Genomic DNA, 71,236 nt, shown 5'->3' on the forward strand with positions numbered 1-71,236 from the left:
CAAAGTATGAACTATTATACATTGCTGGAAAGCCCAGGATGTCTACTTTCCAACGCCGTTGAGAGCGCGCCAATTGGGATTCTGTAGCTCCAGAAAATCCACTTCGAGTGCAGGGAGGTCAGAATCCAACAGCATCTGCAGTCCTTTTCAGCCTCTGAATCAGATTTTTGCTCAGGACCCTCAATTTCAGCCAGAAAATACCTGAAATCACAGAAAAACACACAAACTCATAGTAATGTCCAGAAAAGTGAATTTTAACTAAAAACTAATAAAAATATAATAAAAACTAATTAAAACATACTAAAAACATACTGAAAACAATGCCAAAAAGCGTATAAATTATCCGCTCATCAAACACAAAGCTTGCTGGCTCTCTAACCAAGGCTGGCTACACTCAATCTAAGCATGACTATAGCATGTTTACCAAGAACACTTCGAAGGGTTTCACTGTTATCTTGGTATATGTTGATGATTTAGTGGTTGCAGGTAGTGACTTGCAGGAAATTCTTCACATCAAGACTTATTTGCATAATTTGTTCAGAATTAAAGATCTTGGGGAGCTCAAATACTTCCTTGGCATGGAGGTAGCTCGAAGCAAGAAGGGCATTTCCATTTGTCAAAGAAAATACTGCCTCGACTTACTGCAGGATTATGGAATGCTTGCTACCAAACCAATATCCACTCCTATGGATTATACCACTCATTTGTCAAAAGACTCGGGAACCCTTCTAGCCTCAACTTCAGAATATCACAGAATTGTTGGAAGACTCTTATATCTAACAAACACAAGGCCTGAAATTTGTTATGCAGTATCTAGATTAAGTCAATTCTTAGATTGTGCTACAGATAAACATTTTCAAGCAGCATTGAGAGTGTTGAGATATCTCAAAGGAGCACCCGCAATGAGTTTATTCTTTTCTTCAACCACTGACTTCACTCCCTCTGGCTTCTCAGACAGTGATTGGGAAACATGCCTAGATTCTAGAAGATCCATCACAGGGTATTGTTTTTTCTTGAGCACTTCAATAATTTCATAGAAGAGCAAAATGCAAGATACAGTTGCACAGCATCATCATGTGAAGCAGAGTATAAGGCATTGGCTTCAGCAACAAGAGAGGCGCAATGACTTCGTTACATGATGAAGGAACTTTAGATTGACCAACAATGACCATTGAGAATTTATTGTAATAGTCAATCAGCATTACATATAGCTGTTAATCCTGTTTTTCATGAGAGGACAAAACATATTGAAGTGGATTGTCATATTACAAGGGATAAATGACAAGAGGGGGTCACTAAGTTGCAGCCAGTAACAAGTACTGATCAAGCCGCAGATATTTTAACTAAAGCTCTGGCACTTAGCCTGTTTCGAAACTGTCATAACAAACTTGGACTATTGGACATTTGCACTCCAAGTTTGAGAGGGGGTGTTACCTGATCAATAGTCATTATACATTTAGTTTGAGAGTACATTTGTACTCCAAGTTTGTTAGATGATAATTAAGTTAGTCAAGCTTAGTTTGTTAAAATTTGTACAGTAGGTTAGTTTGTTAGTTTTTTTAATTGTAAGCATATATATTGAATAGAACCTGAGTAAGTGGTTTTTTGCGTGGTTCATTCTCTCATTTTGGAGATGCCAACACTCATACTTTTTCTCTCTGAGAACCAACTTCTTCTTCCATTTTTTTCTTCCACTTTCTAGAACTTTCTTTTTGTTCTTCACTCATTCTTAATTTCTTTAGTTTTCTTCCTCTATTTTTCACTTCTCTTCACATCTAAACTTACACGACAGAGATGATGAGAGTTGCTTCACCTCAATTCACAGTACTTTAACAACAATTGTATAAACTGTACAAATAATTATTATATTTAAAGTTTTTAAAATTAAAAAGAATAATTGTTAGTATTCACATATAAGTATTAATAAAATTTTATAATAAATCAATATTTGACCCGAACATAACCTGCGTATTCTACTAGTTTTAGAAAAAAAAGAGAGAAGAAATGTGGAGGTGTGAAGGAGGAGGATGCCCTGAGAAACAAATGAAGACAATAAAAAAGATGTCATTACATGGTATAATAGCTTGAGTTTGACTCCATAGATACTTTTATGTTACCATGTGATTTGAGCGCAATTTTGTGAGAATAAATTAAATAAATAAGATTAAAAGAAGAAAAGGGACTAAAAGTAGGTAATTTTGTTAGAAAAATACTATTATAGGTAAATAAGTAATCCAAGAACTAAAAATATGAGATAATAATGGATAAAATGTACTAAAACCTTCACTGATGTTACAAGAGGATGAATAAATTTTTTAGATGGATAAAATTAAGGTAGAGTTTAGTGTCATGCGTTCTACAAGTTCTCTTGTTTTAAGGTCATAAACAAAATAAAAAACAATGAGGAGAATTAGAGGAAAACAAGTGAAAACAATAGTCTCAAAAGATCTTAGAAAATCTTGATGAGAGAAGTAGAATGAAACTTTTTTATAATTTCATGTTCTTAACTTGGTAATAAGCTATTTTGAAGAGTTTATTCTTTTTTTTTTCCAAAATTAGTCACTAAGTAAGATAATTATCAAAAGGTGATTTTGATTTTTCTCTCATTTTTAAAATTTTTTTAGCCAAAAATAAGTAAAGAAAGGAAGTTGATTTCAACAAATTAAGTTAAATGATATTTTTTATATTTCAAATCCAATTGTTTCACTACGACTAATTTAGTTTTTATTTAAAGAGAAACTTAACTCTTTAAAATATTTTTTTTAGGTTTCATTTTTTTAGTCCAATACTTAAGGAAGAATATTATTTTTTTTATTATGTTTGAACCATGATACTTGGCAAGATTTCTTTTATTTTTTTTTTTACTTTTTTTTCTGTTTTATTTTTTTATTTTTTTTCTCTTGTTGTCACATGTGTATTCCCTTTTTTTCTCTTTTATTATATGATTCTTGGTCCTCTTAGTTTCTAATATTGGATTTTTTGATATTTTTTGTATCTTTTAGTTTTTGTTACTATCTTCTTAATATTCTTAGTACTCTTCCAATTTTGGCAGTTAAAATATTGACAATATTAGTACTTTTTAATTTTTTGCTGTTAGAATCTTGATAATGTTAGTACTCTTCAATTTTGCAATTAGAGTTTTGGTATTTTTATTACTCACCCTGTTTTTATTGTTTTTTAGATTTTTATTTCTCTGTTGCCATGCCTTATTTAAAAACTCACTGCTAAAGTCAATAAAAATACAGTTGAAAATTCTGCTGATAGTTCAAACACTAATTTTTCGGTAGATGGTATGCACAATACTTTTCAAAGAGTATGCTATTGGATTCTCTGAATCTATACCTTGAACTTAGGTTAATTCATTAGACAATAGGGATATATTCGTAAATCCTCTTCATTAGTAAGAATTGATAAAACGTTAAGCCTACCTTAAATCTTTCTAAGTATAGAATTTTAAGTAATTTCATTGAAAAACCTTCTTATCATGTGGGTTATACTCTTTTTTATTCTCATCTAAAATATCAGGGATTTTCATGAACATCGTTCAAGTTTAAAGCGGCTACCTATATTAATAAACTTTGGTATAATTGGTATTTGCAGTATTATTCTAGGAGGTAGTGACTTTTTGAAAAAGTTGGAATTTGTTGGTTTGGCTAACTATATGCACCTCGATAGGTTAGTTATTCTTCATGCTCTGAAATTGTAATTTTTTTTGTTTTTTATTTTCTTGTTGTACATTAAAAAAAAGAATAAAGGTATGAGGTATGTTTTTTTTGGCAAATTTGGGTGTACAACAAAGTGGATATGATATAAGCTTGCTTGGCAGTGGATGCTCTCAAACTCATACCTTCTTAACTTCTTCAAGGGTGAGTTTTCAACCACTTTGGATGATTTTTGGTTCTTCTTCAACTTCCAATGTTTAATAGTGTAGATCTCGTCCTTCTTTACCTGGATTCTTGCTTGATCTAGCCGGGCATCTTCAAGGAAGTTTAAATGATGTTGACTATTATGTAGAAGAGTTATCCAAGAGTAGATGTATTGAGAACTCCTCTTCCAAAAATAAGCAACTAGATACTCGTTACGGGTCTTCCAAAAACAAAAGGGTGGTTCATAAGAAGTAGGACTTTGAGAAGAAGAAAATCACTATTTACTCTAATTAGTCTTGCTATTTTGTTTGATGACTTTATCTATAGTGAATTTATTTTTACTCCTGTTATTTTTTTCTGTTGTTGCTTTATATCTTAGAGAAGTTGTTTTTGTGGCATACTAGTTAAGTAAATATATATTTTCAGAATTAATTGATGAATGTACGAGTCATGCAGTATTTTTTCTTTTAACTTACTTGATTCTCTTATCAATTGATGAATGTACGAGTCATGGAGTATTTTTCTTTTGACTTGATTGCTCAAAGAGATCGTCTTGCACTTATTTCTCTCAATTTTGTTCATTTGTATTCAAGACTTTTGACTTGATTGGTTTTTGTCAAACTGAGATCTTGATTTAATGTCTCTTTCCAAAAGACGTGAATGCAAATAAAAAATATCTCCTGGATAAGTTTTGCGACCTAGCGGTCTTCTTATTAGAAGAGAAATGTGGTGATAAGCCTGGACTTGTTTGGAGGGATCGTCATAAATAATTAAAGTGTAGCATTCGCAGTGCATAAAAAATTCGGACAGAACTTCTCCCGCATACGGAGCGAGATATTGTAATGTAGCTAGAGAATCCACAGTTTAGCTACTATAATAGTGTATTCCATTGCTCTCCTTTCTTGTAAAGTGGTCACCACTTGAACCACAGAGGATGCTTTTTGACCAATAGCTACATAAACACATATTACATTTTGTCCTTGTTGATTGAGAATCGTATCTATAGCTACTATTGTCTTACCTATTTGACTCTCTCCAATAATTATTTCTCGCTGACCATGCCTTATGGGGATCATTGAATCAATAGTAATAAGTTCTGTTTGAAGAGGCTCATATACGGAACGTCTCAAAATAATGTCAGGAGCTTAAGATTCGATTAATCGAGATTTGAAAGATGAAATTTCTCCTCGACCACCAATTGGTTTAGCCCTTCATTTATAACACGACCCAAATAAGCCTCAATTACTGGTATATGAGCAATTCTTTCTATTGCTTTTACCGAGCTTCTCTCTTGTATAATCAAACCATCACCCATTAATACAACACCAACATTATTTGATTCCAAATTTAAAGCAATTCCTTTGGTACCCTTCTCAAATTTCACTAATTCCCCTGCTATTACTTCATCAAGACCATAAATACGAGCAATACCATCACTTACTTGAAGTACAGTACCAATATTTACAATCTTTATTTCAGTATTATATTGTTCAATACGTTTGTGGATATTTTTACTAATTTTATTTTCACGAATGGTTACCATGGGTATTTCTTAATTTAATTCTAGAAGAGAAAAATGATGCTTGTACTTTAAATTTATTAAAGAAGAAGGACTAATGCGTTATTTTATATCTTTCATTTTTCCAAATATACTAATATTAACACTAATGGTACGTAAATATAACTCGCTGTTCAAGCAACTATTCAGCGTTCCCAGAGTTCCTTGTAAGGCTTGTTGAAAAATTCGTTGTCGGACTTGATTAATCATTCGTTGTCGGACTTGAATAGTTTCATTTTTGTAATTTTCTAATTGTTCCAAAGACGTATAAATTGACTTAATTAAATTCAATTTTTTTCGTTTTATTTTAGAATTACCATTCACTCGAAACTGATCTGCTTCTGTTTCAACTTTTTTAAACGGGCCTGGACTTTTTCTAATTGTTCAAGGGCTCCTTCCAGTAGTGCTTCTGAATTTCGAATAGTCTTCAATATTCTCTATTTTCTATTATCTAATAAATCCCTTAATGAAAGTAAATTTTCTTTCCATTCATTTGAAAACGTCTATGATTTCTTCCCAAACCAAACATAAATCTTTCAATTCATTTGGCTCTCACACTCAATTACTTATGGGACAATTCTTCCTATCTTTTTTAATTAGCCTATCCTCTCTTATTTTTATTTGTATTCAAATATTTATTTGAAAGATATTGAAATTGATAACTAAGACAAGACCAAAATTTTTGGAGGACTCTTCCGACAAACAAATATTTGTTAGCAAAGTTTTTTTCTTCAAATTTCAAGAATTCTTATTATTTTATACGTAGATCATCGATTTCGCATTGTATAAATTGTATAAAAAAAAAGAGAAGTTGAAAAAAATCACTTTTTGCCCATTTTTTCGAATTGTTTGCCATAAAGGAAATTCGAGCTATCTTATCCACATGAGTGTTTTAAATCGAAAAAGATTCAAACTATCTTTTTTTCAAAGCATTTTTTTATATTAACATGGTAGTAAAAAGAATACTATACTACGTCTAGATTTGAAACTGCCTATGCCTAGCTTTGTTTTAACCATGGTAATGGTCCAAAATTGTTAGTTCATAGAGAATCAAAGTGGATTTAACAATGAATCACGAAATACTATGGTTCTTAAATTTTTTTTCTTAGTTTATTAAACCTAGAATTTTTTTCAAAAGTAATTCGTGGGATCATACAATTTTTCATATTTATATATATTAAAAAAAGGTGGAGTTGGTTCGATCCAACCTATTCTTAAAATAAACAACTCGCACATGTTCCCTTTCCAAAAAAAAAAAATAATACACCAAGCACTACACTTATATTTAATGGATTTATTACTAAAATATCGGTATTAAACCCGAAACTTCCAGCGAATGGCCAGTAACTCAAACAAAGGAAATAATTGGTTAATAATATTTAAAATTTTTTTAATAATATTTATATATTAGTGGTCGATCAAATGGATTACAAAATTTTCCATAAAAATCATATTTTTTAGCTATTTTTTTCAATTAAAAAATTTCTAGTTATTTTATTTTAATAAATAAATACTTTCTGAAAAAGATTTTCCAATAATAATAAAAAGGGTGGCATTGTGCTAAAGAGGAAAAGAATAAGGCAAGCAGTATGTTAATTTCTCAACTTTACCTTAAAAGAGTCTTTCTCTTGCGCTTAATTCTTGGACAAACGAAAAAAGAATTTTTGAGGTGAAATCAAAATAATATAATTCTAAAAAACAAGAGCAGCAAATTAAGTACACGTAAAAAGATATATGTATTTGTATTTTTCTATTTTTTAGAGTTAAACAAAAGAATTCGCAAATAAAAGTACTAATGTTACAACCAGCCCATAAATTGTTAACGCTTCCATAAACGCTAGACTAAGAAATAAAGTACCCCTTATATTTTCCTCTGCCTCTGGTTGTCGCGCAATTCCTTCTACTTCTTGCCCTGCAGCAGTGCCTTAACCAACCCTAGGTCCAATAGAAGCAAGTCATACAGCGAACCTAGCAGCAACAACGAAAGCAGCAGTAATCAGTGAATTTGTGATAAATTTTTCTCATCCAAAAAGGGAAAATGGTTAATGATACAAGCAACCAATTTTGACTTAAATTTTTTAATTAATAATAAAGATTTATTTAGCCAAAATAATTGAGAAAAAAATGAAAAAAAAAATAAAGAAAGAATATTTATTGAACTGTTGGAACTACTTTGATATTCTCTATTTTTCTATTCCCATTATTTTTGTAAATTCATACAACTTTTGTTCTTATCTTCCCTTAAAATAAAAATTTTAAACCATTCTTTTTTTTAGAGTTGTCTTGATTCAATTTCGTTAGTCTTTCATCAAGATTCAATTCATAATTACAAATGAATATAGAAGGGTTTCATTTTTTTAAATCCCTATCGATTCGACAGTAGCAGGACAAACTTGGATAACTATATTTATAGTTGATTTTTAGATAATTCATTAACATCCAATATATATTATCACATATATATGTATTTTTTCTATACCGTAAACCAATTGTTCGTATATTTAATTGGATTTGAGAAGCAATCTTTGAAATCTTTCAAAAGACTTAAAAAAAAAGAATTGTCCTTTAGCTATTATATCAGAATTTTATTATATACACCCCGATTTGACTCCTCTTTTAAATCTTAGTATTAAGTAAAGATAATTTAAAGAAAAGAATAGCTTATTTCTCAGTATCTCATATGTGTTTAATAATTATTAAAATTGGTTCTATAAATGATACGGGACTCAATAGGACCATTTTACAAATGATCTCTCATGAATTTATCGGTGATGCGCTTTTTTTTTTGTGGGAACAGATTATGATAGATCACGTCTTCTTTATCTTGATCAAATGGGTGGAATGGTTATCCCAATGTCCAAAATATTCACAATTTTCAGTATCTTATCAATGACTTTTCTTGCATTGCCAAACATGAGCGGTTTTATTGTAGAATTAATGATTTTTTTTTTGGAATACTAACCAGTCAAAAATAAATTTTAATGACAAAAATACTAATAATTTTTCTAAACACAATTGAAATTATATTAACTTTTATTTATTCATTATCCATATTACGACAGATGTTTTATGGATACAAACTTTTTAACACATCAAACTCGTATTTTTTTTATTCTGATTCGTGATAATTATTTATTTCGATTTCTATCCTTATACTCGTAATAGAAATTGATATTTATCCAGATTTTATTTTCTCATTTTTTATTGACAATGTTAAAGCTATTCTATCAATTTTTTCTAAATTTTTTTATAGCTGCATTAACCGCATTTTATATGTTTTGCATCTATTTACTTGTTTTTGAAGGATATTTCAATGTTTATTTTCAAAATTTCAATGGCAAAAAAAAATTCAATATATTCAATATCTTTGTAGGGTAAAGAAAGAAAATAAAAAGAAAAAAAGATTTTATTTAATAGATTTATTAACATTAATAAATAATGACCAGAAATATCTATTTTTTAACAAGAGGCTATGATGCACGGACACTGACACGGATAAGGGACACGACACGACACGGGACACGCCGACACATAAATTTTAAAATCTTACATGACACGATGACACGCATACATATAAAATATAAAGTATTTTTTAGATAAATCGTAATGATATTTTGATATTTAATGTCTTATTTTAATTGTATTAAGTATTTAAAATATTTTTTATTTTAATAAATAATAATATATACTATATCTAAATTTATTTTAAGAATATATGTTAAGAATAAGACTGGACATGCTAACACGTGATGGTATTTAGGTGTGTCCAAACGTGTCAGGAGAAGAATTTTTTATTTTTTTATTAAGACACGGTCAGACACAACAGACACGCGTATTGGATGGGTGTCGGTGAGTGTCGTGTCCTAAATGTGTCTGACACGCGGACATGACAACTCAACGAAGTGTCCATCCTTCATATACAAGAGGGCATATTTCCATAGATTTAATCAAAATGTCAAAAGCATAACATGTCTTCTTATTGATATTACTCATTTTGATACTAAAAAGCCTTCTCCTTTTTATCCTCATGAATCTACCAATACTATATTTTTTTCATGTTTATATCAGCATTATTTATTCTGTTGGTTGGAGTAATAGGAATCTCTTCTAGCTAAGAAAAAATAAATTTGGATATATTATGCAATGTGTTAATCTCTTGTATAGACCTGTTGCATCAAAATCTTTTAAATTCTTTCGATCGGTTTAAATTTTTGACAAATGAAATTTTTTTGGTAAGTCTGTCTTTTTTCGAAATATTTATAGTGTCTTTTATCTATAAACCCATTTATTCAGTTTTACAAAATTTGAACTTAAAAAATATATTTTAAAAAAAAAATGTTCGTATATAATAAAAGTATATAAACTGGAATTAATTCCAATTTCCACATGATGAAAAAAAAAGTAAAATGTTTTAACAAGAAAAAAGTCCTATTTGACTACTCTACACTGCTAGCATCAGAAAATAGAATAATCAGGATTCTCGAGTAACCAGTTGAGCCGCTAAAATAACTATAGTGGTAATAAATTCCGTCAATAAAATGAGTCCTATAGAGAGTCAATCTATTCCGAATCTCCAATAAAAAAAATAATCAATTTATAATTTCTGTTAGTTGGATTAATCGATCATCGAATTGAAAATGATAACAAAATTCATAAGCTGTTATCAGTAGATCGATTAAACATATGCAAATTGTATACCACTTATTTACCTTATTTCTTTGATGGAGAAATAAGAATATTAAAGAACTTCCAGCTATTGATAAAAGTACAACTATTGTTAACCAAGAAAACTAATTCGTGATAAAAATAAGATACACTTGGGCAAGAAAAATTCGCGCTCAAAATAGAAAGATATTTCTATTATCTTTCTATTTTGAGTGTATATTTTTTCCAGTAAAAAATGTATTCTCGTGGTGTTTTTGTTTTTTGAAAAAAAGAAAGGGGCAGTCACAATAAGCTAGACTCATGCTTCGAATTGTTTCTTGCCACAAATAAACTCAAACACTTAAAAAATCTGTAGGACAGGCGGATTCACACCTCTTACAACCGACATAGTCCTCTGTTCTTGGGGTAGAGGTTCTAACCAGGGATCACATAGATCCCAAAAACGCATAGTTTCTCCCCCAAAAATTACTTCTCCGATCAGAGAATGCATTAAATATTTACCTAAATCGATAGGTCCCTGAGCAGATCCTACATTAATCCCAAGACGTTGGTCTCTAACTAAAAAAGTAAATGCTTGAGTTTGAGAAGCTTCTGGACTAATGGGCCCATAAAATTCACTCGAATAAGCGGTATTATTAAACTAGACAAAGCAACAAGCAATAAATGTAAGACCCAGAACTTTTGAAAAGTCTTATTATGATCAAGTCTTAAATCATATAGTTATTTATAGTCTTAATTTTAGAAAATTATTTTATTAAAGATCATTAAGGCAAGTTTTGATTTATTGAGTGTGAGATGAGTTATGAGTATTATCCAATTTTATAATTATTGGATTAAATAAGTAATATTTTAAATATTAATACTGCTATTTTGAAAAATAAAGAAATTAAGTATATTATTTCTAATTATTTGATTTGGATATTTTATTGAAAAATAATTTGTAAAATTGATGAGAAAATAGTATTTTCTATATACAATTAGTGTTGGATTTAATTTGAGTTTCAATTACTATATTATTCCCAATTTCATCTGAAATTACTAAAATTCCCTTAACCCTAATTTTCAAAAAAAATATGAAACCCTAAAACCCTAACCCAGTACCCGTTTCCCCCATGACCCAGCAGCTGCGCCCTACCCATCTCCCTTTCCTCCTCTCATTAATGCAACAGACACAGAAATAAACGAAGAAAGAAAGGGATTAGGAGGAAGAAGCGCTTAGGGAAGAGAAGGGGGACGGCGCCGGCGGGCATCACTGCCGCCACGCCGTGATGTCGCCGTTATAGGGGAAGAAGAGCTTGGTACCTCCGAACGGAGAAGGAAGGGAGAGGAAGGATTTGTTCACACCGTAACCACGCGGTTGCTGCGGCCTAACCGCATCGCCGCCGATCCGTGAAGCTGCCGCCGAATTGCCGCGCGAGAGGAGCCATGCCGTTGCCGCCATTGCCGTCCTGTCCCTGGAGCCATGAGTCGCGCCTCTGTTACCGAGCCAGAGTAGCTCATCCTTGCTGAGTTGCCGCCACCACTGATGGAGTTTGTTGCCGCCATCTTGCCTCTGTCGGCGAGCACGAAGAGAGAAGGAAATGGGAGTTTGCACAGTAGAGAGAGGGAGAGCACGACAGGGGAGACCATCACCGCCTGGGTCACCGTCGCTGGGCCTCCTTGCCGTCGCCACAGAAGCTGCCTTTGCCGGTGCAGTTAGAGGCTCGAACTGAGGAAGAAGGCGCACGGGGGAGCCTGCGGAAAGGGTGAGACACGATGGTGGTGGGTTGTTCCTACCGCCGTCAAGCCTCGGATAGCACCGCCGAAGCTCCGGCCATCACCGTCGTTGAGGAAGCTCACCGGAGTTGTTGGAGGCCGCCGCCACTATGTCTGGTTCTGTGTTGACTCGCGCCACCAGGAAACGCCATTACTGTCGCCGGAAAATACTGCCGGTAAGTGCTTAAATCCGGTTTCTGTTCTTTTGAACTCTGGAAAGAGTATTGACACTGCATGGTTGTACAGCTGCTATTATCGGAGATTTGGGCCGTCGCCATCACTCAAAAATTTATTGACGGAGCTGCTGCCGGGCCGGTTGGGAGTTGCATCTGTTTCATTTTGTTAATTCAGTGAGTTTCTGTTTCGAAAGCCTTGCGTTAGTGTTCGATTACGTGTAATAAAGTATTTGCAATGCTAATAGCTTTAGGAGTTAGAATCTGGTTTGCTTGTGCCGTTCGTAGCTGTTTCTACTTTTGAGAGAGCAAGCAGAGCCGAGGTTTTGGTTGTCAGTGATTTTGGGTTGATATGAAAAGAACTCTATGAGGCGTTTGAGCTATGGTTTTGCGTTTTGAGGTAGGGGCGCTTTCCGAAAACTATATTTTATATATTGGAATTATTACATATGGATACTGATGTGAGACAATGTATTTTGTGATTGTATCAGCCTTATGTATTGTTTGATTGTCTCGAACGATTATGAATGTTTGTTTCGTTGGATTGTTGTGCGGCTTTGTGAAACGGAATGTTTTTCAAGTAGATTCTTTTAAAGATTTGAGATCGAGTTTAATCCATTGAGAATCGATTTGAGTTGAGTTAATTTTCTTGATAATGTAAAAAATAGAATACACCTTTGGATTTAGCCTGGTTTACTTTAATTGACTTGGTTTGATAAATGAATTGTCACTGAACCGTTTCTTTAAAGCTTTGGAAATGAGTTTAATCGGCTGATAATGAATTAATTTTGAAACAATTTCCTTGAAATATGAAAATGAGTGACTGTTGGATTTAGCTTACTTTTGAACTGGTTTTTGGATCTGGACTGTTGAAAAGGATTATGGAACGGTTTAGTTGGGACCCGAACCGGGTGGCAAAGTCCAAGTTTTAGGGGAGGTGCTACCAAAATTCCGGTAGAACTCGGGACTTTATTGAAAGGTTGTCTGAAAAAATTATGAGTTAAAAACTTCTACTATTTTATTTGAATTATCAAGAAAAGGATGATTCATGCTTTTGAAATGAATTATTAAAGAGAAAATTGTGATTTAGTCTTGTTTCTTAAGAAAAGCATTGTATCTCTTTGGGGGAAAGTTATTTAGATGAAACTTATGTTTTAAAGCTGTTTTAAATGTGAAAAGGGCTAAGTATTTGAATTTGATTGGAGGGTTTCAATTAGAGGAGTTTCAGTGAATTTGAAAGAACTTAAACGCCTATTGACAAGTTTCATTTTAAAATGTTTTGGGAAAAGTTTTAAGTACTCTTTGAATTCTAAATCATTGTAAGACTAAAACAATTTCCGAGCAGTTTGAAACACTTTTAGAATTTATCATCGGATTGAAGCTGGTTTTGTTTAAGTGAAGGAAATGGCTTTGAAAGGAGTAATTGATTACATGACTCGGTTTGACTTAGACCCTATTTTATTATTCAAATCAGGAAGACAAGGTCTTAATGATTTTAAGTGAATTTGAGGAAAATGAGTTATGTTATTCTCCCCTAAAGGCTTGAGCTTTGCCGAGGAACTTTTGATATAAAATCTCGTCGTCGGATGGATGATTTTGATTATTTCCAAAATAAATCCTTAATCTCCATGGTTTTGAAAGTTTTGGAAAAAGGATGCCCAGAGTGGCTTTGTTTTAAAAAGGGAACTTACCTTGAGAAAAAGGGGCTTATGAGTCTGAGATGATTTGAGAAATGAAAACTTTAAAGCCAAGGCTGAAAAGAGTTAAAATTTGATTTCAAAGTGAAATAAATTGAGAAAAGGTGATTTATGGCTTAAATGCCGATTTTATGAATTTGATGATGTTGAATGGTGGAAGTGCTATTTTGTTATGAGCCGGAATGGCTGTGTATGATAATAAATCATGGCTGATTACGAAATGTGTTATGAGCCAGATGGCTTACTATGAATTATGAATTTAAGCCGGATGGCTGAGATGAATGTTGATTCATGGCTGAGAATGAATGCATATATGCTGAAATATTGATAATTGTGATTTACAATTCTACTATCGGAGACATGAGTTTCCCTGGAAGAAAGCAGTGGCTAGCCACCACATGCTCCAGGTGGAGACTCGAGACTCTGCTGACCCTATGTCGTAAGTGTGGTCGGGTACTGTGAAAGTCCTGGATGAGCTCGTCCCCGTGAATATACACTAGTAAGTGTTTTGGATATGGATTATGATTATGATCATGATGATGATCGATAATAACTCGAGTTGGGGATGCACGACAGAGGGACAGTCCAATGGTTAGCTATCAGGACTTGTCGGGTTGGCTTTATAACCGACAGATGATATCATCAGCCACCAGGACAGACATGCATCATATGTATCTATGTGACATTATTTGGGTGTGCATATTGTACTTGGTTTGCCTTTATGATTACTTGTGATTAACTGCTAATTGTTCTACTTGCTGTAACTGTTTGTTTGTGCTTGAACCTTCTTACTTCTGTTTGCGACTGAAACTCTGTTAGATTGTGGTGGATTGGCTACTGTTGGATTGTTTGGGCCTAGGGCCGTGATTGATATGAGATGGACCGATGGTTGGTTTCGGTTTTGTGTTTCTGATTTTGAAAAGTATGAAAGGCTAATTTGGTTCAGCATAGATAAACCTTTTTGAAAGGCCTTTGAGTTTTTGAGAATTGAATAGTTTCTCTTTCAAAAAAGATTTCAGGCTTTACTTTTATTGTAAATCGTTGTTTTTGAAAAAGAGGCATAAGACGGTTATTAATCACTGGTATGGTTTGCCTTCACGTATCCTATTACAGTAATTCCTAAAAACCCTCTACTGAGAACCTTTTCGAGGATGATTTTCTCATCCCCCTACACTTTTTCCCCTTTTAGGATATGGACGCTGAAGTAATGAAGAGCTTATTTAATTGTTGTTGAGATGCTCTGTATTGCTTTAGTTATTGTTTATTGTTCCCTCACCTTTATCTTTATACATTCTGTAAGAGGGATAGGAATGGTTTTGGTTAATGCTTGTAATATTATTTAATATATATGTACATATGTATGTACTCCTTGTGAGTTTTTGTAAGTTGTATTATATGCGTATGGATGTACGTTACATAACAAAAGTATTTTTGGAGTGGTATTGCGCTTTTAAAGTTTTAAACAGGCTCATATTTTAGTATTAAATAGTATAAAAGTCGTCGTAATGTCCGAACTATCAGAGTCACGCAGTCGGAAGCGTGAGCTTTGATAGATAGGGTGTTACAATAAAGCTAAAAATAGATGAAGCACATGAACTATAAGACAAATAAGCTTCTCCAGACCATACAAGTACACGTCGAGCCCACGCAAAAAATTTGGTTAAAATATGTCAAATTCCACTAAATATACAAATCGAACCCGACCATACATGCCCCCACATTTTATCTCAGCTTTGTCTACGAGCAAGGAAGCTATAAGTAATACAACAAGGAATCTCATGGGGAGTTCGATCCTGCCTCAGAATGAACGCTGGCGGCATGCCTTACACATGCAAGTTGGATGGGAAGTGGCATTTCCAGTGATGGACGGATGAGTAACGCGTAAGAACCTACCCTTGGAAGGGAAACAACAGTTGGAAATGGCTACTAATTTCCCGTATGCTAAGGAGCAAAAGGAGGAATCTGCCCGAGGAGGGGCTCGCGTCTGATTAGCTAGTTGGTGAGGCAATAGCTTACTAAGCTGATGATCAGTAGCTGGTCCGAGAGGATGATCAGGCACACTGAGACACGGCCCAGACTCATACGGGAGGAAATAGTGGAGAATTTTTCGCAATGGACGAAAGCCTAACGGAGCAATGCTGCATGGAGGTAGAAGGCCTACGGGTCATGAACTTCTTTTTCCGGAGAAGAAGCAATGACAGTATCTAGGGAATAAGCATCGGCTAACTCTGTGCCAACAGTCGCGGTAAGACAGAGGATGCAAGCGTTATCTAGAATGATTAGGCATAAAGCGTCTGTAGGTGGCTTTTAAGTTCGTCGTTAAATCCCAGAGCTCAACCCTGGACAGGCGATGGAAACTACCAAGCTGGAGTACGGTAGGGCAGAGAAAATTTCCAGTAGAGCGGTGAAATGCGTAGAGATCGGAAAGAAGACCAACGGCGAAAGTACTTTGCTGGGCCGACACTGACATTGAGAGACGAAAGCTAGGGGAGTGAATGGGATTAGACACCCCAGTAGTCCTAGCCGTAAACGATGGATACTAGGCGTTGCACGTATTGACCCGTGCAATACTATAGCTAATGCGTTAAATATCCTACCTGGGGAATACATTCGCAAGAATGAAACTCAAAGGAGACAGGGGCCCGCACAAGCGATAGAGCATGTGGTTTAATTCGATGCAAAGCAAAGAACCTTACCAGGGATTGACATGCCACGAATCCTCTTGAAAGAGATGGGTGCATTTGGGAATGCGGACACAGGTAGTGCATGGCTGTCGTCAGGTCGTGCCGTAAGGTGTTGGGTTAAGTCCCGCAACGAGCGCAACCTTTGTGCTTGGTTGCCAACATGAAGTTTGGAACCCTGAGCAGACTGCCGGAGGAAGGTAAGGATAACGTCAAGTCATCAAGCCCCTTATGCCTTGGGTGACACACATGTTACAATGGCTGGGACAAAGGATCGCGATCCCACGAAGGTGAGCTAACTCCAAAAATCTATCCTCGGTTTGGATTGTAGGCTGCAACCCACCTGCATGAAGCCAGAATCACTAGTAATCACTGGTCAGCCATACGGCGGTGAATTCGTTCCCAGGCCTTGTGCACGTCGCCCGCCACACTTATAAGTTTGAATAAAAGTGATTTTATAGAATTGATTTTGGGTAGAAGTGAGTTTGTGTCAACATAGTTTATTTTTGGTAACTCTTAGGGGTGGCAAATGGGGAAGACCGCCCCGCCCCGCCATCTAGCAGGATGGCCCGCTCCGTCCTGCCTAGTGAAGCTGTCTTGAATTTCTCCCCCGCCCCGCTTAACGGTGGATTGGCCACCAAACCAGCCAATTTTTTTTATAAACTATTAAATATTAAACAATATATATATATAATTTTCCAACCATTTCAATAAATTTATAATTTCTAAAGACATAAAAAATTATAATTTCTAAATTCACAAACATTAAAGTCTTTATAACTATAAATATATAATAAACATAATTATAAACCAAGTTTTTTGAAATAAAATAATAAAACCAACATTGTTCAAAGCAAAACAAACATTTCCAAAACATATAATTAAATATCTTCAAGTTTATAATCAATCAAACATAAAACATAATTCAAAATATAACTTAGAACATCTTCAATTATCATCTTCATCTTCTTGTAGATCAATAGCATCATAGAAATTTGTAAAAAAAGACCCTACCAAAAATAAGTCTGGCCCGGCAGAGAAGCCCGTCCCGCCCCACCGAAGCCCACGAATTAGGCAATGCGGGTTAGGTGGGATTTTAAGGTTCGCAGTCTCAAATTTTCAGCCCAATCCGCCTTTTTGGCAGGTTACATGGGTCGCACCAGCGAATTTTGGCCCGTTTGCCACTCCTAGTAACTCTATACTAAAATTAATTTTGATAAAATAAATATTGTTTGAATAATATTAGTTAAAATCACGTTTAAATAGATAATTACAAGAAAAGATATACCATTAAATTATACTGCTTATTTTACTAAACTAATGAAAATATTGAAAGAATTCAAGACTTTAAGACCACTGCCACTTTGCATGTGCCTTGGTGAGTTTGTGTAATTTTGAAATTGCTAAAAGGTACTAGAGAGATATATATGTAGCATGCATTTTACACAATATAAATCTTGACAAAATACCGTTACAATGTAGCCCCTTAACATTGAGTTCTACATAAACAAGTTCTTTAATGAAATTTTGTCGAACATGTGATTTGCTTCTATTATTCGATCACACTTAGATTGTAGCAAACTTTGATTTAGGTAGGTGTTATGAAAAGGTATCATACTACAAGTCATTGATGAAATGATAGTGGGGTTGTTTGATCTTTGAAAGGGAATTAAGTTGGTGATGAAAGGTCAAGATTCAAACCTAGAAATCAAAAGAGATAGAAATAAATAAATTAATTAGTATTATGTAAAAAAATTAACATAAATGAATATTAAGTAATATATCACTATTACTTTATGCGGAGAGTTAGTGTTGGTCTAGAATTTCACAAAATAGAATATCTTTGTTGTAAGTATAGCTCAAATCAACAATAAACTCCCACCATCAAAGTTTAATTTTCAAATACAAATAATCTAGAGTAATTAAATCTCGGGTCGTCTCCCTCAGACGATGCAATTAATATGTCACACTCTTGGTTATGAGGAAAAAAGGGGGGTTGGAGTATAGGAACGAAAAATTAAAGGAACTAAGAAATGACCAAAAAGGGAATTAATGCAATAAAAAGGGAAATAAGGTCAAAATTAGTGAAAATGCTATAAATGCATAAAAAATTCTTGACTTGGGAATGAGAATTAAGGAATCTTATCATCGCCGTAACCACAACTATGGTAACTATGATGAGTCAATCTCACTTCGTCAACCCCTAACATCAAGAAGTAAGTCAAGCAAGCATAATTGATCTTAATTCATGAGTCCTAGCTAACTTACTAATTTCTTAGTAAAAAGCTAGCATCAATGGAAACAAGAATCAACTAACTACCCAAAAATTACCACTAAATCTCGGACATTATGACTCTAGTATTCTAAGAACTCATTTTCCAAGTCAAGGTGTGAAAAGCTACTCAAAATTACCAAGTGATATTTTCACAAATACTTGGTGGGTATAAAACCAAAACATAGAAAATTATAAAAGAAAATAAAAAATATAACTAAACTATTTACAAAAGCAACAATAAATATTCAATCAAGCATATAGAAATCATAACGCATCAAATTCATAAGCAAAAAATTCAAGAAATCAAAATTGCATATATTAACAAAATACTTGAACCATAAGACAAAGTAGAAAGAGTAGTGAAATTAAAGAGGAAATTAAAAAGTATTTACAATAAAGATGAGTAAAATCCAAGATCAAAAGCAAAACTATAAAATGCTATAATGAGATTTTAGTAAACCCTAAGAGAGAATTTTCTATCTACACTACTCTTACTCCTAATGCATTTTCTACCTAAAAGAAAAGTGTCCTAAAACTAATCTAACCTAATTCAACCTAATGCTTTGATATGTGATGTTGTCCCCTTCATATAGGCTTCAAAATCAGCTTCAGCACCTTAAAATTGGGCTAAAAGGCCCCCAAAATCGCAAGCCACGTGCCTCATTAATGAAGTCACGTGCTGGTATCTGTGCGTACGCACACTTGCTATTTCGCCACTTGTGCGTACGCACGGGAGGTTGTGCGTATGCACACCTCTGATTTCTGTACTTGTGCGCACGCACAGATGGTTGTGCATACGTACACTTCAGTGTGTGCTTCTCCTTTGTTTTCTTCATGTGTTCTCCCTTTATACATGCTTCCTCCCACTTTTGCCTGGCCATTCATGCCTAATTGACCTGAAATCACTTAACAACACATCATGACATCGAATAAAATAAAAGTGGAATCAAATTGCTCAATTTAAGCACAAAAATACATGTTTCACATTTAAGTCTAATTTAGGGATAAAACACAAAAGTATGCTATTTTGGTGATTAAGTGTGAGTTTATATGATGAAATCCGTCCAATTCAAGTAAAAAATTATCATCAAATTTGGACTCATCATTACTCTCTAAAGTTGCCCACAACCAACTTTGTCCACAAATCAAAGCTTCAATTATGCTTTCTTTGAACTTTCCGCAACGAGAAAAAATTATTCGACCACTTGTACTTAAAGCAGATTCAAAAGCAACAGTAGATACCGGAATGACGTATATATCCTTGGCTATTTTTGCAAGAACTTTAAATTTTATTTGATTGTTCTTCTACCATTTCAAAACATTAAAGTTAGGATCATTTGGAGGATGAATTTTCTCCTCAAGATAATGATCAAACTCAACATTTACATATGAACTCCTTGTCATTTTTCTTTTTTTAAGATACATCATATAATCATCATTCCCAAATAGGCTTATATTTTCACTTTCATCAACTTTTTTTGTACCAACATGTGACACATCAAAACTCATTTTTTGATTGTATTCATTAACTAACTCATTACACAACTGATGAATTCTGTCAACTTGCTTGGAACATTCTGTTGGATCTAGATACATTTTTTCAAATTGAAACTTATATTAACTCCAACCATCTTGTACCTATGATCTAAAACAGCAGCAACACCCATAATGGCATGAATCTTATCCCAATACTTCTCAAAAAAAATTTTCATGTTAGATGCCATATTAGCAATTAAAAAATTACTCGAAAGTTGTCATTCATCTAATAAGAATTTTATTTTACAAACCAGAATAAAGTAAAGATTGGCAGCCAAAAATTTAGAACCAGAAAACAGTTGAGTAACATCATAAAACAACTTCAATCTATCACATATTTCCTAGGCAAGTTTTCATTCCTCATTACTTGGCACAGTTTTATATTGGGGTTACTTCTGCCTTAGTCTAGGAAAGACAACTCTATACAACAAATCAGTTTCTAACATCAAATAAGTTGAGTTCTACCTAATCGGACAATCAAGAACTAATTTCTTAGTAAATGGAATCGTTGTTTTAGCACACCAACTCACAAAAGTTTCGTTCTTTTTCTGCATTGCAGTCCAATAAAATACACTACTACGAATCTTTTCAATACTTTTCTTAACTATACTTAAACCATCCTTCACAATCAAATTCAATATATGAGCACAACAACGCATATGTAACAATTTATCCTCCAACATCAAGAAGGAAGAATCTAGACGCCCCAACAGTTCATCTATCATAGCATCATTAGTAGAACAATTATCCAATATAATAGTAGACAATTTTCTATCAACGTTCCATTCTAGCAATATTTTCATCAATGTTTGAGTGAGAACTTCACTTGTATGAGGACAAGGAACATAACAAAAGTTGAAAAATAAAACAAACATGCATGCATTTTAGATTAACGAAACCTAATATACAAAGACAACACAATGTATAAAAGTTTATGAAATTTTTGAAGTACCTCAATAGGCGCATTTTCAACTTCCACGAACTATCGATATAGTGACCTATAACAACCATGCATGTAGCCTTTTTCTTGATTGGAAGTCCACATGTTGCTAGTTATTGCAACTCTACTATCATTTTCATCTAGTTGAAGAGTTAACTTTAGCTTCTCATCCCCAAATATCTTCAAGATATCTTTTCTGACTGTGTTTTGACTAGAAATTTCAAATATTGGGTGTATTGATGCAAACGCTCGTCTCAGTCTATGGTGGTCCACACAACTCAAAGGATACTCATGCTGGACAATAATGTCAGTGACACACTTTCTTGTCTTTGAAGGGTCAAACACAAATCCATCTTCATTTACTTTTTGTGCTTGTGCTTGTTTTGCTAGTGATTCAGTAATTGATGATTGCCTTGAGTTCACTATTTTTATTCTCTTAGAATATCGGTACACATGGTTCCTCAATGACTTGTTACTATTCTTCGAATTTGTATTAAGCACACTCTTGCAAAATTTGCATTTTGTCTTTCATTCACCTTCAACTTTTAATCGATCAAAATACTCCCAATAAGTACTCTTAACATTAACCTTATTGTCATCTTCAACAGGAGTTGATCCTTCTAGATTTGAGGCATTATTATCCGTTGATTGTGGAGTTTATGAGGTTTGATTAGCATTACTCTAAACTTCAATTTTATTATCGATAGGAGCAATATTATTACTTTGTATGCCTTCTCTAGCATTACTAGCCATAAAATTATCTTAACAAACCAACACTGAAAACACAAAGCATATAAACTATTTAAGTTAAGCATTATGATTAGTAAACACAAAGTTCATACAAATGATAAATCATATCATAAATGCACAAAGATCAGAATGCACAATTGCAAAACCAAAATAAAATCAAAATTCAGAATGCATAAAAATGAGAATTCAAATCAGAATGCACAATTACAAAATCACAATAAAATCAAAATTCAGAATACATAAAAATGATAAATCAAAGCATAAATACAAAAAAATCAGAATGCACAATTGCAAAATCAGGAAGACGGTATAACAATTAGCCATTAACAATTAACAACACAAAATTAACAATCAACAATACAAAATCAGATTATCAACCATCAACAACAACCATAAATAATATTAATTAGTCTAGTTTAACTATTTTAATGTAAAAGATAATTATAAAAATTAACTTAAAAAAACGAAGAAGCACGACAGCAGTAAGTAGTGTGCAAGAAGTGCTTACCAGTTACCAGAGAGGCGACGAGGGAGGAAGGAGGGACAACAATGTGAGTAGAGACCAGAAACTGCAGACCGGAGAGGCGAGCCGATGAGGATAGTGACCGCGAGGACAATGCTGGAGAGGAGAGAAGTGGGAGTGAGGTCGACGTGAGCTTAGTGAGGGAAAACGGCGAGGTGACCAAGGTGAATAAAGAGGGTTGGTGAACGATGGCGGCTGTGACGACACCAACTGGCTACAACAACAGAACGAGCTAGGACGGCGACTGACTGGTGTAGCTGAGCAGAGGTTGTGGTCCTTGGAGAAGATTTGAAGAGGTGAGTTTGGTTGAGAGTCGGGAACTGAAGTAAGTGGCGGTGAGGATCTGAGCCCTAATTCCTAGGCTTTGACCCTCTCTTCTTCTTTGTTTTCTTGTGTTTTTTTAGGCTCTTATTTCATATTCTGAAAAAAAAAATCTCTTTTTCACTTATTCCTTTCTTTCCCCTTTTTTTACGTTCTTTTCTCCCTCTTTTTCTGTTTCTGGTTCTAGTTTCTGTTTATAATTTTTAGTTTTTTTCGTAAATTTAGTTTGTTAATAATCCTATAATGGTTATTCTTTTTCTTTTGTGATGTAATGGTTCTTTTTTATGGTGTACTGGTCCCTTTTTGTGAGTATTTTAGCTTTTGTAGTGCAGACCCTGATATGAAAAGAAGATATTTCGAAAAAATCTTGATATATGATAGAACTGATTTCAAATCTAAAAAGTGATGAGACTTATTTGAAATCAAAAAAAAATATTTTATCGTGTTGCAACGTATTTGTGTAGATTTAAAAATAAAAAAGACTTAATTTTGTCTTTATTTTAACTTAGTAAATTTTTTTGTAATTGAATATCGTACCTCCTCTCAATTTATAGTTCAACATATAAAATATTTACTTTTGATTTAAATATAAATTTAATCTTGCTGCGATTTACAAGTGTAGTTTTGCTTTTCTACGAAAAAAAAAAGTTCTTCTTTCAAAACAAAAAGAACCATATATGTTACTATCCAAAACATTTGAAGGCAATCAAAAAAATTAATTGAATTATTTTTTAGTATATTCAATCATTGATTATTAGTTAGTTTTTACATATTTATTTCTACTTTATTTAACATTTACGAAAAACGCTAACTTAATAAATATTTATATAATCAAATTTGAATTAAATTTAATCAATAAATTTTATAAAACCAATCAACAATTCTTACAATCAGCACAATTGTTTTTAGAAACATGCAATTTCTTTTTTTGAAATGACCACGAGATAAAACATAAATTTTATATAGATAATATGAGAAAAAAAGTGTTAAAAGAGATAAATAAAAAAGGGAAAAGAAGAAAGAAGAGACAAGTATAAAAAGCGCAAAAAAACAAAAAAAATATAGGAACACATCAGTCCCAAAAAACATAGAGAAAAAGAAAAACAGAATATCAGAAAAAAAATAAGTTTAGGAAAGAAAGAGTTGGATTAAAAATTTCGTTCGGAAAAAATTATTACCTAATACTATTTATTTAGAATTAACACTCAATTTAACTTTTGAAATTTGATATAAAATTTAAACTTTTGTAAAAAAATGTTAATTTTATACATTAATTTATTAAAATTTAAACTCTTTATTTAGATTCTATATAACTAAGATCTACTAAATTTTTTAAAAATTTGATTGAATATCTTCATAAAGACTATAACAAGTTAAATTTTACCATCCAAACCACAAGTTAATGCCAAATTAATATGTCACGTCACGTTCAAATGTTATTGCAAATTACGATTATAAAATTTACGGTTCAATTTAAATCTATTAAAATTTTAAGGATAAAATTAAATTGGACTTTAAATTTTATGGACTAAATTAAGTATTAATTTTATTTATTTAAGAAAATTTATTTATTTATTTATTTTCATACTATAAGGGTAAAGAGAGAGGAACCACAGATAAACTTTGGAAAGCTCTATGTACATAACATGATATAATATCATACACCACTACTACGCCATTATACTTCCATATTTACATCTTAAGAAAAAACATCAGCACAGACAGTTAAGCCTATTAGATGCTAAACCACACACCTAGGTAGCTCGCATGAACTCTCGCAGGATCTCAAACTCCTAATAAGTAGTATAACCACATTATTTATCTACCTACATATATTATTATTATATAAAAAATAAAAAATAAAAAATATAATACAAAAGGGGGAAAAGACCACTATAAACAAAACTGGATGAAGCAAAGGGCCAAAGGAAGGAGAAAAAAAAAAGAAACATATCTTCAGTCATCAGTTCACTCATCATCAAGGGAAGATCGAAGAGGCCAGGATCTCTCATTTCATTTCTCACACATCGAAAGGAGAAGTAGTGCTTGATCTGTTTTGCCCCGCTGCCTTCTCGTACGCATCTGAGGTCGACCTTCTTCGAAACCGAAAGGACTCTCTACTTCCTCCTACAAATTCATATACACGTTATATATATAATCTAAGAATAAATTACACGTTAATTAGCATAAAAAAGAAATATATAATTTTGTTTCAGCATATAATAAAGATGGGTATATTAATTAATTACATCTAACAAAATCTGAAGTTGCGTCCATGGAAAGGAAATGATTCAATGAATATGCTAATTATATGTAGTCATGTAAATATTAACATTCATCTATACATGGATAAGATAAGCACATGGTGTACGTCCTTTTCAATATCCCATCTGCATAGCTAAAAGGAGACAAAAACACCCTTCCTAAGTAAGCAGTAGCTTCAGCTTTTTATATATCACCACCACCACCCGATCCATTTATTTATAAACAAAATTATTGACGCGCCTCGCAAAAGGACAATATTACCCTGTGGCCCTTACGTTACACAATTCTAGAACACCCGTTACACACTCGGCTTCATCAACAAAGTTTTAAGAAAATCAAGGCCTTGGGAATTAATACAATCCACAAATTTTCATACTAATAATATCATCGAAGAATTTAACTAGCACTATATTTATTGTGTAAGAAATATATAAAAATCTAAAAGAATCTAATAAGTAATTTTAACTAAGATATTTGTTAGTAAAATACTAAAATCTACAATTATGTCATCAAATTAACTATACATGTTAAAAACTAAAAACAAATTAAACGACATATATTTATATATTTATATATTTATACAGACGACTGATTTTGAACGTAATATTTTTTATAATTGTTACACCGAGCCACCGAATTATCCTAAAGTCTAAACTATTTTGGTATTCCAATAATAAATAAATCAACAATATAAAAAATACAAATATGATAACGACCTTACCGGAAAACGGAGACACCGGAGGAGTAGAACCGGCGGGAGAAGCCGGTGCGGATCCACTCTGATTCTGGTAGCCAGGTGGTTTCACGATCATGATACTACGTGTCACTTTCACCGGATCCTCCGGTGATTCTACACCGTACGATCTCACGTTCCCCGTCTCCGATTCTGATCATCAACCAAAACCAAATAAAACGTCAATATAACGCTTTAGGTGTGCCACATAGCTCATAAATTTTCATTTTCATTTCCAATAATAATATATACGTCAAAATTTCTTCTTCAATGGATCGTGACGTCAAGCAAATTAAAATCAGGCTAAGTGATTGTGAATTTTGTGACGATGACCGTGAAAAATTCAGATCTTGATCTGCAAGTTTCAAGGTCAAAAGCATAAATCGAGCTAAGGTTTATGCTATATGGTCCATGATAATTAATAACATGCTTGTTTCGCTTGTTTTGAACAAGCATGTTATAGCTTGTTAGTACTCCAGATTTCTATTAGATTATTGTATGTTGTTAATAGTATTATTATGATCTATGTGCAGTTGCGTGCGTACCCTTGCCGGTGCCGGAGGCAGATCTGAAAGCGAAGGTGTGGTGCTTTCGGAGCTTGCCGAGGCCGTTGTCCGGAGGAGGACCGGCGACGGTGTCGTCCCACAAGTGGTCTAGGAGGCCCATAGTGTGAGGCTTAGCGTAGTTGATAAGAACCCAGTGAAGGGGAGAGAGAGTAACTAACGAAGCAGTTACCAGGTTTTTGGAGTATTTGAAAACGCAGCATGGGGGTTTGATATTTAACGAGGGGAGTAAATACGAAGCGTTAAAGATCTAGCGGGTGATGAGATTCTGATTTGATCTGAGCCGTTGGTTTGAGGGATGGTGGGAGATATGACGTGGATGGTGGATCTGGATTCTGCTAGAGATAAGGTTTGAGAATTGAGAGAGGAGAGAGTACCACGTGGGCCCCCGAAAATATGGGGATTCTAAAGAGGAAGGGGGTGACACGTGACGTTGCTTTGTGTGTGCGCGGAACGGGGACATCACGTGACGGGCCACTTTCGCCTAATTTGTTTGTTCCGAAACGCCCACGGCTTTTATCCGAAATCGAGTAAAATGGCCTTTGTTTTTGTGTTATTTACATAAGATAACACTGCTTAACTGCTTTGCTTTATACTCCCTCTCACTCTCTAAACTACCTCTCATCCTCTCATTCTTATTTCTGGTAAATAACAAAAAAGTAAAAATAGTAAATTATCGTTTTATTAATTTAAAATATTAATAAATTTATTTATAATAAACAAAATTAATTTGTATTTATTAAAAATCAACAAAGGTCAATTTTGTTTGGTTTTGTTTTAATTTTTGTTTGCTTTAGGAACTATTATTACATTTTATTTTTCTCTAATGTTCAATTCATTATAAGTAATTTTTGCGTGATTTATTGTGCTGGTGTAGGTCAATGAAATTGTTATAATAAAAAGATAAGATTTCATCACATGGTTATCATTTTTTCGTTTATTTTAAAAATTAAAATATTATATATACACTAAAAATTAATTATTAAATTAATTATTATAAATATATATTATTTAATTTATTTTTAATATATATTTTATATTTTAATATATATTTATACAATTAATTAACATAATTATTTTAAAAATTATTAGGGATGCATATAAGTTTTTCTTTTAAGTGTAATATTTTTTATTTTCAAAGTTGATGTATATAGAATTATAGATATCTCATATATTGTACGGAATTCTATATCAAACAATTTTGCAACACAATTTCTTTAAAGAAAATGTCTTAATACGGCTTTAATAGTATAAGTATATTTTCCTTTTCTCCGTTTACCCAAGTGATAAACCATGTCTCACTTATTTTACTTAACGGTAAACCACTAAAATTGTTTTAAATGTTGAAAAAAATAATAAAAAATATTAATATTTTATAAATCATAAACAACTTTTATATTTAATAAAATAATTATATATTTAATAAAAAATTTTATAAAATTATTTATATAACTATTTTAAAAAATACATAAAAAAGTCGAATAAATATTGTTTCTTTTTTTTTTTGTCATTAACAAAAATAAATAACAAAAAAAATACTTAACGTAAAATCACTAAATTTTAAGAATAAAATATACTATTTTTTTAACAATACTTTTGAAGCATTAAAATTCAATCTCAAAAACATTTTTAAGAATATATATTTAACATTGAGTAATTTTATGGCCTTTTAAAATATTTCTAACACATTTTTGCCATTAACAAAACTAAAATATATGAACAGTGAAAAAATACAAATTGTTTACTATTTGGCTAAATGAATTTTTGTTAAAGAGGAACAACTCGCAAGAGTTTTTGAGTGTTCTCCTTCTTGTTGAGGGAGACAATTCAATAACATTCACCACAAATATTATTTTTAAGGAAGTATTTGACAATATTAAAAAATATATATTTTTAATTTGATATAAGTCAATAAACATTTTAAATACGTACAATTGAAGGAGATATTTCGAACTCTAATGTGTTTTAAACTTTTAATTAGCTTTTATTTACAAATTTTAATGTCTTATTCATAATTATTTGACTAATTAAAAATATAAAAATATTTTTTATTTTTAAAATATAAGACAATTAAATATTTTTGTAAATCGACTTATTTTTATATATTTTGAACGAAAAAATTTAAATATTTCGCATTTTAAAAAATTAGTAATTTATTTAATTTTTGTTTTTATTATTTCAGTTTATTATATTTTCGTGTCGTGCATCTCAGGTACAACATTATCCATCCATCTATCATACAGAATCAAAAAAGAGAAAGGGTAAAAGGTTAAAAAGGTTAAAAAGTAATCAATGAATCTCAAATAGTATACTCTTTTTATGTTCACTTATTAAAAATCATAAATTTGTCTCTCATTCTTAACTTTAAAAAAATAAATAAATAAAAAGTGAATAAAGAAAGTTTCTCATCAATAATAATTCATAAGCTATATTAAGAACATGATTAGGGAGTGCCAGAAAATTGGTGTCGCTTTCTTCATTAATTATATTTATTTGCCGTTTTTGTTTTTGTGAGATCTGTCTGCTTTCCCTTTCTCTTGGTTCCTTCTTGATCGCGCGTGTCTTTTTTCTTCCATTATTGCTCTTTGAGAAATTGACGTTGGACTCATCGGACACAAGAGAGTGACATTCAAGAATCAATCACTACCTTAAGAAGGTAACAGGAATTGACAGCCTCCTTCCATTTACTTTTCAACGCAGGACTCCCATCATTTGTTAAAACTAACTTAGCTTCTAAAGTAATCACTTAATTATCAAGAAAAGAAAAATAAAGAAATTTATGTCTAAGGGCCGGGATTTTTTCAAAAAAAAAAATATAAATGTTTCACAAGATTTTTTATAAGTTAACTTTTAAATTTAGTTAGAAATAATATACCAATTTTGTAGGATAATAATAACAAGATAGAGGAAAGTTCTACCATTAATAATAATGATTTATTTGGTAGTTTTGTAGGACTAATTTAATTTTTAATAAATATCAAATTAGTTTATATCTTTTATTGTAAAATTTTTATACTTAATTTTTTTAGTTAAATATAATAATTTATTCTACAAAAAAATTCAAAATAGATCTCTTTATAAATAGTATTAAATAAATAAACAAATTAAAACTCTCCTTTTATAACATAGATTTCGTAACTGAGATAAACACTGCTGGATTGGTCTAATATTATTGCATAGGACTTTAATATTTCAACGTTATATTATCGCTATAAATTATTTTCAATAATATTTTTTGAATCCACAGTTGATCCGATCCTCCTGATCAATGTCCACGTGAATCTAATTATGAAGATACAGATAGATAATCAAACTGCTGGCTAGATTCTAGCTGATATGGGAACACAAAGATAAAAGCTATAATAACGTCTCATCATCACATATTCTCATTCAAGAAACTCACAAGAACATCACCGCACCCACGAATATAGGATTCTACAGATTAGGACCATAACTTCACCAAACATTTCAATCTCATCACGACTCATCATCACCATATGTAACCTTGTAAACATTCTTTATATATGCAGTTGTTGGATTATCTATCTGATCTAGTCATCATATAGTACAATACAAGCTAGTAATTTGTGATAAATATTTCGGCTATCATTATTAATTAGTTAGTCATATAGGTTTTGTTTGTTTACTTACACATAGAAAGGACATTGAGATAAAGATATAGAAATATAAAATCGTATTTAATTAAAAAGATATAAATGTAGAAATATTGAATTAGTGTATTTTATGTTCATTATGATAGAAAGGACATAGAGACATTAAAAAAAATATATTTTATTTTTTATTTTTTATTATTTTTATTAACTTTTTATAATTATATTTTTTATTATTATATTTTTTATCTTAAATCTTTTGAATGAAAAAAATTAAAAATAAATTAAATTTTTAGAATTTATTTTAATTTATACTAAATAGAATATAAAATACAAAATTTTGTATTTTTATTTTTTATATCTTACTTTTATTAGTATTTTATTTTATCGTATTTTCAGAAACAACCACACAGCTATATAAACCAGTAAATTAAAGTGATGATAAGTTGATTATGGTAAAACATCAATTATCAAATGATGAATAGCGCCCACCTTGGCCTTACAAAAATAATTTCTGTTTTCCATCCAACTAGACAAAAGGTTTACATCTTTAGGATAAACATGAACTCATCACGTTTGACATTTTTTTCTTTAAAATTAGTATTATCCGTATAAAAAGAAATAAAAAAACTCTTGTCGTTAATGATGTAAGATTCAACTATAATATAAATATAAAAAGATTAATTAACAGTCATATTTATACAGAAATATAGAATGATCTTATATTGTAAGTAAGAAAATCAAGTTATATTCACATCTAATTTAAAATCAAAATATGAATAAAAGTACATAATTATAATATAATAATGACCGACATTTTGGTATCCATAAAAATGTGATTATATTTTGCTGAAGTTAATTGTTCTTTTATAAAACATATGATTATCTTGTTATAAAAATTTTGATTATTTGATAGTTAATTCTTTTTTAATATATATATATATATATATATTCACAATACTTAGAGTTTGTTTGGGTAAGTTTTTAATAAAAGATCTTTTTTTTATTTATCTTTTTTTAAAAGATCTTATATAAAAGTAAAAGTAATTTTATGTTTGGATATCTCATGCAAAAAGATTTTTTTTATCAATTATGTTTTGGTATAATAATATAAAAGTATTTTTTTATTTATTTATTACATGAAAAACATCTTTTTTTAAAAAAAAATCTTAAAAAATGTAAATTATAGTAAAAAAGATGTTTTTTATTTTTTAGTACTTTTACTTTTACTACTAGAAATTTGCTAAATACGTTAAAAAATAAAAAGATCTTTTTTCACTAAAAAAATCTTTTTTATCAAAATAACGGCATCCAAACAAACACTTAGTGTTTAATTTTTCTTTTTTCATAAAAGATATTTGTAAAACAAAATAGTGTATCACCATATGAAAAGAAATTGTACTTGTCTCAAAAATTATATACCAAGATGAAGTCAAAATGATAGCCAATGTTGTAATACGGTGATAACAAGAATAATTGAAAAAAAATCATATAAAAGAATTTATGATGGATATTATCCATCAAAATTTATAAGGTGATAGATTGATTTATAAAAATTTCTACCTATACTTTTCCTATCAATATATATTTGAGAGATTGATTTTGGTAAATAAAAATACACTTTAAATTTTATAAGGTGATGTTTGTGGTGACCTTAATGAAGAAAACGCCAGAGTAGTTGACAAGGTCAATCATAGTGAAATTCTTAATGAAGGTGCGGTAAATGTTTTGGATCTCTAAACAAAAATAACTAAGAACTTGATTACTTGAGGATGTTGATAATTGATATTAGAAAAAGTAGAGAAAGTGGTGAGACAGAATTATTGAGTGTCGTTTTGGTGTTCATTGTCTAGGAACCAGGGTTCCGACAGAGACGGTGGGGGGAGCATCAGAAACCAAGTTTGTGTAGCAGCAAGCGGGCACGTGGTGACGATAAACGTCCGGCAGAGGAGCAGAGGATGTGGTTTGCTTGCAGCGTTGAGAGTAGAGGCAGCGGAGCCGCCCATCCTAAGCGTGGCGACAACTTTTCGAATAGTGGATAAGAGTTGTCGTGATAGGTTGATTTTTTTTTTTCAATTTCCTATGTTAATCGTCCCGTAGATGAGTTGTTGCAAAAGATTGATATGTATGGAACAAGAGTGTCTCGAGTTTTCGAAAGTGGTATATGCTATGCTTTGAATAAAAATGGATAGGATAAATGTAGATGGGTGGTCTATAACTCTGGTTTAAATTTTTAAATTTTTTTCTCTGTGATTAATTCACGAGGGGAAAAGGAATTTCATTAGGTACATTTTCTGCAGTAATTTTTAGGGACATTTTTTCTGCAGTAGTTATTGGGTCAAAGGAAAAGAGTTGCCAATTACATGCTTGAAGAATTTGAATTCAATGCTACCAGCATTCCAACAATGCCACAGCTCCAACAGATACATGCACTCAGAAAAGCTCTATGGTCCTACTGTTTTCTTTCATCCCGAGGAAGTTTACTTACCGTAAAGCTTGGAATTGGGTTTCTGAATGATGCTACTAGAAGCAATTTGTATGTAGATTTTAGTACTCAGTACGAAGTTGTTGCAGCTGAATGTAATGAATTATATATTTTATTTATAAAAAATCAATCAATATAATCTAAATATAGTGGAAATTAATTAATTATGGATATAGAAATTTGAATATATAAAATATTTAATTATATATTCTGTTGATTCTTTTAGTTTTATTAAATTTGTAATTAAATTTTTATATTATTTTTTAATTAATTTTTTATATTATTTTTAATTTTGTAATTAGGTTATTTTTGTATTAAAATTGTTAAAATTAATGGAATATTTCTTCGAAAAAAATATGGTCAAAGATATATGGTAGGTAGCTTAATTTGCGAAAAAAATACTCTACTGTTAACTCTAATATTTTTTACACTAGTAAAAACTTAATTATAAAATTAAAAATAATATAAATATTTAATTAAAAAATATAAAAATCTAATTATAAATTTGATAAAACTATAAAGACTAATAAAATAATTAAACCTATATAAAATTGATGAAAAGATTGATGATGGCCACATTTTTGTGCAAGTATTTGGATCACTTTCCTTATATGCATTTATTTAAAAAATAATCAATAAAAAAATTAAATTAAAAAAATAAAAATATACTCAATTAAAAGATATAACTAATATATAATAGAAATCAAATTATCAACATAAATATTTGAGTAGAAAGAAATAGACTTAAAATTTTGTAATATGACACATTTTGATTTAAGTTTTCAGCTTAATTCTTTTTTCATATTATCTATTTTTAAAGAAAGAATCAATAATTATTAATAGATATATAATAAACAATTAAAATATAATATAAATAAATTAGGTTTTACTCAATTTTTTAGTTTGGGACTCAATTACAGAAATTTAAATATAATAAAAATAATAAAAATTCTTTCATAAACTTTAAACTAATGTCATGGTTTCTTATGTTTTATTTATTTTTACTTGGTTTCTCATTCTTATTAACTTCACATCTTCTTTGTTTTTTATTTGGTAGTTACTTCACAGCTTCTTTTTCCACCGCTTTTTTTTTTCTTCGGGGTATTTATGTTTTTTCTTTGTTTTGCCCTATATAACTTAGCTTATCAAATTTTTTGTCCACGTTGTCGAAGGCCCACAAAAAAGAAACATTTTTTGGCATCAAAATTTCGTTATTGCCATGGTGGTTAAAACATGAAAATTACCACAGCTTGCTTTAACGTAATTCACATCCAGCCATCCTTAAAATAATTCTCATTATAATTAATTATTCCACATGTCAATTTTTTAATTTTTGGAACAATTTTTGACCACCATTAGTCACTGCTGTCTAGATTACTAGAAAACTTCTCATTTTATAAGATAAAAATTCAACTGCAATCAATTTTACATAAAATTAATAGTTAAAAATTGTTAAATAATTAAATTGACTAAATTTTTATTTAATAACTTTTAACTATTAACTTCACATAAAATTAACTAGGGATGCACAAACCCGATCCGGTCCGAAGGCCCGGCTCGGTCCCAAACACTTTATGGACTAATTTGGTGTGATTTCATCGGGTTTAGAGTCGAGTACGGGTCTCAAAAATAGACCCGGTCATTATTTCGGGTCGGGTCCGGGCCATAGCTCGGGTCACTCGAAGTCGGCCCGGTGGCCCGGTCATCATACACAATTAATATTTTGTGTTATTAGTGATAGATCATGACTATTCTTATGTGGAATTTAAGTATTGTAAACCTTAATATTTTGTGTTATTAGTCATTAGAAGACTATAAATTAATATTTTATGTTTAGAATGCATAAGACTTTAGACTAATACATAAGATTGTGTTATTTGTGTTGATTTAAATATTTAGTATTATTAGACAATATTAATATTGATTGTAGTTATGCTTTAGTATTAATTGTGGTTATGCTTTAATTTTGAAGAAGGGTTGGTTCTTGTTATATTTTTCTAAGTGAATTTTACCATGTTAACTAATGGTTGGAATCTTGGAAATTTGAATTTTTTTACATGCTAGCTTACAAGAAGATATCAACGTAATGTTATGTTAACGGCTCGGTTTTTACCCGGTATAATTGTGGCCCGAAAGTGTATTGGTTTCATCAGGTCTAGGGCCGGGTTCGGATCTAATAAATAGACCCGGTGTATATTTCGGATCGGATCTGAATCACATCAAACCCGGCTTCACCCGACCCATGTGCACCCCTAAAATTAACTACACCTGAATTTCTACGATCTTATAAACCCATCACTGACATAGCATTTTTGTCGATATATAAAAAATAATTTTAACTTTTAGATATATTTTAATATTTACTATATTTTCTGTATATTTTATTTTATCTATTCCAAATTCTTTTATATATTTTGTCGATTTACTCTAATAACTAAATTGTAACAAAATGTTGAATTCAAAGTTTTAGGTTCATCGATCTATCATCATTATTATCCCTTATCTAATATGCAACCAAAATCTACTAATCCAGCAAGACACAATTCCAAATCGCAATCAAACATGCGTGTCTTCTGCAATCTCTATGCATAATCATATCTTTCTGCACTCGGCCATTTTACCTATTATTTGTTGCGGTAGAAAATGTCAACAAAAGTGATTCCTACACAAGAAACCAAACGATCAAATCCAACGACTGGTATATATATATGCATCAATATTAATATCCAACGGGTGATATACGTACAATATAGATATCTTCACTGGCCCATGCATCATGACAAACAATCGAGATCAAACAACGCCACGATATAACCAATTTGTTTATGGTTTACTAGTTAACTAATAACTTATTAGTTCACTTAAGCAAGTAATGTTAGAATTTTAGATTATGCTTTGTGCATATAATAATTTATTAGTCAACGATAAACTTTTAAATAGAACTCCGAATTATAATTGATTAATTTTTATTTTACTGAGTTAGACATACTATAAAAAAAATCATAATATAATATTATTTAATTAATTAAACTTCTCTCTTTTTTTTTTTTTTACAAAAGAAATATTTTTGTTATTTATATAAATAGCCAACAATAGTTACAAATATATTCTTATCTAATATTTAAAAGGAGTGACTATTTTACTTATATACAAATATATTCTTAGGTTAATTTTTTTAATATATTTTTCTCTAATTAACTATAGAACTCAAATCCTTATTGATACACATTCCTCGATAACATATAACTTTATTCTTGCAAGTCACTAATTTTCCATTCATAACTTTTTGACTTAATTTAACTCATTCTTTTTGGTACACTTTCATCTGAATGTAGAAAAGTTTAGTTATTATTTTTTACCCTTTTTTAAATCTATATGCCACCATTATTTCTAAAACATATGTCTAAAATGCTATCCTTTTTAAATTATTTATCTAGGTGTTATCGCTTCAATAGGGTATGTTTATCTTTTTTTACTGTGTTAACTTGAGGCACTAAATCATGAAGCACTTTCAGGAAAAAATTGCCAATAGCAGATGTTGAGTCAGGAAATAAAACAGTTTTTTTTTTTGTGATGACTAATATTTATTGATTGGGTTAAAAGTCCAAAATGTATTTGATGTGTGTTTTATTATACAGGTCCGAATTGGTGTTTTTAGTGACAAAAAAGAAAACAAATCGGCTAGTTACTTAAACATTGTTTGTGTTGTTACTACTTGGACAAATATGATGAAAAAATATTGCTCTATGGACAACCATTAGTTTCGGATAAGTCATATCAAAGGGAAAGAAATCTTTTTCATCAGCTTGGCATAACAATCAAAAAGCATCGGATTGAAATGGAGAAAAAAGATGAAAACTTGGAACAAAAAATTTTTTTGGATGGTGCTAAGTTTGCTATTATAAATCAAGGATAATAAAATCATCATGGAGAAACAACATTTGGCTGCAAAAAAGATGTACGTAATACATGTGCTGTTGCAACATTTGGTTTTGTAAATTGATTCACCCACTATTCTGCTGTTGTGCTTGGAATTTGTCTTTATGTAGAGCTTTAATTTTTGGAGGAAATACACCTCAATAAAAGGGGTATTTAACCATATTTAAAAGCAAGGAGTAAGAGCATATTTTAGGTCATGGGGGAGACTTACATAAAGATGGGAAAAACAATTTTTTTAAAGTTGCTGACGTGTCACTCTATGATTGGTGTTTATTAAAACCGGTTAATAAAATTTATTTTTAAACCAAATTTTTTAAATTTGGTTTGATCTGACTGGTTTAAATAAACCGGTCCGAATTTTTTTTTTCTATTCTTAAATTCACCAAACTATGTCGTTTCATAGTTTCTTCTCCTCCCTCAACATCAGCTCTCTCATCTCTCATACCACTTTCACAGAAGCTCTCTCATCTCTCATATCTCATTGACGTGAACCTAAGTTTTCTCCTTCTATCGGCATCGGTCTCTCTCACTGTCTCCGACAAGCTTGTCGTCGGTCTCCTGCGGTCTCCGATCTCACGTGCCTTCCTTGCCCTCGTCGTCACTGGCGGTAGTAGCAATAGCTCCCGGACCTGGACGTTGTCGCCGCTCTATGTCTTGTCACTGCCTCGCAGTCAGTCTCGTGCCATCATTGCCCCCGTCGACGCTGAGACAGAAGCAGCAGGTTCCCGACTTCCTCCTCGCCTTCAGCAACTCCTCGGCTTCCTTCGCATAACATGGTCCCAATTTGGTGAGTTTAACAAATTTTCATGTTCGTCTCTTTTGTATTTGGTTGCTGTGTTTGATTTTTTTTGCCAAAAATAATCACATTGAGTGAAGATCACCAATATGGGCACATGGGTATTCATAAAAAGATGAACTGTATGAATGATTGAAGCCAAAATTATGGTTTTTTACTATTTTATTAATACTTGTATAATTGGGATTAAACAAAATTAAATGGGTTATGCAAAAAACTGGTAACTAAAATTAAAATGGATTTTGAAATAAGAAGTAGTGATGAAAGAAAAACAGTAATATAAAAAAATATAATTGCAGAGGTGCAAATTACAGAAAGAATGTATAGCTATATATATGATAAGGTCTTAATATTCTGGTATGTCATTCTTTCTGTGTTGAATTCTTTGTCTTTTGTATACATGTTAAAGGTTTGCTGTGTCCTGTACTTTTTCATTGAGATTAAACAAAACATTCGAAGGGACAAATCCCAAATTGAAAAATCAGATAACCAACAGATATATATATATATATATATATATATATATATATATATATATATATAGATAGAGAGAGAGAGAGAGAGAGAGAGAGAAAGAGAGAGAGAGAGAGAGAGAGAGAGAGAGAGTTCTTTAATGTCTACTAGACTGTATCAAGAGATTAAAACAACGTTTCTATACGTATTCTATCTCAAAATTTAAGATATATAGAGAGAGAGAGAGAGAGAGAGAGAGAGAGAGAGAGAGAGAAAATTTAAGATATATAGATAGAGAGAGAGAGAGAGAGAGAGAGAGAGTTCTTTAATGTCTACTAGACTGTATCAAGAGATTAAAACAACGTTTCTATACGTATTCTATCTCAAAATTTAAGATGCACGCACATCCAATCATGAAAGTGAACATTTGCAATGGCCATTTTTAATGGTTAGACTTGAGATCTTATTAAAATATATATTTATTTTTACGATGATTTAGGTAGTTATAAAGTGTTATTAAAATTGAATTGTATATTTACTTTTGTTAATAACTGTATAATTGTATAATTCTACTGATGAAAGAGAAACAGTAATACCCTCTATATATTGAGCCACAAGTTAATGCTTGCCAAAATGTTATCATTCTAATGCCTACTATTGAATCTTGATAGCTTGATCTATTGCTGAAAGATTATTGAGATGAATTTAGTATTGATAACATGGCACTGAAATTTGAGTTTGTTGCTGTTCTACTCAAATAATCTTGATAGTTAAATATTTTTGTTGCTAAAACTCATTAATAAATTGAATTTGTTAGTGATTGAACCTTGAATTTGTTACTTCTAGTCCCCTTGGGTTACAATTCCTCTTTGTATGTTGCATTTTCTCTTCATAACTTGGTTTTAACTTATTAATTTTTGATTTAAAATTTGAGTTGCATACAAAGCTCTTGGTAACTTTTATTTTAGTCTATTTTTTTAGTTTAGGTTAAGATGTCTTATGAAGCTATCTACTACTTCTACCTGTTCTTGTTTAGGGGGTAAAATTTTCACTTTTTTACATATATAAAATTAGAAAGAAAACGAGTCTGGGTGCAATGGATGTTGATTCGGAACCACTCAATTCACAAGACAACGTTGAAGATTGCTTGATGACTGGTATGGAAGAGAATGTAAATTGCACTTGTGATTGCGGTGGCAGCAGTAGCAAGTGTGTTATTGTGATGGTCGATGATATTATAAATCAGACATTTAAAACATCGGATGCAGCTTATAACTTGTATGTGCGTTATGCAAGGTGTGTCGGGTTCAGAGTTCGCAAGGGTGAAACAGCGCGTGGAAAAAGATAGAACACAATGCAGAAGGCAATTTTTTTGCAACAAGGAAGGAAAGAGAGCCGAGAAATACATCTCTAATTCGAATAGGAAGAGGGAGCATAAAGCACTGACTCGTACGGGTTGTGAAGCCATGCTTGCGGTGTACTTTGACACAAAAACTTCAGCTTGGAGAGTTAAAAAATTAGTTGAGAAGCACAACCTCGATCTTATCCTCCAATGTTTGGTACACCTAATTCAAAACCACCGTAGGATGACTGAGGCTCAAAAAGTTCAGGCGAACATCATGCATGATAATGGTCTACCAACCTCTAAAATAATGGGACTAATGGTAGGCCAAGTCGGGGGTTATGCTATTGTTGGGTTCACAAAGAAGGATCCGGATAACCACAATGAAAGAACCCATCGTGAAAAGCTCATTGGTGGGAATTCTAATACAACCTATCGGAAGAATAAGTACAGAAGACCGTTGGTAATCTTCTCGGGTTGTAACCATCACCGTCAAACATGCATATTTGGCTTTGCCTTGATAGAGAACGAACAAACGACAACATATACGTGGTTGTTACAAAATTTTCTAGATGTCATGCTGAACAAGTCTCCTAGTATTGTAGTCACAGAGGTGATGAGGCAATGAAGGCAGCAATTCAATAAATCTTCCCAAGTGCAACTCACCGATTATGTGGTTGGCACATTCAGAAAAATATAACGGCAAACATAAAAAGCAAAGGTTTTTCCGACGACTTCAGAAGATATTTGTATGCTCCACGGCATCCGGATGAATTTGAAGAATATTGGGAGAATATGATAAAAAAAAATACAGGTTGGAGGAAAATGAATGGGTACTAAATAAATATCAAAAGAGGAAAAGTTGGGCAAGCGCCTACTTGCGAGATAAATTCTGTGCTGGATTTAGAACAACATCAAGGTGTGAAGGGATAAACAACTTCATCAAGAGGTTTATTGGCATTCGCCAAAGCCTTTTAGAGCTGGTCTAGAATCTTGAACATGCTCTTAGGGATTATAGACACAACGAATTAGTTTCTCAATTTAAGATGGTGTATGGAGAGCCTGTGTTAACAACTCGCTTAGTTGCATTGGAGCTTTGTGCTGCAAATTTTTACACACAGGAGATGTTTGGCAAAATAAAAATAGAGATTGAAGGAGTGGTTGCATTAGATATTATAAATGAGGAAAACATATCAACTACTGTTGTGTTAAAAGTTAAGGAGTGTGACAAAGGGCAACATATATACACCGTACTTTATGAGCGCAACACTGAGAATATGGAGTGTGAATGTAGTAGGTGGAGTAGTAAAGGCATTCCCTATAGGCACATGTTTTGTGCCATGAAAAGGGTAGGTTTATAGAAGTTGCCAGAAAGTCTTCTTTTGAGAAGATGGTCCAAGGATGCCAAAAAGTATTTGGATGAAAGTTTAGTTGGAAGCACTGTGCAAGACAGAGAAACAGAATTTTTAATATGCTATGGCGCATTGTCAGTGGCAGCTACGTGGATGGTATTCTTAGGAGCTCAAGATGGTCCTTCTTTCCATGACACTATGAATGAAGTCTCTCGTTTGACCCAGACACTAGAGCAGAAGTCGTGCTTGAAAAGAAGAACAAGAGATTCTCCCATGCCGAACTTTGTTAGTGACCCTTCAATTGTCAAAGAAATATTGCTAAAATAATTCTTACATCACCAATTATTAGCTTGCCGGACATAATAGTCAGAAGAGTCTCACGTGTGCCTATACAATGATCGTCTGGAACAAGCACTTCCTTTAAATCATGTAAAAGAATATTATACTATGGTGTTAGAAAATGTTAAAAAAATAATTACATGACAAATCAACAATTAAAATGAGAAATAAATTAATTTTACTTACTTCGGATCCAAATTATTTCCAAAGATGTAAGCAACAATGGCCAGCTCATATTCAAAAATTTTCATCTCTTTAGTTGGTCAAAATAAAAGGTCCAAACACTATAAAAATAATGTCAACATTAATTATTTAGTCAAAGTGTACATACAAAATTCTATTAATAACAATGTTATCCTAAAGACCGAAACTTACATGTGACATGTCATCTCCATCTATATTTTCCATCCATATTTGAATTGTAATTATTGTAATAAAGTCATGAACGGCCTGGAGGGAGCTTCTCCCGAAAATATAATTCTTTCTGCAAATCTAAAAAATATGACAATTAATTTAAGAAGGCAAATATGGAAGATATAACAGAAAATTTGGTAATGATGTTAATGCTTTGACTATCACAATATAAATGATGTTTATGCTTTTAATTTCTCTAGAAAGAAATAACAAGAAATTTGGTATGATTGAGATTTGATAATATGGAAGCTTTTTGCTGTGCTTGCGAATAAATATTGATTCAAAAATCCGTTTAGAGTGCTTCCAAAAGTAGTCTAAATTGGCTTTGCGCTTTTTCCCAAATTGGTTATTCAATTTGAAGAGTTTCGTGTTGATAATATTCAGCACCAAAAATGTCACTTTTTAATTTAAGTAGCATATTTATCTTACAAAACTATTCTTAATTTTCTTGCTTACTCTTACAGCAGGTGGATAGAGAAAAACAAAATTGCCATAAAATCGCCCTTAGTAAGTTGCAACTAATTTAAGGTAGGTTGATGGAAAGTAGCAACTCTACACATATCACAAGTCACAATTGTATTCTTATCTTACAAATAATATAGAAGATTAGATAAGAACAAATTATAATAGTTTTGTTCATTTTTATTCTTTTATTTAAAAGGATTTAAGAAAAAAATAATGATACAAAATATAATTATAAAAATTATTAACAATAATAAAAAATAAAAAATAAATTGTGACATTTGTTAAAAAAAACATAAAAACCTTAACTTCGGAGACCGGTAATCCACGCTTTCTTCCTTTGAACTTCAGTGTCTTTTTTTTTGTTACTGGCTCATCACCCAAATACATTGCGGGTTTGACGTCAAGAAAGCGTTTCAAACTGTCTGACGGTGGTGTAACAGCTAGAGCAGTATTCGAAAACTTGACACCGTGACTCTCAATTTTTGATGAAGAACCAACCATTTCTACAAACTTTGGCAGAACCATTGTTATCCCATCCATAACAGCTTCGCGTATTATTATTGACAGTGCCTCGACAACACCCTTTTCAAGCTTCAAGATGCCATAAAATAAGACATGAATTATTAAATAATAAGGTAACAACACTGTAAATCTAGACGTCACAAAAGATAACTACACACGTGTTTAAAAAAACTTGCTAAAAAAGCAAGGCATCTTTGGCTATGACAGCCAAAAAATACGTTACTTTCTCATCCAAAGCAGAAAAGTGCATGATCGATTCTCTCTTAAAAGTTATAGCGGCTGCCAGTGTTTGCTAGTCAAACCAAATAAATTTCACTATTGATATTAAACTAAAAAAATAGAAAATAAAAATAGATTACAAAAGATTGATAATCATATTTTTTATTTAACAAAAACAAGTATGATTACCTTACGCATTCTCTTTGCTCCTCCAGTTTACTGTGCCTGAAAAAAAGTGCTTAGTTTTAAAACATCACGTAAAATACTGTTATTTATAGTGATAACCAACAAAAATGATGCAGAAATCTAATTTTATTATAAAGATATCCTAATAAATAATAACAATATTCTAATTTCAAATCTGATATTCAAAATCAAATTCAATCTAATAATTTTTTATAAAAATGTCCTACAAAATAATAAAATTAATCCAATTTATGATCTCATATTCTAATTAAAGATCTTATATTGAAATTATAATTTACCCGTTTGTTATGAGAGTGGCCTGCTTCCACGAATCTCTATCGTTGCTACAAGGAATCACAAACCACCACTTAGAAATCATACAATTACATAAAGTTGGCATAGATCTTGTTGTCTCCGTAATCTCAACGGCAGTAGCTGCAATTATTAAGGTGAAAAGAAGTGACAAAGGGATGTGGAAAGATATTGGGGATGCGAGACCTGGAGAAGAGATTAGAAGACTATCGCGATGTAGAGAGACATTGGAGATGCGAGACCTGGAGAAGAGGAAACAGCAGCAGTGATGGTCAAGTAGATTGGGGATTAAAGAATATGAGAAGTGGATGGAAAGAGAAGGAAAAGAGGAAAATGTGGAAGTAGAAATAAAGAAATGAAACAGCGTAATAGGTTTCATAATTTTTCAAAGTAACTAATGCATTTTTTTAATTTATACATTTATCTTAAAATTAAATTAAGACAACTCTATTATAATTTAAAATTAAATGTTAATAAATAAATATAATAAAAATAATAGGATATTTAAGACATAATTTTAAATAAATCAAATTATACAGTTAATATTAAATAAATTAAATTAAATAGTCTTATCCTATTTATCAACTATACTACCAATTCATATATTAATATTAAATAATTAATATTATATTACATTGTTTGATATTTGGATATCTAAACAAATTAATTATTGGATATGATATTTGTTCATACCCTGGGTCAAGCTGTCCGACCCGGGATGTTTAGCGACAAGCCGACCGACCTCTTTAGGTCAGACTATCCGACCTCTTCTCAAAGAGCTCGGCCAATATCCAACCTCTTCTCAAAGAGCTCGGCCAAATCGCCAAAGGAGACCAAAGCAGGCCCAAAACGAAGGAACACAGCCCAATCTAAAGGCAACCAAAGCCCAGAAAGATAAAGGCGGTTCCCCTAAAGATAAGATGACCTCACTCAAAGATAAAGATAAGATAAGATAAGATAACTATCTTATCTCCAGAAAGGTCACTCCTCACCATTATAAATACACTGGAGCACCCAGGTATAACTCATACTCTGATTCTACTCAATACCTGCTTAATACCGTTGCTAACTTAAGCATCGGAGTCCCTTGCAGGTACCCCCACCCTCCGGAGACGAAGGATCAGCACCACCACCAAGTCCAACAAGTCGGACACACCAGCTCCGGCTGCCGTACACCTGCCGGACACGTCGGCTCCGACCAACACAGAAGATCTCATCCGAGATCGACCTACAGTTTCAGGTAACCCTCGGAACATTGGCGCCGTTGCCGGGGAACTTGAAAGTCATCCCATCACCATGGCGGACAACCATGATAACGACCATGACTCAGATCTAGAGGATAGAACGCCGCACAAAGACGCGGATACTACACCAAAAGATACTCCTCAACCCAACAAAGGCGAGAATTCGCCAAACGAGGAGGCCATGGAGGTACTTCTAGAGCGCTTAAAGCAACTCGAAAAAGAGGTGAGCATCAACGAGAAGCTGAGAAAGACCTACGAAGGGAAGTTAGGCGACGCCACGAGTTAAAGGACAAGCTCCTAAAACTCGAAGCAGATCTCAAGGCCACAACAACTCGATCCGGTCACGAAGACAGCTCCTACAAAGATCAAGATCCATTCACCAAAGAGATCACGAAAACTAAAGGTCCCAAAGGACTTCAAAGCTCCAGACATGACCCCGTACGACGGCACATCAGATTCAAGCCATCATCTTAGCAATTTCAGAAGCAGGATGTATTTCACGGAGGCCTCAGATGCAATCCGTTATTCTCCATCCATAAGGACAAAGCCAAACACGCACCGAGCCTATTAGGGATCAAGCAAGGAGATCGAGAGAGCCTTCGCAACAACATGGAAATATTCAACAAAACATGTATGGGCATACAAAGTCTGCCAACAGAAGCAGCTATCAGGGGCCTCATCAATGGTCTACGAAAAGGACCTTTTAGCCACTCAATATCTAGGAAGCACCCAAACATCTCTAAACAAGGTACAAGAACGAGCAGAAAAGTACATCAATATGGAGGAAAACCCTCGACTAGGAGAGATCTCAAAAACCGAACATTCCTACTCCTCTCGGGATAAGGATAAAGAGTCCAAGAAAAAAGAAGATCAACATGGAGAGAAGCCTAGAAAATACCACAATTACACCCCTTCGGGTGTCTCTTATGGATGTCTACCGAGAAATATGCAACACTGAGAAGAGCCCATCAACCCGCCTAATCAAAAAACAAAAGAGGTCGGACGCATTGAAGGTCCACCTCACACCAAAGAGGTCGGATGCGTTGAAGGTCCACCTCACACCGACGAGGTCAGACGCGTTGAAGGTCCACCTCGCACCAAAGAGGTCGGACGCGTTGAAGGTCCATCTCACACCAAAGAGGTCGGACATGTTGAAGGTCCACCTCACACCAAAGAGGTCGGACGCGTTGAAGGTCCACCTCACATCAAAGAGGTCGGACAAGTTGAAGGTCCACCTCACACCAAAGAGGTCGGACGTGTTGAAGGCCCACCTCACACCAAAGAGGTCGGACAAGTTAAAGGTCCACCTCACACCAAAGAGGTCGGACAAGTTGAAGGTTAACCTCACACCAAAGAGGTTGGACAAGTCAAACGTCTCAAACCAAAGAGGTCGAACGAGTTGAACGTCCACGTCACACCCCTGAGAGACATGTTCATGGAAGATTCGCAGGAGGAGGGATCTCTAAATCATCTCGCAAAGGACACCTCAAAGAGGTTTATTAAGGAAGGGAGAGAGGTTTAAATAGGACAACGGGGTGCAAACAAGCCTTCCGAAATTTCAAAAGTTCTTGGGGCAACCACCCATTCTTCCCCAACCAAGGGAAAGTGAAAAGCTCATATTATACCTCGTAGTGGGAAGTCGGGCAATAGCCTCATCACTAGTTAAAGAAGACAAAAGTGGACAACAACCCATCTACTTCATCATCAAGGCTCTACAAAGGGGCTGAACTATACTATCAAAAGATAGAAAAGTTCGCCTATGCCCCCATACTCACCTCTCGATGACTCCACCCATACTTTCAAGCTCACACTATCAGAGTTCGGACCAACCAGCCCATCAAAGGCATCCTACAAGAAAATAGACTTAGCAGGAAGAATTCTACAGTGGGCAGTCAAAATCGATCTTCGACATAAAGCTCAGATAGCCATCAAATCATAGTACTTGGCCGACTTCATTACAGAGTACACTGACACCCTGGGAACTCCTACAAAATGTAAACTCTACATGGATGACTCTTCAAACAAAACCGGGAGTGGTGCATGTGTAATTATAGAAAAGCGATCAGGGAAGCCAAATCAAGCCAAATGACCAAGCTAAATACGAGGCACTACTGGCTGGTTTAAGGCTAGCTAAGAAGGTAGGAGCTTACCATGTCCAATGACTCACAAGTAGTCACCTCACAAATAGAAGGGAACAACCAAGCTGAGGATCCCACCACAAAAAATACCTTGGACAATTCAGGGGACCCTGGACAAAAATAGAAAACAGCTCGGACATTTTGGGGAATATGAAGTCTGACACATACCTCGGGAGCAGAATGCCCGAGCTGATGCATTTTCAAAATTAGCCAACACCAAACCAGGAGGCAATAACAGAAGCCTCATCCAGGCTACATTACAAGACCACAACAAGGAATGAAAACAAACCCTCTCCTCGAGGTCTGGCGACACCAACTCATTCTATGGAACCTCCTAAGTCGCACACAGTACTCAGGGTCAGCCACAGTAACACGCATTAAAACTATAGAATCCAGTCAATCAGACATGCCGTCCGAGATCTTAGTAGACATCTCAGCAATATTTTTTCAAGAAGACATAGGTCAACCATAGGGTTATTACCAAACAACTCAGACAAATAAACAACTCGGACAATAACAGCGAAACATCAGATGTCAGATACAGCAGTAAAAGAGAAACTCCATGACTCACACGAAAGTCCAGGGGCACCCTTTGGAGGCAACAACAGGGCAAGAACACAGAGAAGAGAAGCCGACAATCTATACCCAAACAGTCCGAACACCTCTCAGACAAAAGATCAAAACAAAAGCTAAAACTTTTATACAAAAGGAGTCAGGCAACGATGAAAAGAAACAGGAACAGCAACAAAACCCTAAAAGCCCACATTCTTCTCAAAGGGGAATGACCAAAAAAAAGTCATCACAAACGATCAAAGACGTAAGCTTTTTGCAGAATGAACCAAAGTTCTTCAGAGCAAAAACCCAACTACAAAGTCAAAGCTTTACATCAAAACATAGCCCCACCAGAAGAGCTCCAACAAGTCCTATGGGCGTATCGGACAACTCCACACTTCACCACGGGGGAATCACCCTTCCGATTGATTTACGGAATGGAGGCAATGATCCCAGTAGAGATCAAAGAAGGATCCCCCAGAATGATCTTCTACAATGAAGAGGTCAACTCCCAAATCCAAAGGAAAGAACTCGACCTACTTCCAAGAGTCCGAGAGAGAGCTCCGATCAAGGAAGAGGCATTAAAACGTCGAATGGCCTCAAGATACAATCAGAAGGTAGTACAGCGAAGCTTTGCCAACAGCAACCTCATCCTAAACCGAAATGATATCGGAATAACTCGACCTGGAGAAGGAAAGCTAGCAGCCAACTGGAAAGGACCATACCAAGTTGTTCAGAAGAACTGGGGAAAGGTTGCTACAGACTGTCCGAACTCAAAGGGCAAGAGCTTCCAAGGTCATGGCATGCCTGCAATCTAAAAAGGGCGCTAGGCCGAGATCTAAAAAGATTGCCCAACCTAGAAAGGTAAGTACTAACATGTACACACTCTTATCTTTATATTATTGTTTAAAAGATTGCAGATTCCCTAAAAAGTTTCCTACCAAGACGCCCGACTACGGCAGGTCGGCAAGGTGAAACACCAAAATCACCGCCCGATCACGACAAAGTCGGCAAGATGAAAACCAAACTCATCGTTCGATTACAAAGCGACAAGTCGACAAGGTGAAAACTAACTTCACCGCCTGACCACGATGAAAACTGAATTCATCATTTGATTTCGATAAAGTGAAAAGAAAATTCACTGCTATACCAAGACGCATTAATCTGAAATGCAAATTTCACTGCCGGATCACGACAAGGTTGGCGGGGTGAAAACCAAATTCACCGCCCGATCATGATAAAAGTCAGGAAAGATGAAACCAGAATTCATCGGCCGATTTCGACAAGGTCGGCAAAAAAGTGAAAGCAGAGTTCATCGCCCGATTATAAAGTAACAGATCGGCAGAAAGTGAAAAACAATTTCACTGCACGATCACGATAAAAACAACCGTCCGATAAAGGTGAAAACGCGATTCACCCAAAGGACGATCTAGAGATGACAACCACTTTCTACAAATCGGCAAAGATGAACACAGAATAATGTAAGAAGTTATCGAAAGTGATCTAAAAAAGAACCTGACGAGGTCTTACGGATCGCTAAAATAATAACTTAAGGACTGGTCGAACGTTAAGAAGTCGAACCAAGTCAACCCAAGTTATAAGTAAATCCTGGAAAGAGGTCTGGCCAACCCTATTAAAGAGGATTACTTTAACTTAGAAGGGCCTGACATAACAAAGTCAGCCCAAAACAAAAAGTTATACAAGTAGTCCCTGAAAGAGATCTGACAAAGATCCAAGAAAGAGGACTACAAAAAATAACTTAAAGGAGACCGACGTAACCAAATCGGACTCCTACCACTAAAAAAGTTATACAAGTAGTACTTGAAAGAGATCTGACAAAGATCCAAGAAAGAGGACTACAAAAATAACTTAGAAAGAGGCCGACATAACGAAGTCGGACTCCTACTACCAAAGAGTTATAAAAGTAATCCCTGAAAGAGACCTGACAAAGGTCCAAGAAAGAGGATTACGAAATAACTTAGAAGAGATCAACATAAAGAAGTCGGTCTCCTACAATGGACAAGTTATAAAAGTAATCCCTGAAAGAAGACCTGACAAAGGTCCAAGAAAGTGGATTACAAAAATAACTTAGAAGGACCCGACATGAAGAAGTCAGCCCGAGCCAATTAAAGCGACTGCTTGGACCGACAAGAAGAAGTCGGACCAACGAAAGCTACAGCTTGGACCGACAAGAAGAAGTCGGACTAACAAAAACGTGCGCTAAAACGGATATAGCTCCGCCCAAAAAAGCCACGGCTCCACGACAAGGCTATCAAAATTGTTCAGACTGACTAAAAAGTATTCTACGAGAATACTAAAAATTCGTCGGACAAGTTAGCCCCAAGGACCACCTCGACCAAACAGAAAGTGGACGAAACCAGAAGTGATCAAGAGAGGTCGGACAACAAAGTACCGACACTCTACAAAGATCCACAAAAACGGACAAAAACATCTCGCAAATGGCCAGAGAAAGGCCAGGAATGTTTTGCTAAAAGGTACGAAGTCTTGAAAAAAGAAACTACTTAAAAAGCGAAAAGCACAGCCTCAAAAACAGAGCTAAAAAGTCATCCAAACAAACTATAAAAAGGTTCCCCATCGGAACACTACCTAAAAAGTTGTTGGATTATGACTAAAAAGCCCGAACAGTGAAGACAAACAAGTCGGAAGAAGGTTGAAAAGTCCCCTCAACAAAGTAAAAGGGGCAATACCAGACTCGCACAAGGAGAAACTACTCAAAGATCGACCAAAGTCAGGATGCTTGAGCACGACTTCCCCAAAGAGATCAAATCTCTGAAAAGCACGATCTCACGGAAAGATCGAACTCAAGCAGGGGAAAAGTCATATAGGTCAACGTTAGATAAAGAAGAGGCGCAAGTATGACTTCAAGAAAGAACAAGCCAAAGGGTTGGGAAACAACTTAAGGCTCAAATGTGCTTAGCCAAAATGGATAAGAAAAGGGCTACGAACATCATCCGATACTAAAAAAGGTTCTATATAAAGAACACTAAAAAGTCATGGGACAAGTCACTAAAAGCTCGGATATCAAGCCGCAAGGATAACTTTGCCAAAGCAGAAGGTTGTCAACACAAACTTAAAGCAAGGCGTGATCCAGAAGGCAAGGGTAGAAAACCCGCACTACCACTCAAAAGAGGTTGGACTATGAAGTACCAAACCTCTAGAAAATCTGCAAAGATTGCGAAGCAATGAAGAAACAAACCAGACAGATGCTTGATCACGACTTCCAAAGAGATCGAAGCTCTGAAAAACACGATCTCACGGAAAGATCGAACTCAAGCAGGGGCACTGTTCATACCCTGGGTCAAGCTGTCCGACCCGGGATGTTTAGCGACAAGCCGATGACCTCTTTAGGTCAGACTATCCGACCTCTTCTCAAAGAGCTCGGCCAATATCCGACCTCTTCTCAAAGAGCTCGGCCAAATCGCCAAAGGAGCCCAAAGCAGGCCCAAAACGAAGGAACACAGCCCAATCTAAAGGCAGCCAAAGCCCAGAAAGATAAAGGCGGTTCCCCTAAAGATAAGATGACCTCACTCAAAGATAAAGATAAGATAAGATAAGATAACTATCTTATCTCCAGAAAGGTCACTCCTCACCATTATAAATACACTGGAGCACCCAGGTATAACTCATACTCTGATTCTACTCATACCTGCTTAATACCCTTGCTAACTTAAGCATCGGAGTCCCTTGCAGGTACCCCCACCCTCCGGGGACGAAGGATCAGCACCACCACCAAGTCCAACAAGTCGGACACACCAGCTCCGGCTGCCGTATACCTGCCGGACACGTCGGCTCCGACCAACACAGAAGATCTCATCCGAGATCGACCTATAGTTTCAGGTAACCCTCGGAACAATATTCTTTTGATTTTCTTTCTAATTTTGTAACTTTAATATGGGTACAAGATAGATAAACTCTTATATTATTTGGAGAAAAATAATATTCTAATTTATTACTAATTATACTAAATATAAATTATACTATAATTGTACAAATAATTTACTCTTCATTTATTAGCTATGTGTGTGAATATATAGACCTGCACATTATACATATCCACGACTCATCGGTTTAGATAATCAGACATAGCAATTAATATTTTTTTTAATTATAATTTAGAGTTAAATACTAATGAATAAATATAACGAATAATGAATAAAGTATTTTTTATTCAAAATTTACATCTAAATTATGTATTTTTATTTATTATTTTTAGAAAATTATGAAAAGAACTCAATTCAATTATAACGAACTAATTCTGTCTGGCATTGTAAAATCCTATAATCAAATCAACTTAAAAATATGTATAAATCCTTACAAAAAAAAAATTGGCAACATCTATAGTTTACATATACATTCGAAATTTTAAAAAATTAATTTTTATAAATATTATAAAAATTATTTTTACTTATTAATTTTTATATTAAAGGTCTTTTTTAATAATTAAATATCTTTGATAGTCTTTACCGTAATTTTTTTAAATTCAATCTTACAAAATTTTTGAATCCAGTGATAGAAATGGACAAAAACTCTAACTTTACAAAATTTTTGAATCCAGTGATAGAAATGGACAAAAACTCTAACTTTAGTCATACAGTAGAGAAATAAAAATCTTGAATAGTTATACTTTGAACATGTATTAACGTCATTAAGCTATAATGTAAAAGATGCTAACAAGTAAAAATCATAATTATATAAACCAAAAACAAACCTATTACCTTTTTTTTAAAGAATATAATATTATAACTATTAATAAAATCTTATATTTTTAATCTTCATTTTATTTTTATTTTTTTATATATATTAATCATTTTTGTAAAAAAATATATTTTTAGGTTATTTTTTATTTATTTCTTTCTTTTAAACCTATTTTTTCTCTATATTTCTATCGTATTCAAGAGACAAATATATTTTTAGAGTATTGATAAAATGGCCTCTCTAAATTGGTATCCATCCTAGACACAAAAAATTTATCACATCCTACAATCACACCAATCTTTTTAGAGTGTGGATCTTATCCGATGGGATGACAGTGCGGATCAGATAATATTCGCCATTGTTTTTGTCAGCGCTTATGTTAGAAAGCATTTGGAAGAGCGACATGAACTGAGAGACTAAGATTGACAGACAGAGACTGAGAAACTGAACTTGAGAGACAGAGACTGAAAAATCGAGACTGAAATAAGTCTCCGTATTGTATTTGGTGTAAAGTGAAAGACAGAGACTAAAATAAGACTGAAGCTCTAATTTAATTTGTACACAGAGTAAACTTGAAATTAATTTATTGAAATGATGATATTTTAGGTGTAAAATATTATTAAAGTTTCAGTCTTCGTCCAACCAAATTTCAGTTTCATGTCTCCACTTTTTGGAGGTACTTCTGAAATTTTGGGAACAGATACTAAAATTTTAGTAGTAATTTCAATCTCTCAATCTCCGTTCTAGATACTGAAATTTTTGTTTTCTCCTTTTCTTACTTTGGCTATCTTTTATGTTATAAAAAAGATTTTAAATTTCTTTTAGTACCATATTAAATTCACATTAATATATAAGTTCAAATTAAAGTTCAAAATCTGCCATCAACATCATCATTTTAATTTATCAAACTGTTAACGAAGTAAGTTCGAGTTGGCTATCATTCTTCTTTGACTCAATTATAAATCTATAAACAAATCAAATTCATGATGTCATTATATTAATACAATAATAATTTATCATTATTTTATTTTAATACTTGATTAAATTGACATTAATTGCTATTATTTTATTTTAAACTTGATCCTGGATAAATTTATTTTCATTAGCTATTGTTACAAAAATAATTCAAATGAATATACTTTAATTAAGTGAATTAAGTTATTAAACATAATTTTTAGATTAAATTTTGAGAATAGAATAATATTTTAAATTTTATTCATGTATCAAAATCTCGTGATTAATGTAATTTACATAGTTATACCGATATTTTGTTTCCTAATGTGTTAGATATGATATGATTTTATTCTTAGTTCTTCATTATTGAATTAATCAATAATTTTTTTTAATCTTAAAATATTTTATACTTACATTAAAATAAAAATTTTCAGTTGTAGTTGGATATTGGTCATTTTTATATAGAAAAGTTATATATATATCTTGCATTTCATATATAGTTAAAATTAATGATATCATTAGAAAAAGGAAAGGAAATTTTGACATAAAAACTATGTGATTTCATTCTTAAAGATTGGCCATCATTCAAAGAAAAAGAAGTAATTAAGGATCTCAATTAATAATCCATTATTTAAGTAAAACAACACAAAATTGATATATACACTAGCAAAATCAGACCACTAGTACATTAGATAAGAAAAAGATTCTTACATTAAAGATGACTGGTTTTTTTTTGTTTAATAAAAAGGTTTAATTGGTTTAAATGATTAAAATAAAATATTTTTCGTATAAAATTTTAAATTTAGATATTATAACTAGTCCAACTGATCCAATTAAATTTAGCAAAATTACGTGAAATCACCTCCTATGAATTCATAGTTTTTAATTATCTTATGTAATATAATTATCTTATTTAATTATCATCTCTTATGAATATATATTAAGGTTCTGAAAACCGAACTGATCATTGAACCGTTCTAGTTACTGGTTCACTAGTTTATAAGTTCAACCGGTTTGACTGTGGTTGAACTGAAAAAACTATTTTATAATAAAATAATAAATAAAATATAAATAAACACATTAAAACATAATTATAAATTTATAATTTAATATAAACTTTAAAATATCATCCAATTTTAAAGGGAAAGCTCTAAGATGGTTTCAGTTAAGGAAGGTGCTCAATCCATTTGCCAATTTGAAAACATTGAAAATTGCTTTCTATCATTGCTACCAACTTGCTACCAACCGGATATGCCTCCAGCTTGCCAAAAATTTGCTGAAATGAAGTTGCAGAATGGAAAATTGAGTGGGAAGAGATTAAAGCTAGATTAAGGCAACAACAGCAACCACCACAAATGGATATGCCTCCAAGCTTGCCAAAAATTTGCTAGAATAAAGTTGCAGAATGGAAAATTGAGTGGAAAGAGATTAAAGCTAGACTAAGGCAACAACAGCAACCACCACAAACGGATATGCCTCCAAGCTTGCCAAAAATTTGCTGGAATGAAGTTGCAAAATGGAAAATTGAGTGGGAAGAGATTAAAGCTAGACTAAGGCAACAACAACAACCACCACAAATCAATCAAGAAGCAACTAAATCTCAGCTATCAACAAAACAAGACTCGCAGCAGCATCAACAGAAATTCAAGAAAAAAGAGAGGCCGAAATCGATGTAAATTCAGATTCAACAAGCAATTTAGCAACAAGTCCAACAACAAATCACAAATTCAATTTCACAAGATCAGTTCACAAATCAACAAGTCTAGAATATGAAATTGACGAAGAAGAGGAATCAGATTTCAATTTTGAATTTCAACCACAACAACAATAAGAAGAATCAAACAGAAATTGCAGATCAAACACGAATTCAAAATTCAAATCAAGAAATTCAATAAAAAATAACTCTAAATCCAGAAAATCAAGTATGCTTAGAGAATCAAGTACGCTTAAACAAAGTTCCCAGTTCAGTTCACACTTCACAGAGCTTCACAGCCTTCACACTTCACAGTTCAGTATCACTATATCAGATTATCAATATATCAGACTTTAGTGACTTCAGTTCACAGAGCTTCATAGATTCAAACAATTATTAAATCATACTCATCAGGGAGACAGAGACATACAACAGTTATTCAATCAAACAATCATTGTAACGAGGGACAGAGACAAGGAGCAGAGTGACCAAGACACCTTCAGTTCACAGTTCAAAAAATTACCTGGAAGCTCGAAGACGCCTTCAACAGAGCATGCAAGAGGGAGACAAACTGATAGAGACACCGAGTGACCAAGACAATGAGCAGTGGTAGAGCACCTTTGAACCGAGTGACCAACAGAGCTAGGAACGACAGCAGCGTGGCTGCGCGACGGAGGCTTCAACGTTTCCTAGGTGGCTGCGTGACGGAGATTTCGACGTTTCCCAGGGTGGCTGCGCAAAGGAAGGGGAGGAAGCTTGCAACGGCTGCTGCGCGATGGAGGAAAAGGGAGCGACCCCTATCGCGACGGCGGCGGCACAAGGCGATGGCTGAAGTGCTGAATGGAGATGAGGGACGGAGGTGAGGGACGATAAGATTGGGAGGATGGAGTCAGGGGTTAGGGCAAACTGGAGGCTGGATCTGGGATTCTGGGCATATGGAGTTACCCACAGAGACTGAAACGACCGCGTTTGGACGCGCATTCAAAAAATCGGCTGGGTCACGGTTCGGTTCGACCGACCGGTTCAGCGGCTCAACTCCAGTTTTTAGATTTTTCGGTTTTGCTGTTTGTTTGAATCGTCTTTCTTCACAGTTCACAGTTCAACCGGTTCGATCGGCTGATCCGAACCGGTTTTCAAAACATTGATATATACTAATCAATGCTATGTCTATGGCCTTCTTGTCTTTTCCATCAATCTCATGGATCACATTTTTTGCTCCTTCACTTGCATCCTCTCTTCAAGTTGCAATTGAATTTTGCTAGCTGTGCTAGGCACATAATTGAATTGAAACATAGTTATACGATATTTTGGACAATGTATAATAAATCTATAGATTTGAATTATCTTAGAGGGTCTATTATTATCAGTGTCAAATTCAAGCGTATGCTTGCAATTGTTTGTCATTGGGATTTGGGAAATCAAAGTGCAAAGGACGACTTATTTGATTTAGGCGCCGCTGCTTTGCCTTTCTTCTTTTCTTGAGCTCTCTCCAACTCATAACTCTTTCGTCACTACCTCATGCTACCCCTGGCTTTGCCACTAAAATGGTGCAAAAATTGCATAATCTCATTTGCGATAATTTGAAATGAGTGACAAAAAGACATCTTGTCAAAAGAGTAAATTAAATAAAATATAGCTAAGTAATTGAAAAAAGAAAGAATATAAAAAAATTTAAATAAAATAATCAAGATATCTCCAAATATAAATAAACTTAATATAATTCATGGTAAGGTGAGATAAAGTGGAATATAGTTTTTTTTCTCTTGTAGTCTTTCAATTAGGAGCAAATTTATTATTATTATTATTATCCACAAAAGCTTCACTAGCTTTAAAAAGTGCTAAGGCCAATCGCAAAAGGAGGCAACTCATGCACATAATAATCTTAATATGATTATAGGTATAACACAATTTAATTAGACAAAATCACAGAGATACTCGTGAACATTGAACAAAGGGATATGACACCAAAAATAAAGAAATAAATAAGAAACTAGCTTTTGTTATCGTAATAATCTAGCTATTTGAAGACTTGTTTTTGCAAAAAGAATTTAGAGCAAGTTGCTTTGTAAGATAGACTATGTTATCTTCTTTAGTATCATTTGATTGCATTCCTATTTTCTTCTCTTCTGCTTTGGCAGTATTCTGCTGAAAATTAACAGACAATTTATTACAAAAGCTCAAGTAAATTTACCCAAAAGAAGTTGTTATAGCATGCAAATCAGGAACTAATAACTAATGTAGTAACATAGCATTACAAAATTACACCTGTGATTAACTTTAAATACTGCAATTCACATACTAATGCTCCAATTGCAAAGGTGAATGAGAATCATCCCATTCAACAAAAATAGAATTTACTTAGTAACTGTCATACCCATATCCTTCCGGTCCTCGGATTGTACGCTTAGGCTTGCTTCGATATTGTTCTGATCCTCCAGTAGCTGATAAGATTGTATATAAAAGTTAGAATATAAAATAAAAAGGCACTCTTTTTCACTTTTAAAAGCTAATACCAAAATTTCCTAAATTTTTTTATTAGTTTACCAAAGTGAAAATTTGGTTTATGCTTTTCATAAGAAGCTAGAATAAACCATCAAACTCCCCCTTGGATCGTTTAACAAAATAATTTCTCGCTGTTCTCATAGAAGTCAAAATCATCTAGTAGAGATGTCTTGGTAGAATAGCTTTTAAAGATATTAAGCATCTCCAAGCCCTGCTTTAGTTCAATATGCAAACCATGTAAGCACATGTTTACGGAAGTTGCAGTTTAACAAAGGATCTAAATAGTATTTTCACATGGTTATGCTGCAACAAACACTTTCCCCCTAATCACACACAAGCAGCAATCTGTCTCCTAAACATTGAAAACTAAGAATTACCTCTTATGTGTCCCTAGTGTAAGTAACGTCCCTATTCTCGTTTTCAACGATGATATGAATATGACAAAATTGAGCGTTGGGAACATCTTTTATTATATGCCACCTAATTGGAAAGAATCCATTGTATTTGTAAAGTTTCCAAAACTTCATGTCTTTGTTGAAGTCCACTGGTCCAAGCATCTCAGCTACTCCAACAAACTGCCGGCTAGCATTCACCTAATTTGACAACACATAAATACATATCCAATCTAAGAATATTCATGAATAAATATGTAAGTATATGAACTCCAAATTCGACAATATATGTTAGACTAAAGAAAGATGGTCTTATGTATTTAAACAGACAATCCAAGAATATGGACATCTGTAATTATTGGACATAAAACCAAAAGGAAAATATGCTCATCATCCTAAATCACTACCACCCATCCACTACCCCATCCCTTTTCTTTCCACCTAACAATTCAGTATCAGCAACAGCCATAAAATAGATTTAATAAAAATTTTAAATTAAACAACAATTCAGCAAACATCAACCGCAATTTCAGATTCAAAATCAGCAACAGAAATTAAAAAAAAATAGAAAGAAAAAACGATGTTATGTTCTTCAAAAATTAAAAAAACATAAAAAAAGGAAGAACGAAACCTTTGCCAACGATAGTAGAGACAGAGCAGATGTACAACAATGATGGGGGAGCAATGAAACCCTTGCCCAACAACGACGGAGCGGTTGAAACTCTAGCGATGGCGGCGCAGCAGAACATAGTGTGACGGAAGAGGAGCCAGAGCCTAGGCCCCGCGACGGTGAAGAGAAAGCCTGCAGATGCATAGAGAAGATGAGGGGAGCAGCAGAGGGTTGGTCCAACAGCGACGGAGCGGCTGAACCCCGGCAACGGCGGCAATGGGGAACACCAGCGACGGCGGCGTGACAAACCCCAGCAGAGAGAGAGAGAGAGAGAGAGAGAGAGAGAGAGAGAGAGAGAGAGATGAAGAACGACAAGCCCATCTTGACAAGTCCTACAGCCACACGCGACATCGGTGGCCACCTTCTGTCACCTCCCTCTTCTTCATTACCTTTTCTTTCTTCTCCCTCTTTTGTTCCTTTTCATTTTGATTTTTCTGTTTTAGGTGGAAAGGGGTGGGGGTAACCGCCGCGGGGGAGGGGGGCTACGTTTTTTTGGGGTCAGATTGAGGGATTGAGATGTTTAGATTGGGCTTGGCTTGGCTTGGGGTTGGGTTAGTAAGGATTTAAGGTTAGACTTTTTTCCAAGGACTTAATTGTAATTTTAAAATTTTATGGATTTAAATGTCTGCGAAATAAAAAAGTTAGGGATATATTTGTCATTTTAATAAAAAAATTTAAATATGATTCAGTTCAGATTGTGTAAACCGATTGGATCGAATCAGATAATTATAATAAACCGATTTTATTCTGGTTTATTCAAAATATTTTATTGATCAGTTTAATAATTCGTCCAATAGCAATATGACACACGTAACGTCTTTAAAAAAAGACAACATTCTTGCATTCTTTTTCTCTTTTATTTTAATAGTTGAATATCATAATTTTTTCTAGGTTTATCTTTTTTTAATGGATAAAAAAATAAATATGTGAGGCATTTGCAAAAGTTAAAGAAAGATAAGGCAAAGAGATATAGACTTTGAAAAAAATTATTTATATCAATATTTTGATGTAATTTTTTATTTTAATTCATGAACCTAAAATATTCTTCTTGCTAAATTGAGAGAGCACTTAGTGTGAGTGAGTGAAAAGCTTTGTGAGAAACTTGAGTGATTTCTAGATAAATTAGGTGTAATTCTTTAAAATTGATGTCTGTAATTTCTCTAAATTTATACTAAAAATTTTATCATTATTATTGTGGAGATTGAATGTAGGTCACGTGGCATAAGATGATTGAATCAGCATACATAATGGTCCCCCCCATTTCTGCAACATCATCAACCTCAGTTCTCTCCTCTTTCTCTTTCTCTCTCGCCATCAGCCCCTCATTGTCACTATTCATTGTCGTTTTGCCATCGCCAACCGTTTCCCACGACTCCAGCCATCGTCGCCATTGAGGAGCGTCCACCGGGAGTTTGTTTATGCCATAGAAGAGCTTGTTTTTCCCTTGTGAGTTGCTACCTCCATCGTTCGTCACTGCCGCCGTTTACCTCTATCAACTACGATGCTACCCTTCCTCTTTCATCTAGATGTGTCTTCTTTCCTTCTTTCTTTCATTTTTTTATATTGTTGGCATTTGCTAAACCCTAACTCTATACTCTTCTACCTCCAGTGTCCATTGCTGCTGCTACCATGCTAAAAAAGTTTTTTACACCACTACTGTCTCCAACTAAGTGAGTTATTAATAATAAATAATTGACTTGATAAGTATTTTTGGTTTGATTTTTTCTTAGTAATAACTGATTAGTTTAGTTTTACTAATTTTTTGTGTTTAGTAAAATATTAGAAATCGAACTAAAATAGTTGGAAGAATTAAAATGAGTTAATAAAGTTGATATTAATTGAATAATAATTAAAATTTATTAGTAATAATTCTTGAATCTTGTTAGTAGGTGGATTAGGATTTGTACTCTTATTTACCGATCTAATGTTTGAAAACTTAACAACTTAACATAATTTAAAATAATAAAACATTAATATTTATTATGAGAAATTGTTTGGTACATGAGAAGTTGAGAAAAGTTTGGTTTTTATGTAACTAAATCTAGTAAGGTGACTATAGTTGTGGCTAGAATTGATGCAATTAAAACTGCCTTAAGTGCACTATCGACACAGCTGACGAGACACCAACAGGCATAGAACTAAAGCAGGCTGGTATTGCTGATGATTGAGGATTCTGATTCGATCCTCCAGAACTACAGACCACATCCACAAATTTTGCCAACAGCTTAGGGGTCCTCATTTCGGGAAATTGACGATGACAATGGAATAGAACTTACAAATCTTTGTCACTGCCTATTGATGAGCGGATAATTTATACGCTTTTTGGCATTGTTTTTAGTATGTTTTTAGTATGTTTTAGTTAGTTTTTATTATATTTTTATTAGTTTTTAGTTAAAATTCACTTTTTTGGACTTTACTATGAGTTTGTGTGTTTTTCTGTGATTTCAGGTATTTTCTGGCTGAAATTGAGGGACCTGAGCAAAAATCTGATTCAGAGGCTGAAAAGGACTACAGATGCTGTTGGATTCTGACCTCCCTGCACTCGAAGTAGATTTTCTGGAGATATAGAAGCCCAATTGGCGCGCTCTCAACTGTGTTGGAAAGTAGACATCCTGTGCTTTCCATCAATGTATAATAGTCCATACTTTGCCTGAGATTTGATGGCCCAAACAGGCATTCCAAGTCAGCTCAAGAATTCTGACGTAAAACGCCGGAACTGGCACAAGAATGGGAGTTAAACGCCCAAACTGGTACAAAAGCTGGAGTTTAACTCCAAGAAGAGTCTCTACATGAAAATGCTTCAATGTTCAGCCCAAGCACACACCAAGTGAGCCCGGAAGTGGATTTTTATGTCATTTACTCATTTCTGTAAATCCTAGCTACTAGTTCTCTATAAGTAGGACCTTTTGCTATTGTATTAGACGTCTTTTGATCACTTGAATCTTTTGATCAATTTAGATCTTAGGATCATCTTTGGACGTCTAGTTCTTAGATTATGGGAGGCTGGCCATTCGGCCATGCCTAGACCTTGTTCTTATGTATTTTCAACGGTGGAGTTTCTACACACCATAGATTAAGGTGTGGAGCTCTACTGTACCTCGAGTATTAATGCAATTACTATTGTTCTTCTATTCAATTCAGCTTATTCTTGTTCTAAGATATTCATTCGTACCCAAGAACATGATGAATGTGATGATTATGTGACGCTCATCATCATTCTCACTTATGAACGCGTGCCTGACAACCACTTCCATTCTACAAGCAAACAAGGCTTGAATGTTTTTCTCTTAGATCCCTTAATCGGAATCTTCGTGGTATAAGCTAAAATTGATGGCGGCATTCAAGAGAATTCGGAAGGTCTAAACCTTGTCTGTGGTATTCTGAGTAGGATTCAAGGATTGAATGGCTGTGACGAGCTTCAAACTCGCGATTGTGGGGCGTTAATGACAGACGCAAAAGAATCACTGGATTCTATTCCGACATGATTGAGAACCGACAGCTGAATAGTCGTGCTGTGACAGAGCGCATTGAACATTTTCACTGAGAGGATGGGAGGTAGCCATTGACAACAGTGAAACCCTACATACAGCTTGCCATGGAAAGGAGTAAGAAGGATTGGATGAAGACAGTAGGAAAGCAGAGAGACGGAAGGGACAAAGCATCTCCATACGCTTATCTGAAATTCTCACCAATGAATTACATAAGTATCTCTATCTTTATTTTATGCTTTATTCATAAATCATTCATAACCATTTGAATCTGTCTGACTGAGATTTACAAGATGACCATAGCTTGCTTCATACCAACAATCTCCGTGGGATCGACCCTTACTCGCGTAAGGTTTATTACTTGGACGACCCAGTGCACTTGCTAGTTAGTTGTGCGAAGTTGTGATAAAGAGTTGAGATTGCAATTGAGCGTACCATGTTGGTGGCGCCATTGATGATCACAATTTCGTTCACCAAGTTTTTGGCACCGTTGCCGGAGATTGTTTGAGTTTGGACAACTGACGGTTCATCTTGTTGCTTAGATTAGGTATTTTTTAGAATTTTTAAGAATGAATTCTAGTGTTTCAAGGTGATGCTCTTATCATCACCAAAGCTGATTGATCTTCATCAATTTAGCTCTTGAATGCAATGTCCTGCTGAAGCTTGGCTAGCCATGTCTAATTCCTTTAGACTAAAGCTTTAGACTAACATTGCATGATTCCTAGAATTCTTATTAAAAATTTTGAATCTCTTTATTTTCTTCTCCATATAATTTTCGAAAAAACCAAAAAAATTACAAAATCATAAAAATAAAAAATATTTCTTGTTTGAGTCTAGTGTCTCATTTTAAATTTGGTGTCAATTGCATGTTTCTGTACTTCTTGCATTTATCATGTGTCTTCATTGATCTTTAAGTTGTTCTGTATGATTTACTTGCTCTGATCTTTAAATTCTCTTGTTTTGTGTGTTTTGTTGTTTCTCATATGCATTCTCAATTTGTTAGTGTCAGTAGTATACAAACTTCTAAGTTTGGTGTCTTGCATGCATTGTTTATTTGATTTTAGTTGCATTTTGACTTTTCCTCATTATTAAAAATCCAAAAAAATTTTAATTTGTGTCTTTTCAAGTCAATAATGCAGAGAATTGAAGATTCAGAACATACAGCAGAGGAATTACACAGAAAAAAGCTGGGCGTTCAAAACGCCCAGTGAAGAAGGAAAACTGGCGTTTAAACACTAGCCAGGGTGCCTGGCTGGGCGTTTAACGCCCAAAAGGGTAGCGTTTTGGGCGTTAAACGCCAGAATGTATACCATTCTGGGCGTTTAACGCCAGGATGGCACATGAGGGAAGATTTTGTTTTTAATGCAATTTTTTTTTCAAGTTTTCAAAATTTTTCAAAATCAAATCTTTTTCAAATCATATATTTTCAATCATATATTTTCAAAATCAATTTCTTTCTGTTTTCAAAAATACTTGCTAACAATTAATGATTTGATTCAACATTTCAAGTATGTTGCCTTTTCTGTTGAGAAAGGTTTAATATTTGAATCATATCTTTTCTTGTTAGACAAGTCATTGATTTTAAAAATCAAATCTTTTTAAATTGTTTTTCAATCATATCTTTTCAATCAAATCTTTTTAAAACCATAACTTTTCAATCATATCTTTTTAATCACATCTTTTTCAAAAAAAAAAGTTTTCGATCATATCTTTTTGATTTCTAACTTCAAAATCTTTTTCAAAAATCACTTAATTTCTTTCCCACTCTTAGTTTTCAAAAATCATTCTTCAATTTTTCAAAATGTTTTTAAAATCTTTTTTGTTTATTTTCGAAAATTTCTTCCCCTCTTCTCACATCCTTCTATTTATGGACTAACACTCTTCCTCAATGCACAATTCGAACTCTATCTTTCTAAGTTCAAATTCTTCTACCTCTTCCTTCTATTTTTCTTTTCCTCTGACACCTCAAGGAATCTCTATACTGTGACATAGAGGATTCCATATTTTCTTGTTCTCTTCTCTTTCATATGAGCAGGAGCAAAGACAAAAGCATTCTTATTGAGGCTGACCCTGAACCTGAAAGGACTTTGAAGCAAAAGCTAAGAGAAGCTAAAGCACAACTCTCTGTAGAGGACCTAACAGAAATCTTCAAAGAAGAAGAACCCATGGCAGCCGAACACAACAACAATGCCAACAATGCAAGAAAGGTGCTGGGTGACTTTACTGCACCTACTCCCGACTTCTATGGGAGAAGCATCTCCATCCCTGCCATTGGAGCAAACAACTTTCAGCTTAAGCCTCAATTAGTTTCTCTAATGCAACAGAATTGCAAGTTCCATGGACTTCCATTGGAAGATCCTCATCAGTTTTTAGCTGAGTTCTTGTAAATCTGTGACACTGTCAAGACTAATGGGGTTGACCCTGAGGTCTACAGACTTATGCTATTCCTTTTTGCTGTAAGAGACAGAGCTAGGATATGGTTGGACTCACAACCTAAAGAAAGCCTGAACTCTTGGGAAAAGCTAGTCAATGCCTTCTTGGCAAAGTTCTTTCCACCTCAAAAATTGAGTAAGCTTAGAGTGGAAGTCCAAACCTTCAGACAGAAGGAAGGTGAATCCCTCTATGAAGCTTGGGAAAGATACAAACAATTGATCAGAAAGTGTCCCTCTGACATGCTTTCTGAATGGAGCATCATAGGTATCTTCTATGATGGTCTGTCTGAACTGTCCAAGATGTCATTGGATAGCTCTGCTGGAGGATCTCTTCATCTGAAGAAGACGCCTGCAGAAGCTCAAGAACTCATTGAAATGGTTGCAAATAACAAATTCATGTACACTTCTGAAAGGAATCCTGTGAACAATGGGACGAATCAGAAGAAAGGAGTTCTTGAGATTGATACTCTGAATGCCATATTGGCTCAGAACAAAATATTGACTCAGCAAGTCAATATGATTTCTCAAAGTCTGTCTGGAATGCAAGCTGCACCAGGCAGTACTAAGGAAGCTTCATCTGAAGAAGAAGCTTATGATCCTGAGAACCTGATGAGCGGATAATTTGTATGCTTTTTGGCATTGTTTTTAGTATGTTTTTGGTATGATCTAGTTAGTTTTTAGTATATTTTTATTAGTTTTTAGTTAAAATTCACTTTTCTGGACTTTACTATGAGTTTGTGTGTTTTTCTGTGATTTCAGGTATTTTCTGGCTGAAATTGAGGGACCTGAGCAAAAATCTGATTCAGAGACTAAAAAGGACTGTAGATGCTGTTGGATTCTGACCTCCCTGCACTCGAAGTGGATTTTCTGGAGCTACAGAAGCCCAATTGGCGCGCTCTCAACGGCGTTGGAAAGTAGACATCCTGGGCTTTCCAGCAATATATGATAGTCCATACTTTGCCCAAGATTTGATGGCCCAAACCGGCGTTCAAAGTCACCCTCAGGAATTCCAGCGTTAAACGCCGGAACTGGCACCCAAATGGGAGTTAAACGCCCAAACTGGCATAAAAGCTGGCGTTTAACTCCAAGAGAAGTCTCTACACGAAAATGCTTCATTGCTCAGCCCAAGCACACACCAAGTGGGCCCGGAAGTGGATTTTTATGTCATTTACTCATCTTTGTAAACCTTAGGCTACTAGTTCTCTATAAGTAGGACCTTTTACTATTGTATTTTCATCTTTGGATCATTAGGGATCTTTTGATCATGTTTTTATGATTGAACCCTCTTTGGGAGGCTGGCCATTCGGCCATGCCTAGACCTTGTTCTTATGTATTTTCAACGGTGGAGTTTCTACACACCATAGATTAAGGTGTGGAGCTCTGCTGTACCTCGAGTATTAATGCAATTACTATTGTTCTTCCATTCAATTCCGCTTGTTCTTTATCCAAGATATCACTTGTTCTTCAACTTGATGAATGTGATGATCCGTGACACTCATCATCATTCTCACCTATGAACAAGGTGACTGACAACCACTTCTGTTCTACAAGCAACCAAGGCTCTAGTGAATATCTCTTGGATTCTTGATTGCACGATGCATGGTTGATCGCCTGACAACCGAGTGCTCGTCTGACAAATGAGCCAACCATTCCGTGAGATCAGAGTCTTCGTGGTATAGGCAAGAACTGATGGCGGCATTCAAGAGAATCCGGAAGGTCTAACCTTGTCTGTGGTATTCTGAGTAGGATTCAATGATTGAATGACTGTGACGTGCTTCAAACTCCTAGCGGGCGGGGCGTTAGTGACAGACGCAAAAGAATCGATGGATTCTATTCCGGCCTGACCGAGAACCGACAGCTGAATTCCGCTATGCTGTGACAGAGCATATGCAATCGCTTTCACTGAGAGGATGGGAGGTAGCCATTGACAACGGTTAAACCCTACACAAGCTTGCCATGGAAGGGAGTAAGAAGGATTGGATGAAGACAGTAGGAAAGCAGAGAGACGGAAGGGAAGGCATCTTCATGCGCTTATCTGAAGTTCCTACCAATGAATTACATAAGTATCTCTATCTTTACATTTGTGTTATTTTCGTTCATCACCATTACTATTTGAGTTTGCCTGACTAAGATTTACAAGATGACCATAGCTTGCTTCAATACTAACAATCTCCGTGGGATCGACCCTTACTCGCGTAAGGTTTATTACTTGGACGACCCAGTGCACTTGCTGGTTAGTTGTGCGAAGTTGTGTAATGCCATGGTATTGAACACCAAGTTTTTGGGGTTCATGACCGGGGATTATGAGAGTTATGAAAAAGTATTGTTCACAATTTCGCGCACCAGATAATCCTATGAAAAAGTATGAAAAAGTTATGAATTACATGGGAGAACCCTATGGAAACACCTATAATCCTTCATGGAGAAATCATCCAAATCTCTCATGGAAGGATCAACAGAGACCTCAACAAGGTTTCAACAACAATAACGGTGGAAGAAACAGGTTTAGCAATGGCAAGCCTTTTCCATCATTTTCTCAGCAACAAACAGAGAATTCTAGGCAGAACTTCTCTGACTTAGCAACTATAGTCTCTGATCTAATCAAAACCACTCAAAGTTTCATAACTGAAACAAGGTCCTCCATTAGAAACTTGGAGGCACAAGTGGGTCAGCTGAGCAAGAAAGTTACTGAACTCCCTCCTAGTACTCTTCCAAGCAATACAGAAGAGAATCCAAAAGGAGAGTGCAAGGCCATTAACATGACCTACATGTCCGAATTTGGAGAGGAGGAAGAGGCAGTGAGCGCCACTGAGGAAGACCTCAATGGACGTCCACTGGCCACCAATGAGTTCCCTAATAAGGAACCATGGGAATCTGAGGCTCACACTGAGACCATAGAGATTCCATTAGATTTACTTCTGACATTCATGAGCTCTGATGAGTATTCTTCCTCTGAAGAGGATGAAAATGTCACTGAAGAGCAAGTTGCTAAGTACCTTGGAGCAATCATGAAACTAAATGACAAGTTATTTGGTAATGAGACTTGGGAGGATGAACCCCCTTTGCTCACCAAAGAACTGGATGACTTGACTAGGCAGAGATTACCTCAAAAGAGACAGGACCCTGGGAAGTTCTCAATACCTTGTACAGTAGGCACCATGACCTTCAAGAAGGCTCTATGTGACCTACGGTCAAGCATAAACCTCATGCCTCTCTCTGTAATGGAGAATCTAGGGATCTTTGAGGTACAAGCTGCAAGAATCTCACTAGAGATGGCAGACAATTCAAGAAAACAAGCTTATGGACTTGTAGAGGATATTTTGGTAAAAGTTGAAGGCCATTACATCCCTGCTGATTTCATAGTCCTAGAGACTGGGAAGTGCATGGATGAATCCATCATCCTTGGCAGACCCTTCCTAGCCACAGCAAAGGCTGTGATTGATGTTGACAGAGGAGAATTGATCATTCAAGTGAATGAAGAATCCTTTGTGTTTAAGGCTCAAGGATATCCCTCTGTAACCATGGAGAGGAAGCATGAAGAGCTTCTCTCAAAACAGAGTCAAACAAAGCCCCCACAGTCAAACTCTAAGTTTGGTGTTGGGAGGCCACAACCAAATTCTATGTTTGGTGTTGAACCCCCACAGTCAAACTCTAAGTTTGGTGTTGGGAGGTTCCAACATTGCTCTGAGTATCTGTGAGGCTCCATGAGAGCCCACTGTCAAGCTAATGACATTAAAGAAGCGCTTGTTGGGAGGCAACCCAATGTTATATTTATCTATTTTCCTTTGTTATTTTATGTTTTCTATAGGTTGATGATCATGGGAAGTCACAAAATCAATTGAAAAAGCAAAAACAGAATGAAAAATAGAAAGAAAAATAGCACACCCTGGAGGAAAACTTGCTGGCATTTAAACGCCAGTAAGGGCAGCAAATGGGCGTTTAACGCCCAGTCTAGCACCATTCTGGGCGTTTAACGCCAGAAAGGGGCACCAGACTGGCGTTAAACGCCAGAAAAGGGCAAGAAGTTGGCGTTAAATGCCAGAAATGGGCACCAGCCCGGCGTTTAACGCCAGAATTGGCATAAAGAGCATTTTTGCTCACCACTTGGTGCAGGGATGAATTTTTCTTGACACCTCAGGATCTGTGGACCCCACAGGATCCCCACCTACCCCACCACTCTCTCTCTTCTTCACCCATTCACCAATCACCTCAACATCTCTTCCCCAAAAACCCCTCACCTATCAAATCCCACTATTTTCCTCACCACTCACATCCATCTTTCGTAAAACCTCACCTACCTCACCATTCAAATTCAAACCACTTTCCCTCCCAACCAACCTTCACATGACCGAACCCTACCCCTCTCCCCACCCCTATTCACTCCTTCATTTTCACACAACCTAAACACTACTTCTCCCCCTTGGCCGAACCACAAAGCCACCTCCATCTCCTCTATTTCTTCTTCTTCTACTCTCTTCTTTCTTCTTTTGCTCGAGGACGAGCAAACCTTCTAAGTTTGGTGTGGTAAAAGCATTGCTTTTTATTTTTCCATAACCATTTATGGCATCTAAGGCCGGAGAAACCTCTAAAAAGAGGAAAGGGAAGGCAAAAGCTTCCAACTCCGAGTCATGGGAGATGAAGAGATTCATCTCAAGGGTGCATCAAGACTACTTCTATGAAGTTGTGGCCATGAAGAAGGTGATCCCCGAGGTCCCTTTCAACAAGTCGGAATCTTAATGGTTCAAGAGTTCTATGCCAATGCATGGATCACCAAGAACCATGATCAAAGTGTGAACCCGGACCCAAAGAATTGGCTTATAATGGTTCGGGGGAAATGCTTGGAATTTAGTCTGGAAAATGTAAGGTTGGCATTCAACTTGCCCATGATGCAAGGAGATGAACACCCTTACACTAGAAGGGTCAACTTTGATCAAAGGTTGGACCAAGTCCTCATAGACATTTGTGAAGAGGGCGCTCAATGGAAGAGAGATTCAAGAGGGAAGCCGGTTCAACTGAGAAGGCATGACCTCAAGCCCGTGGCTAGAGGATGGTTGGAGTTTATCCAACGCTCAATCATTCCCACTAGCAACCAGTCCGAAGTTACTATAGACCGGGCTATCATGATTCATAGTATCATGATTGGAGAGGAAGTAGAAGTTCATGAGGTTATATCCCAAGAACTTTATAAGGTGGCGGACAAGTCCTCTACCTTGGCAAGGTTAGCCTTCCCTCATCTCATTTGTCACCTTTGTTATTCAGTCGGAATTGACATAGAGGGAGACATCCTCATTGATGAAGACAAGCCCATCACTAAGAAAAGGATGGAGCAAAAAAGAGATCCCACTCATCATGAAATCCCTAAGATGCCTCAAGGGATGCACTTTCCTCCACAAAACTATTGGGAGCAAATCAACACCTCCCTAGGAGAATTGAGTTCCAACATGGGACAACTAAGGGTGGAGCACCAAGAACATTCCATTCTCCTCCATGAAATTAGAGAAGATCAAAGAATCATGAGAGAGGAGCAACAAAGACAAGGAAGAGACATTGAGGAGTTCAAGCACTCCATAAGATCTTCAAGAGGAAGAACAAGCCACCATCACTAAGGTGGACCCGTTCTTTAACTTCCTTATTTTTTAATTTCCTGTTTTTCGAATTTTTATGCTTATGTTCATCATCTATGTTTGTGTCTTATGATCATTAGTGTCTTAGTGTCTATGCCTTAAAGTTATAAATGTCCTATGAATCCATCACCTTTCTTAAAAAAAATGTTCTTAATTGAAAAAGAGAAGAATTGCATGAATTTTGAATTTTATAGCAGATTAATTATTTTGATGTGGTGGCAATACTTTGACTTTTGAATGTATGCTTGAACAGTGCATATGTCTTTTGAATTTGTTGTTCATGAATATGGGCTCTTGAAAGAATGATGAAAAAGGAGACATGTTACTGAGGATCTAAAAAATCATAAAAATGATTCTTGAAGCAAGAAAAAGCATTGAATTAAAAAAAACAAAAAAAAAGGGGGAAAAAGAAAAAGAAAAAAATAATAAAGTTGTGATCCAAGGCAAAAAGAGTGTGCTTAAGAACCCTGGACACCTCTAATTGGGGACTCTAGCAAAGCTGAGTCACAATCTGAAAAGGTTCACCCAGTTATGTGTCTGTGGCATGTATGTATCCGGTGGTAATACTGGAAGACAGAGTGCTTTGGGCCACGGCCAAGACTCATAAAGTAGCTATATTCAAGAATCATCATACTTAACCAGGAGAATCAATAACACTATCTGGATTCTGAGTTCCTATAGAAGCCCATCATTCTGAATTTCAAAGGATAAAGTGAGATGCCAAAACTGCAGAGGCAAAAAGCTAAAGCCCCGCTCATCTAATTAATACTGATCTTCATAGATATTTTTGGAGTTCATTGCATATTCTCTTTTTTTTATCTTATTTGATTTTCAATTGCTTGGGGACAAGCAACAATTTAAGTTTGGTGTTGTGATGAGTGGATAATTTATACGCTTTTTGGCATTGTTTTTAGTATGTTTTTAGTATGTTTTAGTTAGTTTTTATTATATTTTTATTAGTTTTTAGTTAAAATTCACTTTTCTGGACTTTACTATGAGTTTGTGTGTTTTTCTGTGATTTCAGGTATTTTCTGGCTGAAATTGAGGGACCTGGGCAAAAATCTGATTCAGAGGCTGAAAAGGACTGCAGATGCTGTTGGATTCTGACCTCCCTGCACTCGAAGTAGATTTTCTGGAGCTACAGAAGCCCAGTTGTCGCGCTCTCAACTGCGTTGGAAAGTAGACGTCCTGGGCTTTCTAGCAATGTATAATAGTTCATACTTTTCCCGAGATTTCATGGCGCAAACAGGCGTTCCAAGTCAGCTCAAGAATTCTGGCGTAAAACGCCAGAATTGGCACAAGAATGGGAGTTAAACGCCCAAACTAGCACAAAAGCTGGTGTTTAACTCCAAGAAGAGTCTCTACACGAAAATGCTTCAATGCTCAGCCCAAGCACACAGCAAGTGGGCCCGGAAGTGAATTTTTATGTCATTTACTCATTTCTGTAAATCCTAGCTACTAGTTCTCTATAAGTAGGACCTTTTGCTATTGTATTAGACGTCTTTTGATCACTTGAATCTTTTGATCAATTTAGATCTTAGGATCATCTTTGGACATCTAGTTCTTAGATTATGGGAGGCTGGCCATTCGGCCATGCCTAGACCTTGTTCTTATGTATTTTCAACGGTGGAGTTTCTACACACCATAGATTAAGGTGTGAAGCTCTACTGTACCTCGAGTATTAATGCAATTACTATTGTTCTTCTATTCAATTCAGCTTATTCTTGTTCTAAGATATTCATTCGTACCCAAGAACATGATGAATGTGATGATTATGTGACGCTCATCATCATTCTCACTTATGAACGCGTGCCTGACAACCACTTCCGTTCTACAAGCAAACAAGGCTTGAATGTTTATCTCTTAGATCCCTTAATCAGAATCTTCGTGGTATAAGCTAGAATTGATGGCGGCATTCAAGAGAATCCGAAAGATCTAAACCTTGTCTGTGGTATTCTGAGTAGGATTCAAGGACTGAATGACTGTGACGAGCTTCAAACTCGCGATTGTGGGGCGTTAGTGACAGACGCAAAAGAATCACTGGATTCTATTCCGACATGATCGAGAACCGACAGCTGAATAGCCGTGCTGTGAC

At 34.3% G+C, this 71,236-nt stretch overlaps 2 protein-coding genes and 2 long non-coding RNA genes across 7 annotated transcripts; 2 read left to right on the top strand and 2 right to left on the bottom strand.

Moving 5' to 3' along the window:
* Positions 1-11,207: 11,207 nt before the first annotated feature.
* On the top strand, positions 11,208-12,561 carry LOC112710796 (uncharacterized). Its single transcript, XR_003157029.3, has 2 exons — positions 11,208-12,020; positions 12,091-12,561. It is a non-coding gene; the product is annotated as an uncharacterized lncRNA (long non-coding RNA).
* An 11,801-nt stretch (positions 12,562-24,362) lies between these two features.
* Positions 24,363-26,860, bottom strand: LOC112710797 (dormancy-associated protein homolog 3). 2 transcript variants are annotated; one of them, XM_025763202.3, is made up of 3 exons: positions 26,284-26,860; positions 25,727-25,891; positions 24,363-24,867 (listed from the first exon to the last, which is right to left on the bottom strand). In XM_025763202.3, the coding sequence occupies exons 1-3, from the start codon at positions 26,402-26,404 to the stop codon at positions 24,761-24,763; spliced, it is 393 nt and encodes a 130-aa protein (XP_025618987.1). In that variant the 5' UTR covers positions 26,405-26,860; the 3' UTR covers positions 24,363-24,760. The 2 variants fall into 2 exon arrangements, with proteins under 2 accessions (XP_025618987.1, XP_025618986.1); XM_025763201.2 differs by having other exon boundaries at positions 25,722-25,891; positions 26,284-26,835.
* Positions 26,861-31,473: 4,613 nt separating this feature from the next.
* LOC140175308 (uncharacterized) lies at positions 31,474-32,184 on the top strand. The gene is made up of 2 exons (XR_011865619.1): positions 31,474-31,626; positions 31,766-32,184. It is a non-coding gene; the product is annotated as an uncharacterized lncRNA (long non-coding RNA).
* Positions 32,185-55,901: 23,717 nt separating this feature from the next.
* On the bottom strand, positions 55,902-58,264 carry LOC112710799 (uncharacterized). 3 transcript variants are annotated; one of them, XR_003157030.3, is made up of 4 exons: positions 57,559-58,264; positions 56,913-57,128; positions 56,408-56,474; positions 55,902-56,175 (listed from the first exon to the last, which is right to left on the bottom strand). XR_003157030.3 is itself a non-coding variant. In XM_025763203.3 (3 exons), the coding sequence occupies exons 1-2, from the start codon at positions 57,946-57,948 to the stop codon at positions 56,916-56,918; spliced, it is 603 nt and encodes a 200-aa protein (XP_025618988.1). In that variant the 5' UTR covers positions 57,949-58,264; the 3' UTR covers positions 56,285-56,474; positions 56,913-56,915. The 3 variants fall into 3 exon arrangements, 1 of the variants encoding a protein (XP_025618988.1); XR_003157031.3 differs by having other exon boundaries at positions 55,902-56,178; XM_025763203.3 differs by lacking the exon at positions 55,902-56,175 and having other exon boundaries at positions 56,285-56,474.
* Positions 58,265-71,236: the final 12,972 nt, after the last annotated feature.

This window comes from Arachis hypogaea, chromosome 9, assembly GCF_003086295.3.
Source record: "Arachis hypogaea cultivar Tifrunner chromosome 9, arahy.Tifrunner.gnm2.J5K5, whole genome shotgun sequence".
Lineage (NCBI taxonomy): Eukaryota > Viridiplantae > Streptophyta > Magnoliopsida > Fabales > Fabaceae > Arachis > Arachis hypogaea.

Excerpts from the sequence above, each read along its gene's own strand:
- LOC112710797 (XM_025763201.2), bottom strand. The coding sequence starts at position 26,404 with ATGGGCCTCCTAGACCACTTGTGGGACGACACCGTCGCCGGTCCTCCT. Across the intron at positions 25,892-26,283 it reads TGCCTCCGGCACCGGCAAGG|AATCGGAGACGGGGAACGTG; the intron begins GTACGCACGCAA and ends GTTGATGATCAG. Across the intron at positions 24,868-25,721 it reads TGTCTCCGTTTTCCGGTAAG|GAGGAAGTAGAGAGTCCTTT; the intron begins GTCGTTATCATA and ends ATGAATTTGTAG.
- LOC112710799 (XM_025763203.3), bottom strand. The coding sequence starts at position 57,948 with ATGTCGCGTGTGGCTGTAGGACTTGTCAAGATGGGCTTGTCGTTCTTC. Across the intron at positions 57,129-57,558 it reads CTCTACTATCGTTGGCAAAG|GTGAATGCTAGCCGGCAGTT; the intron begins GTTTCGTTCTTC and ends TTGTCAAATTAG.